The sequence below is a fragment of the Lactuca saligna genome, chromosome 3 (assembly GCF_052625555.1).
Source record: "Lactuca saligna cultivar CGN05327 chromosome 3, ASM5262555v1, whole genome shotgun sequence".
Lineage (NCBI taxonomy): Eukaryota > Viridiplantae > Streptophyta > Magnoliopsida > Asterales > Asteraceae > Lactuca > Lactuca saligna.
Genome location: NC_136419.1, coordinates 19,321,915 through 19,394,003, shown reverse-complemented (window position 1 = coordinate 19,394,003; position 72,089 = coordinate 19,321,915). Strand labels below are relative to the sequence as shown.

Here is a 72,089-nt window from a genome sequence, read left to right as displayed (position 1 = left end):
TAACCATAATGGGATTTTAGTTGACCCGGCCAAGATTAAGTATTCATGCGATGCAAGGTGCCAAGATCCCCATTCAAGATCAAGTGTTTTCTAGGCTTGGCAGACTACTATCGGAGGTTTATCAGGGATTTCTCCACAATTTTAATTCCTCTCACCAGATTAACTAAGAAGGGTGTTACTTTTGTTTGGGGGTCCGAGCAATAGGTTTCATTCGAGACCCTTAGCAAGAGATTGTGCAAAGCTCCAGTATTAGCCCTCCATGAGGGAGTGGAGAACTCCGTGGTCTATTGTGATGCATCTATATTAGGGATGGGTTTCATGTTGATGGAAAGGGGAGAAGTGATAGCATATGCATCGAGGCAGCTTAAAAGAGAGCGGGTGATCGGGCAGGTTTCTGAGTTTGAGACAGATAGGCGGGGGCTTATAACCTTCTGTGGGTGGATATGGGTGCCATATACAGGTGGAGCTCGATGTATTTTGATGGAGGAGGCCCATAGGTTGAGATTCTTGATCCATCCGGGGCCACAAAGATGTATTTGGACTTGAGGACAAATTATTGATGGCCCTGTATGAAGAGAGTTGTGGCATGGGTAGTCGAGAGATGCTTGACCTGTTGCTAGGTCAAGGTAGCGCACCAGCGTCCTCATGGCCAGTTGAAAGCCTTTAGAGATTCCACTGTGGAGGTGTGAAAAGATTTCCATGGATTTTATTACAAAATTACCAACGACCGCGAGAGGTGTCAATGCGATATGGGTGATTGTAGATCGGTTGATGAAGAGTGATCACTTTCTGTCTAAAAGAGAGATCTTTTCTGTGGAGAAATTAGTCAAGATCTACAATCGAGAGGTGGTGGCACGGGATGGGGTGGAAGCATTGATAGTGTCAGATTGGGATGAGCAATTTACTTCCAGCTTCTGGAAGAAATTTCATGAGGGGTTGGGTACCCGGTTGCATTTCAGTACTACATATCACCCACAGACTGACGGGTAGAGCAAGCGGATGAATCAAATGCTCGAGGACATGTTACGTGCATGTGTTATGAGCTTTGGTGGAAGTTGGAATACTTACTTACCCTTGGCTGAGTTTTCATACAACAACAACCATCACTCCAGTATTGGTATGCCTCCCTTTGAGCTTTTATATAGGAGGAGGTGCCGAACTCCCATCTTTTGGAGAGAGGTAGGGTAGAGAGTGATGAGCAGCACTAAGATAGTGCTCAAGAAGACAGAGCAGATCCATTAAGGTAGACAACGGTTACTGACGGCCCAGAGTCGTTAGAAGAGTTATGCCAACTGGCGACGTTCAGAGCTAGAGATCCAGGTCGGAGATTTTGTCCTCCTGAAGTTATCCAAATGGAAAAGGGTTATCCGATTCAGGAAGCAGGGCAAGTTGGGCCCTAGATACATCTATCCTTTCAGAGTGATCACTTGAGTCGGTAAGGTAGCTTATCGGATAGAGTTTCCTGCAGAGTTGAGCTAGATTCATAACACCTTCCATGTGTCCCAGCTGAGGAAGTGCGTCGCCGATGAGACGATAGTGGTCCCTTTAGAGGACATTCAGGTTGATGATAGCCTGAAGTACATTGAGAAGCCGATAGCGATCTTGTATAGGAAGGTGAAGATCTTGAGGAATAAAGAGGTGCCCTTGGTTTAGGTTCAGTGACAGCATCGGAAGGGATCCGAGTGGACTTGGGAGCCGGAGTCCGAGATGCGGGAGAAGTACCCAAAGTTGTTTAAACAGGATGACTTCGAGGTCCAAGTTTAATTCTAGTTGGGGAGAATTGTAACATCCCGAATCCCAGATATAATATTAAATTAATTTATATTCATGTTGTCAAAGCAGCTCGACGAGTTGGAGTCCCCAACTCGCCGAGTAGAGAGTTAAAATGGCCGCTTGATTTTTAGAGTCTACTCGATGAGTTGGAGGACCCCAACTCAACAAGTAGGAGCTGAGTATGAAAACCCTAATTTTTAGGGTTTGTACCCTATTTAAAGGACCTTAAGCCATCATTTCCGCCTCCCTTATCATCTTGACACACTGAGAGAAACCTTAATCGAGTTGTATTCATCTGTGAGAATGAGAAAGGCTAAGATTGTATGTTCTAGTGCGTTTTTGGAAGGAGATTGAAGAGAAAAAGGCTTGGAATGTGAAGAAGCCCTTGGATCTGGTGTTCTTTCAGTGCTAGCTGCTATTTGGAGGTAAAAAGTTATCACCTTGATCAATTTCGGGTTAGATCTATTCACTAAGGAGTTTATGGCCATTTCCATCTTTTCTTTGGGTCCTTAAGTGATTTGGGCATCCCATGAAGTTGAGACTTCAAATATGGACAATATGAGGTCCCTTGGGCCTAAAGATTTAAGCTTTTTCAAGCTATTTGCAACTTTTATGTATTAAACCCTCCATAGAGCTTGTTTTGGCATTTTGAGACTAGATGCCATGCATGGACGTAAAGCTTGCAGCTTTACGTGATACTTCATCCTTAAAAGGCTAGATCTAGAGTATGGGGCCTTAGTTTTTTTAAAATGCCTGGATAAGAGAATGTACTAAATGGACTCGACAAGTGGATGAGCCAACTTGACGAGTTGGTTGGGGTTTTCCCCGATAGTCTGAACATGTTACTACTCAGCATGTTGGTGAGACAACTTGGCGAGTTGAGATGGATTTTCCCCTGTTTTTTAGAAGAAACGAAGGAACTCAATGAGTTGCATAGATGCACTCGACGATTTGGGTCAACATGGACTTTTGAATCTAGCGTTGACTTTCGTTGAATTTTAGGGTTTGGCCAAATGTGCACCTCGGAGACCATGGATGGGTAAATTGGTATTTCACCCTTTTCGAGAGTTACTAGAGGGGTAGTGTAACATTCTTAGAGTTGTTATTATAAATTTTTAATTAGAGACGATTATCATATATGTAGACAGAATCTAGACCTACCATTGAGTATGAGACATACTTGCTTATTTATGAGGTGAGTCTTCTCACTATACTTACCGAAGTTGTAATAATGGGTGACCGGGGGGTCTTATATTCTTATACTAAGTTATGTGATATCATGCATCTGTCTTTGTGAATTATATTGTATATTATTGTGTGCTTTATTGAGTTTGGATCGGAGGGTCCAACCCGAGTTTTGAGACCGGAGGGTCTTCATGGAGACACATTGACTGAAGGGTCCTTATCAACATAAAGCCATGAGAGGATAATAATTTATGTTTTGTATTTAGGGGAACTAACTAAGATTCGTGCTTACATTGTCGTGTGATATGTGTTTTAGGTAACTCTCAGGACCGCGGGAAGGCGTGATCTTGATTGTACTCACCAATTATAGATTATGTTTTTGAGGATTCTAAAATATTATCAAACATTGTTGCCTTCTGTTTTGACAACTTATACATTTTTTGGCTTTGAGAAATGTAACCTTGTGTTTTATGTGATTTTAAAATTTTAAAAATTTAGAGTGTTACACTTTATTTGGTATCAGAGTAGGTTTTTTATACACTTAAGTAATCATGTCAAAAGCCATGGATATCAAAAGCCATGGATTCTCTAGAGTTCACAGACCTTGATATTCTCGATGTTGTCTATAAAGGTCTTTTCACCACTATACATCAATCATCTAGTGATGGTGCATCTGGTAGCAAGCTGAAAGGGAAATATGTTCCCGGATTCAAAATGGAAGTGAAGAGGATCCTGAATCTCGATGTTAATGTGATAACTACAATTGGTAACCCACTCCCATTTTCCATCTATAGCTTCGTTCAAAACTGCTCAACAGCTCCACCGATGATGATCACTCTATCATCTGGTTTTGAAAAAGAAAACTCCTCAGACAATGAATGTAAGTTCCTCATGGCTCATATTTTTCACCCACATAATGAAACTGATCATGACAATGTTGAGATCCTTTGCACATATCCTCCTCATGCTGAAAAGGACATGAGGTCAGAATGGGACGATGCCCAGTGTATAAGGGAAAGAATCTTGTTAATATCTACTATGTTGATAATATTGAAAAAGATGACTCAATTGATCTCTTATGTTTAAATTTATTATTCTCAAATAAAGAAAAATCGTATCTCGGTCTCAAATAAAGAAAAATCGTATATTAAAGAAGAAAACTCATTTTTTTGAAATATCTCATTCTGCTCTAAAAAAGGAAATCACTTGTATCTTACAGACCAATAATTTTCTTTACACGGAAAAATAAAAAGTTGTTGATCATGCTAATCGCACTCAATTTATTTTGAAAAATTAGGCATCTTCTCACTTTAATGTTACAAGAATCATTAATGCTCAGATTCTAGATCAATGTAAGAAAATTCATGAGGTGATATAGAAGGTGTTGTTTCGTTAACTAAAGTTATTAAGACTAAACAAACCTTTTATGAAGCCGAGTTCTTAAAGGAACACTTTAAGAGTAGATTTGTGACTTCTGATTTTATAAGTCAATCTTAATTGATACTCACTTCTCTACTCATTCTAATGACATTACCAAATGTATTTCTAAATTATCTGCTCTTGATCCATCTCACATGCCTTCTCGTCGTGATTATGATCTTCCCTCCACTAAAATTTTGCTAAAGCTTCCTACATGTAATAGCAAAGGTCATTCTATAAACGAGATTCTTAGCATGTTTCCTCAATGCTCAGTAACCAATTCTGAACCTAAAGATCAATTCAAAAATTTCACTTCTAATGACTCTTCAATGCATCATGAGCCACGTGAAAAGGTAGTATCTGATCATACCATCAATGACATCCTTTTTACTAGAACTCTCAAATTAAATTTGGCAGTTGCAAAGAAATTAAAATCTAATATTAAGGGAAATGATTATGGAATCAAAGTATATTATCGATATAGTTATGCCTCTCACAAAGTCAGTGAGTGTACTTTTGAAAAGGAATCAGTTCGCATTGAGAATATTAGAACTCGCAATGATAAGTGGATCAAAAAGGGAAACTCATTGAGTTGTCTCCCTGATAGTTGTTATAATATCTTTTAGTGAGTGACCCTTTGCAAATGCGTCAGTGTGTAGTATATGTAATTTTTGTGTTTTATGTCTTACTGTATATATTAGTTTCATGGAAAAGAGCATATTTAGTATTTAGACAGCAACTGTTAAAGGAATATGACAGGATGCAAGTCACTCTTGGAAGATTTCATAAAGAAGAATGGTCCAACAGTTACATATGGAGATAATGGCGACGGAGCTACAAGGGGATATAGATCTATTTAGTGTAATTCTGTTGTTTTCAAGAATATATCTTATGTGAAAGATCTTCAACATAATCACATTTCTATTAGCCACTATGGGACGCTGGTGATAAAGTTTTATTTAACAAGAGAGAAGGAAATGTTGTTGATCAAAAGAATGTCACTGTTTTTACTGGAAATCGACAAAACCATATTTATATTTTTGGATATGTATTCGGCTGAAAAGTCTCTTCATCGTTGTTTCTTCTCTCGTGCTCAGTCTCATCAAAATTATGTATGGCACAAGAGGCTGTCACATATGAACTTCAAGAACATTCCGAAGATTACAGGGAATCAGCTTGTAAGAGGAATTCCTAAAATGCGGTCTATGAAAGATAAGCCATGCTCAGCATGTGAAAAGGTGAAGAAAACCAAGTCTTCCTTGAAGAAAAAGTCTTGCTCCTTTATTATAAAAAATGTTTATCTCCTTCCCATGGATCTGTTTGGACATGCTCTAGTTAAGTGAAGAGCTGGGAAGAAATACACTATCTTCATTATGGATTAATTTTTAAGGTTCACATGGGTAGTCTTCTTAGGTAAGAAAAGTCATGCCACTGATGAAATCATTGCTCTTATCAAACAGTGGGATGTTCTCTATGATAAAAAAAAGTAAGGAAATTACGTAGTGATCATGGAACCGGATTTAGAAACTCCTCTCTGGAGGACTTTTGCTAAATCTCAGAAATTTCTCAGAATTTTTCTGCACTTAAAACTCCTCAACAAAATGGTATTGTAGAAAGAAGAAACATAACTCTCATTGAAGTTGGAAGAACTATGGTCGTTGAAGTTGGTCTTTCTTTGTAATTTTTGGTTGAAGCTGTTAGTACAACATCTTATACACAAGACCGGTCTATTATTGTTAAGTATCATGGGAAAGCTGCTTATAAACTACTAAAAGGAAGAAAACCGGACATCTCTTATTTTCATGTGTTTGGATGTGTTTGTTACGTATTAAAGCAAAGAGATTAGTGTTCGAACTTTGAAGCTAAAAATGATGAAGGAGTGATCCTAAATTAATCTAGTTTATCCAAGGCTTTCGAAATATTTAATCTTTCAAGGCAAATTGTTGAACAAACAGTTCATGTCACTTTTTATCAGGACTCGTTCATTCATGATCGAGTTGATCATCCATCATCAATTCTTAATGAACTTACTTAGAGTCTTTCAAACTTGTTCCTGAGCTCCTGTCAAATGACGCTAATCTTATTGTTCCCAATGTTGATTAATTAATAATTTCACAACATATCTCTAAAGATTATCATGTTATCCGCGAAGAAGTTGAACCATCCAATCAAGAAGACTCTGCCCAAAGGAATGAAAATGAAAGTTCTTATCCAAGAATCCTTCGAGATCATCCTAAATCCCAAATGACTGTAGATCTAAATTCTAGGATTCTCACTCGTATCAGAGTCAACAACAACTTCTGCAAGTTTGTAAACTTTGTCTTAATGATCGAATAAAAAATTATCGTTGATGCCTTGAAACAAGCTGTGACATCCCCATTTTCACTTCCAGAAAAGACCGACTTTGTTTATGCTTTATAAAAATCAGAGTTCTTCTTTTAATAAAAATGTTGTGGAATTTGTTCCCAGAAAAAAAAAACGATAAATACGTTATTAAAACATTTTCGAAGAAACGTATTTTATTTATTTTAAAACGTTTGGGATGTCATCGTTAATACAAAAACATAAGCATAAACAGAACTTACATTTATTTACACTAGTGATCTACATCTCTTTAAATCTCTCAGTGTAATGTCACTTCATATCGACACCTTGATATAAATAAACTGAGTGGGTCAGGTTGGGAAACCTGGTGAGTACATAGGGTTTTCAACCCACAATTATATAATTATTATGTTTAAACAATCAAACAATCAACCCAATTACCCATCCCCATTATCTTCTTTACTCTTAAGGATCTACCCTAAGAATTAGCTATTCCTCATTCATTCATTCCTAAGGATTATCCTAAGGAATCGACAAGAAATCCATCATTGCCACGGTTTATGCAATGGGCACTAAGTCTGCATAGTCGCCAGGGTTTAGGCATCAAGTCGGCATGATCACCAAGGTTTAGGCACCAAGTCTTCATGGTCACCAAGGTTTAGATACCAAGTCTGCATGGTCACCAAGGTTTAGAGTACACCGAGTGAACACATCATTCACAACACCTACAGGTTGCGAGCCTGCTAGTGTTCCACTGGACTGTCTAGAATAGTCCATGGTTGTCATCCATACTCTGCTGAATGACGGGGCCATCATTTGGGAAAAAGGCTTCTCACATCGTCCACCTCTCACCCTAACCTCGTGGTATATAACACCTCTCAACTCATCATTCAACTCATATTCCATCTATTATATCTACCCATGTTTACCCCAACATTATTGTAGATATAAAATACATATACAGTTTAAATCATTTAAAACATGTATAAAAGCGTTCATTTAGCATAGACAACAAGTACTCAGATAATATGCACACATAGCACGTAATTTATATAAAATACTTTATATCTATGTGTAAGATGAAAGTAATTATGCACTCACCTGAAAGGTGGTGACTTAAGCACTCGGACACCACTTCGATACTCTCAAAACAATTTCTTTCGATAATACCTAGTATCAACACCACTAGGGTTTAGTCTAACGATAACCGCGACTAATTAATAGTCTAGATATTATTATTATTATTATATAAGCGTTAAATAACACTCAATATAACTCATAATAATAGCCCAAATAATTATTTTAAAAACCTAATAACATTACTATATTGAAACATAAGCTACGCTAAAGATAGGGTAGACGTAGCTCACTTACAGCGGGTTTTCTCGAAAACCGGGCTTCACTGGAGCAGCGTTTCCGAGCCGAAAGACCCTTTTTCTTGGGACTTCGGGAGCCTCGGGGCTTCCTTCGGGTGCTAGGGGGTTTACCTAGGCTTTAGGGGGGGGGGGGGTTTGGGAGGCTAGAGAGAGCAACTAGAGAGAGAAAGAAGGTTTGGGAGGTGTGAAGAAGAGGCTAGACCCGTCACCTCTATTTATAGTGAAAAAATCTGATGGACTCATTGAGTAGGGGGACCTACTCACCAAGTTGGTGCATGTGGTGGCCTTCTGGTGGTGCCACGTGTCCAATTCTGGTGGTGCCACGTCACCCCCTATCGCGTATCAGCCTTCAAACTTAGAAAAATCATAAGTCTCGCATAAGAGCTCCGTTTTTTACGTTATTTTTTGCAACGCGTAGGTAAAATCAAGATCTACAACTTTCATTAAGACTCCATCAGCTAATTCTCGACCGATCTCAAATTTAACAGTAGGAGGTGTTTAGAGTGTTAAATGACCGCGAAGAATTCGTAACTCCTTCATACGGACTCCGTTTTCGTCTGTATTATTACCGTTGAGTTCATATTAATGAGATCTTCAACTCTTATTTAGGTCACGTAAGCCAAAAACCGCTCGAACTAAAATTCGAGTTTCGGGTCGTGCACTACTAAGCCGAATCTTTGAAAAATCATAACTTCCTCATACGAAGTCAGATTTGAGCGTTCTTTTTATCGACGCTCTTAGTTTAACATATTATATGACTTTCATTTAGATTTATAAGGCTAAAAGTTGCTCCATCGTAAATTTACTATTTACTCTTCCCGTTGTCGTGCCACTTTTGCCATAAAACTTCGACGGGTCATAACTTCTTCGTTATAACTCGGATTTTGGCATTCTTTATATGTACGGAAACCTTGAGACATATTCTACAACTTGATTAAGATTATTTATTCTAAATAATCTTTTGTCGAAAAGTCATTTTCGACACTTATTGCCTCAAAATTGACTTGCCCGGATCTGCAGGCGTTACACAAGCTGACTAGATTAAAGCCATGCATGATAAGCTGAAAGAATTTGAACGTTATCGTGTTCGGAATCTAGTTCCAAAACCTAAAGGAAATACTATCATTGGAACTCTCTAGGTTTTTAGGAACAAAATAGATGAAGATGTGATCGTCATAAGAAACTAAGCTAGGCTGGTGGTCAAGAGTTCTTTCAGCTTGAAGGTTTAGACTATCATGAAACTTTTGCTCCTATTACTAGAGTTAAAGAAATTAGTTTGTTCCAAGCTTTTTCCTCCTTCAAGAACTTCAATGTCTACCAAATGGACGCTAATACCACCTTTGTACATTGAAATCTTCAAGAAGAAGTCTTTCTAAAAAAATTGCCATGGTTTGAAAATGATGAGTTTCTAGATCATGTGTATCATCTGGATAAACTTCTCTATGGATTAAAGCAGGCTCCTAAAGCATGGTATGACATGTTGGCAAGCTATCATCTCTCATGTGGATACAAGAAAGGAAAGATCAATAACACTTTGTTCATAAATCAATCAGGATCTCACATCATTCTTGCTCAAGTGTACGTGGAAGATATCATATTCGGATGAACTAATGAAAAGCTAAGTTCAGAATTCGCGGAGGTCATGGCCAAGAAATTCGAGATGAGTAGATAGGTGAACTAACTTTTTTTTGGGCTTGAAGGTAAAACAACTAATTGGTGATATTTTTGTTTGTCAAGCTAAATATATTGCATATATGATGAAGAAGTATGGTTTCTCTGATTACAAACCAGCAAAGGCTCCGATGTCCTCATCAACGTCTATTGGCACTGATGTGAGTGCAAATTTGTTTCAAGGAATGATTTGTGACAACCTTAAACTTTTTCCATCATCTTTAACCGATTTCCGTTAATAAAATTTGAGATTTATTGGATTTCCGTCAAATTGCATGGTTTGGAAAATTATTACGTTTTATATACAATTAAAATTCTATACGGGTCGGAAACCAAAAATCGCATGAAAAACCCAAAAAGTCTAAAAAATCTAATAGTTTCGGCCTGAGTGAGTGTACAGTCGCACACCTGCGTACGGCCGCATACACGTCCAAGTGTCAGGTGGACCCCACCCACCGACCATACCCCCAACCAATAAATACACGACCCCACCCCTCATTTGAACACTCTTGGCTGGAAACTCTCTCATTCTCTCTCTAGAACCCCTGACCGTACACACTAAAAACACCACTTTTCTTCCGAAAATCATCAAAAATCGTCATTTGGAGTTGGTTTGAAGCATCTAGAACACATTTTCTTCGAAATCAAACACCCTTGTTCTTAAGTGTACGGCCGTACACCCTTCAAAATTGTAAAGGGCTATACACCCTTCAAAAAAGAGTTCATGGCCGTATACCCCTGTTCACAGTTGTGCATACCTTCTAAGTGGTGAAAAACCTGTTTCCTCGATTCAACCAAGTCACGGTAACGTTCCTTAACTGATAGAAAGTTCTTTCTAAAACTTTATCTAACAAAATCGCTAATTTAGATACATATATGTATTTATTTGATATTATGGTTCTGTTAAGAGCCACGTACAACAACTCGAGGGTCTTTCAGTTCAACGTTTACACACAACAAAAACAGTGAGTTCATACCCCTATATTTTTCGAGTTTTTAATGTTTTCAGGGGGTGGATACAAGTAAAAGCACAAGTAATCTTGTGTTTAAAAATATAATTTGGTTTATTATATTTTCCTATCATTAGCAAACATTGAACATAGAACTTACTAAACATGGTAAACATTATTACTACTAGACTTGAAATCAGCTTACAAAACAGGTTAGAATACAACATTTGCAAAAACAAGTTTTTAGAACAAAGGAAACAAACTTATGATTTAGGAAATAAATGATATTATTTTATAAGCATTCATGTTAATGTCAAAATGGGTTTTCATAGTATTATTAGTGAATTCGTTGAGAGAACTACAGTGTGTGACGCCTTGTAACTAGAGTCTCCTGGAGGGAGAGCGTGAGTTTTTGTATAGATCTATAAGGGAGTGACAATCCAGCACCCTGACTATTAGCTACTGTCAACCGAGGGTGACAAACGTCATTTTTCACGACGTCTAAGTACGTCACAATGAATTCATATGTAAAACAACGACTCGTTCACGTAATAATATACCTAAAAAACAGTCAACAAGGTTAGTAACTATGTGATGACTTAGTATGTACAATAGGGTATTATGAAATTAACATCCGACATGCAGTGGGATGTGTGATTTCCGCCTCATTTCCTGTTCCTTGTTTGATTGTGGGCTTAGGGCAGAATCACCCAATCGACTGTTTGTTCGATCTAGATTTCTATAGCTCGTATGTACTAAGTGATCACAGGAGGGTATTAACAACACTCTCAGGATACAGAACAACGCGTTATCAACTATTTTTATTTATGTAATAAGACTACTATATAAAGGTTTTCATACAATGGTTTCTATACAATGCTTTTCAAATAGAACAATGCTTAAACAACATAAGTATGGTAGATACTTGCATACCACGATTTAGAATAGATGATTCAATAACGTACACTTGGGAAAAATATAGGAATTTCCGTGGTAAACATCGATATTTTACAAATAGTTGGTTCATTATTCAACTAACGAACATTCATTATTAATTCCATGACTCCTTAGTTTATGCATCCATGTTACATATGAAGAATACCTGATAGACTTTTGAATGTGTGGTTTCCACCTCATTCCTTGTTCCTTGTTTGGTTGTGGGTTTAGGGAAGATCCACACAATTAACTGTCTATCCGATATTGGTTTATACATAACTAATATGAACTAAGAAGTCATAGATGGAATGAGTTAATCATACTTTACATAAGAAAATATTGGATTTTCTTGAGGAACAATATCAATAAATATCAAAGGACCAATGCAGTTAACTTTGTAAGTACCTAGTGAATACTTCAAGATTATGTACATGAGGATCCGCCAACCAGTGGAATGTATGGCCTCCGCTTCATTTCCTGTTCCGTGTTTGGTTGTGGGCTTGGGGCAGAACTAGCAAAAATCATTTTTACTTAACATTCATTATATCAGAAAATATAAGGTTTTCAGGAGAAAACATAACGTACTTTTCGATAGAACACATAATAGTTTTCTATAACAAAATGCTTATGAACTCTCCAACTTTATGTCGATACTCTTTGAAAACCTACTTGTATTCTTAGGACACTAGTAGACAGGTACACGCACCAGGTTCAAGAAGATAGAGCATATTAGCTTCGAGTCTTTACTTGTTATTTACTTTTGGTGTCAATCATGTATGATTCAAATGCAATGTAAACATATAACTATTACTACAATGGTTGTTATTTCTTTGATTACTATAATTCAATTGTTGTGATGCTACACATGACGTCCTCCACCCCCGAACGTTTCTGAGGTTCCTGTTTGGGGGTGTGACAGATTGGTATCAGAGCATTGTTTATAATGAACTTAGTATTTCAACCAGTAAAAGATATACAACAAAAAATACAATGGGGCCGGAGTGTTCTGACTAAAAGTATAGTTTTAAAATATAAGTATTTTACAAGAATTATACTAATAAGAATACATACTAAGAACAAGTATCACAATAAGAACAAGTAAGAACAAAACAAACAAAAGTATTTAGATGTTGGACACTACAGTCAAACCTAAGCATTTATGTAATCATATCTGGAATAAATATAACCTAATCAACTATATTTATTTGATATATGACCAACATGTGCTTGGGAGTGATGGTGGTGTTGCAACGAGTCTAAAACTTACCTAACTCCATATACAAAAGTATCATTAGAACAAAACATAATTATAAAATACTATAAGAGTATTTTAGGCACTATAACAAACATAAGAACTAAAAGACCTATGTTGGCAAGTCTATAGTTGCAAAGTGCATGCTTTCAGGGTTATATATAATTGGGATCTTCTAGAATCAGAATTGGTGATGTACGCTTTATTACCTGTTCCGTGTTTAGTTGTGGTTTCGGAGTAGGATCACCTATTTGAAGGTCTATTTGATCTTGGCTATACACAGCTTGCATGCACTGCTTTACTATAGGAGGACCAAGTTTGGATCATTTACAACTTCAGAAGAAATGTTATACTTAATCTTATAAGATTCTTTATACTTTCCCATTCTCACGCAATCAACCTATATAGAAATAGCCACTTCACTACAAACCACCAACAGAGGATTCAAGGAGGAATCAGAGAGGATTCATAAGGGGATTCCTAGAAGGAATCATTCGAGGAGTGAAATCTTACATCAAAAAGTGGTGGAGATCAGTGATAGAATTCGAAGCATGATCTACAATGAATAGGAAAACCATACGAAAGCCTAGAAATAACATACCATCACAGCCGAATTTATGACCATCATAACTAGAACAGAAACCCCTCCCGAGGCGCGCAAAGTGGTAGACCACCATATACGTCATACTAATAATTAACTAATTTAAATGATCTAGTGAGTCAGTAGTTACACTACTCACAATATGTGTTAGGCTTACCGCCTTTATCATATCATCTAGTCACAGTAGACCAGATTCCATAACTTCATTAAGAGGGTAGTCACTAACAAATTCATAAGTCTATGTTGTATAGACCTCTTTTATGAATTACTTCAAACATCAGAACATGAAACACTCAGAACTAAGATAAATCCGATTCAGATAACACTCGACTTGTAACCACTAAGGACATACCATTGTTTGGTCTTTTAAACCTTTTGGCAGCAAGATGCCACCGAAGAAGCCGAACAAAAACAAGAACAATGCATCACCGCCACCTCCTCAGTATGACCCGGTTGTCTTTCAGGCGGCAATATCAAACGCAGTGACAGTTGTCATGACTCAAATTAACGCAAGTGGTACCATTGGATCGGTAGTGGTACCAACAACACTAACCACAAACACACAAGGGAGTTCTCATACAAAGACTTCATTATTTGTGGACCCAAATCCTTCGATGGAAGTGGGCGCGTCATCACCCTGATGCGATGGTTCAAGAAGACTGAGTTGATTTTTGAGTTATGTGCATGCCCAGAATGGAGCAAAGTGAAGTTTGCTGCCTGCACCTTCTCTGACAGAGCCCTTACATGATGGAATAGCAATGTCAAGTAATTGACTCTTCCAATAGCAAACGCAACGGGCTGGGAAAACCTAAAAGAGATTATGTTGGAAGAGTACTGCCCAAGGGGAGATATATATTGAAATTAGAGCATGATCTGTGGAATCTCACCATGGCAGGCTTTGACATAAATGCCTACACCAATAGATTCAACAATTTAGCGGCACTATGCCCTGGGATGGTTACCCAAGAAAGAAAGCAGGTAGAGAGATACGTTTAGGGGTTACCTTCTCCAATCCAAGGAAACGTAAAAGCAGCGAAACCTCTTACATTTGACAATGCTAAATGCTTGGCTCGAACATTGGTGGACCACAGGATCCGCCAAGGCATAATGGACCCGTTCCCGAGTCAACCAAAGGAGGTGATGATATACAAAAGTCCGGGAGCTAGAAGAAGAGATGATCGACACAAGAACCCTCCAAGGGACAACAGAGGGGTGCAGCCTATGCTAGTACGACACCAACCACTCCAACACCCGGTAATCGCTATGCTGGAACCCTTCCTAAATGCAATAAGTGCAACTTCCATCATATCGGAAGGTGTCGGAAATTATATAGCAAGAACTGCCTCAGAAGGGAACACACCATTCGCTTCTGTAGGGCATCAGCGCGACCAATCTCTCAGGTCCCATTTGAGGAAGTGAGTCAGACCTGCTATGAATGTCGAAAAGCAGGACACTACATGAGAGATTGTCCACTGGCTAGAAACCCTGGTGACGAAGGAAGAGTGCTAATGATCATTGCAGGGGAGTCTACTCCAGAACCACCTGAGAACAGCGATATGTTTCCCAACCAAATTCTAACCATAATATTTTCTTCCTCGTCTAAACAAAGCACATAAGTTACATAGAACTAAATACTTTTTTCCGATAGGCTATAATGACTTGGTGTAAGTAGTAGGGACATATATAATTAAGGACCAATAGATGTAGAGTGTGTGATTCCGCCTTATTTCCTATTCCTAGTCAAGTTGTGGATATAGGGCAGAGTCACTCGGTCGACCGTCTTATCCATATTAATTATATATGACATGTAGACACCAAGGGATTATAGAGGAACCGGATGGGGATCATAATATCAAGTCTCATTCATTAGAACAATTTCTTAGTTAGTACGCTTAACCCAGTACAAAACATTCGCAGTAGTAATAACAAGGTCAACAAAGAAAACACTAGAAATGTTCATACACAGATACACTAACATAATGAAACACTCCTTCTGAACCAACTTAACAGACAATCCTACGATTTCATCCCACTTAGTCTGACTGAGTCTTTGTTATACCAAACCCACGTGTCACCGAGGAGACCTTTTGCCTTAAGCCAACTGAATAAAAAAACTCTCGTCACTCATAACGACAAACTAGATGCGAACCTCGAAATTTCAACTCACTTCAAACCCCAAAAATACTCATGCGAGGAGTATGGTATTCACCTGTAACCTTTCTTAAACACTCTCAACAGCCCCTTTTGGAAACACCACTCGCGCAACAAGTCAAGTTCAAGCACAGAGGCTAGGGATAAATACGGTTAGCCTATCGATGTTAAATGTAAACGCGAGGGTGGTATATAATTAAGATTCTACGGCCTTAGGATGTGTGTTTCCGCCCTATCTCATGTTCCTTGTCTTGTTGTGGACCTAGGGTAGAGTCACCAATCCAACCGTCTTATCAATCTTAATTATATACGACTTGTGTACAGGAGATAATGACAGATGGACAGGTATGATTCCTATCATGAACTTCAGGATGAAGGCGACTCAGAGCTACGAAAGGACATCCTACCAGTTGGATGAATGTAGGTAGGCAAGTCAATACCACACACGATTCACAAACCAAAATAGTAGACACAACAGTAATGATCTACTAAAACGCCCAACGAGGATCTGAATTAACTGAAGAACACGAGGGTTTTATAAAACCCAAGTACCCTACTGATTCTAAAGAAGCGTCTGTCCGATGAGACGCTTATGATACCCCTCAATGAGATCGAGCTAGATGAGATCTTACACTTTGTGCAAGAACCATACTCATCTTTTTCCGAGTCGGTGATTTGTAATCTATGTTTGAATTTCGGCATGAAATTCCCTTTAACAGGGGGATGATGTGACAACCCGAAACTTTTTCCATTATCTTTAACCAATTTCCGTTAATAAAATCTGAATTTTATTGGAATTTCATCCAATTCCTTGGTTTGGAAGATTATTATGTTTTATATATAATTAAAATTCTATATCCCTACTCGTCGATTCTAGCAAGAGCTCGACGAGTTCGCCGTCAACAACACATCAGACTATCTTCAACCGACTCGTCGAGATCGTCCTTGAACTCGTCGATTTCATCTTCATCCATAAGAAGGTCTTCAGTCTATGACTTGCTGAGTTCCCATTGAACTCATAAAGTCCGTCTTCATGTGGCTGGGAAATTTCCTTGAACTCGCCGAATTTGTTCACCCACTCTCCGAGTCCTATGATTTTTAGGTCCCTAGTGAAGCTAAACAACTGGGAAACCTACGTACATAACATCTAGTCCGTATATACAGAAAGGGTTTGATGAAAAATACGCCCCGACTCGTCAAGTCCCATGAACACCTCGCCGAGTCCCTCTTTGTCCAAAACCATAAAGTCGATTATAATGGGTCTTAACGCATCAGAACCATAGATCTAGCCTCTTAGGGTCCATTTTATACGTGAAGCTTCAAACTTGATGTACATGCATGGGGGCTTTGGCTCAAAAGCCATAAAAAGCGGTCTACAAGATGCAAGGGTCTCCCATGGCCATAAAGTTGGCACCTTCATGCCATGGGAACCCTCAATGGTTCCAGATCTGAAGCACAAACTCACTTCTACACCTAAACCCGAATATAACTTCACTAATGCTTAGAAAAATGTAGAAAATAGCCCCAAATCAAGATCTAAGAAACGAATAGCCAAGGTTTCAACTTTATACCTCAAATAAGCTGGAAATGTACCCAAAACTTTGGATCTTCTTGCTTCCTCTGCATCTCACAAGCTTCCTTATCCTTCTCAAACTTCAATCACACAAAAATGGCACCACAAAGCTCAAGAAACCTCAATAAATGGCTAGGGTTTCGAGTTAGGGTTTTCTCTGGGTTGGGAGGGATGATTGGGGCTGGGTTGCGGTGTTATAAAGTGTTTAGATAGGGTGCAAACCCAAATATTAGGGTTTCCTTCAGACATCCCTACTCGCCGAGTCGGTCTTCCCACTCGTCGATTAGGTCACTTAAACTCTCGATCAAAACTCGAGTCTACTCGACGAGTTGGGCCTCCAACTCGCCGAGTCCCAAAGTAAATTGCAACATTACTTGAATTTAAATATGTACCAGGAATCTGGTGTTATAAATATGGGGGTATGAAGCTCACCTTGGTGTTTTCTGTGTGATAGGAAGAAGAAGAAAAAAGAAATGTCGCACCTAGACATAAACTTGGAGAGATTCTCGAAAATGGATGGTGTTTTAAGAAGCTACACACAAAAAAGGTGTGTAAATGTGATAATCTTAACGTCTTGATGTATGAAATCACTTGAGTTATATAAGAACTTACCTAGATTCTTAGGACCACTTGAAGATGCAACTTTTCTTTGAAGGTGGTTTTAAAAAAATTTGAGAGAAGAAGGGAGAGTTTGGAGGGTAGAATGGCTTGCAACTGAATTTTGGTGAGTGAGTATGTCGTGGCCGAGAATAAGAGGATGGGGGAGTTGACTTTGTTGATGGTTGATGGGATACATGAATAGAAGTTTGGTGGTTAAAAGGCCTTGATATTTGAGGGGTAAAAGTGAGGTGGCAAGGGTTTTCTCATTTCTTTTTCTCTCCTTTTTATTATTATTTATTCAATCCTTAGCCGAAATTAAGTGGGTTTGCGGTTTTTGATGTGTGTATGGGTCTTTGGGTTTTATTTGATCCAATAGAAGGGTTTTCGGCCCAATGGAAGTCCCAAAAGACGTTTTCAGGTAAATAAGGCCCAAGGAGAAGTTTTTCGGCCGAATAAGGCTCAAGGAGAGGTTTTTGGCCCAATAAGGCCCAAGGAGAGGTTTTCGACCATAGATGGTGTTGGGCCGAGAATTCTTGGACCAATGCCCAAAATTGATTGGGCCTAGCTGTTGGATCGAGTTTTTGGGCTTTCATGAGGCTATTTTGACTTGAATTACAATGTATGCATGTATGAATTCAAATAGCATCATAGTTTGATTTTTTTTTTAATAAGATGCAACAAGGTTACATAGAGGAATTTGTTGTGAACAAGCTTTACATCTTAAACCCTAAATTGCTAGTTCTGACATCATCCCTCCGTTAGAGGGAATTTTGTCCCCAAATTCATTCGATAGTAGTCCTCAAGAGCTAGGGAAAGATGTGGGTACTTCTGTATCATCTGGCCTTTGCGTTCCCATGTAGGTTGCACCTGATCCCACATACGCTTGGAAGGATAACTAAACACTCTTTATAAGGGGTGTGGATATCTTCCCTAACACAATGCGTTTTAAAGTTGTGAGGGCAACAGATCCCATAAGAACTCTACAGTTAAGTGTTCCCGGGCGAGAGCAATTCAGGGATGAGTCACCCCCTATGAAGTTTTCGTGTTGGGACCCAAAGCAGACAATATTATGATATGTGTCAGAGAGGGATGTTACAAAATAGTATTGAAGTTGGGGTACGGATCGATGTGTTCGACACGGATGTCGAACCCTATAATGGGGGGTGAAGGTGGGTTGCACCCGATCCCACATCGGCTTAAAAGGAGAACTAAACACTCTTTAAAATGGGTGTGGATACCTTCCTTGTCACAAAGCGTTTTAAATCCATGAGGGCAGTAGATCCCATAAGAACTTTGTAGTTAAGCATGCTGGGGCGGGAGTAGTGCCGAGATGGGTGACCCTTGGGAAGTCCTCATCCTGAGTGGCCCAAAGCGGACAATATTGTGATACGTGCTAAAGGGGGATGTAACATACTCCCTGCGTACCGAGGACCAGGCTGGCTATAAATCTGTAACATCCCAAAATACGGGCCAAAAATTTCATTTTTAATTAGGTGATTTGCAAAATGTTTGTAACAAAATATCATTTGACCATATCATTTAATAAAACATGTCTCGTGTCTATAAACCAAAACGTAAATCATAATAATATCATATTACAAATCCCAGAATGTCTCATAGTGCGGAAAAACAAGAGCGTGTGTGTGATATGCCACTACCGCGCCAGCTCCTTCCCCTTAGCTGAAGAGGTACCTGAAACAACAACTAAAAACTGTAAGCACGAAGCTTAGTGAGTTCCCCCACCGTACCACATAACATACATATATTTTCAGGCATATATGGGTGCCCGACCTACCCCTTCGGTCCTCTCGAACGGATACTAACTAGCATATCTAGGTGTTGGTCTCCCCTTCGGTCCTCTCGACCGGATACTGACTAGCATATCTGGGTGTTGGTCTCCCCTTCAGTTCTCTCAACCGGATACTGACTAGCATATCTGGGTGCTGGTATCCCCTTCAGTCCTCTCGACTGGATGCTGGGGACTATTTCACCCCTACCACTACCACATAACACGTATCACATAATCTATTTAGCATGGCTGGGCATGACTGCCCCTTCAGCCCTATCGACCGGTAACCTGGGGACTATCTCCCTTACTATCACTAGCACATAGCATCATATCATATAAACATATAAACATAACACAGGTAGTAGCAACCCTAAATGAATATCACAGAGGCGATCATCTAATCATACAATTCCTACTAGTGGGTCGGCATTGTGGCCTTAGACCCACTACTACTAGAAGGTAACTCACCTCGAAGTAGCTGCTGAAAGTCTGCTTATTGAGCGCCTGACTGTTGAACTGGTAACCCTCCAGCTGAATGGAAGCCTCTTCCAATGTAGATTCCGGATCTACCTCTCCTCCTTGCACACCACAACCTATTTCTTCTTCTTCTAAGCTCCAAATCTTCTTCACAAGGCCAAAATCACTCTCAAGATCAAAATGGGGGCTAGGGTTTTGCTCTTCAGCTCTCTGGAAGTGTTAGGGACAAAGGAGGCCAAGTTAGAGCGTTTAAATAGGGTGCAAACACCTGGATTAGGATTTTTGCCCAAACAGGGTCTACTCGCCGAGTCCAAAGTTCAGTCCCTGCGTCTTATCCCACTCATACTCGGTGAGTAGGTCTATCAACTCGTCGAGTCCAAGACAAAAATGCATTAATTTGAAAACGTTAATTACAAGGAGTACGTACCGGGAATTGGGTGCTACAAATCTCCCCCACTTATCTTAGACTTCATCCTCGAAGTCTGTTGCTCGATCCTGAAATAGCTCAAGGTAGTGCTCCATCATTTCTTCCATCGGCTCCCAAGTCCACTCCGATCCCTTCCAGTGCTGCCATTGCACCTTCACGAGTTCCACCCTTTTGTTCTTCATATCCTTCGACTTCCTGTCGAGGATTGCCACAGGCCGCTCGATGTAATTCAAGTTGTCATCGATCTGAATATCCTCCAAAGGCACCACTGCCGAATCGTCCACCAAACACTTCCGCAACTGAGAGACGTGGAAAGTGATGTGGATCTGGCTGAGATCGGCTGGTAGATCCAACCTATACGCCACCTTGCCCACCCGGGATACAACCCTGAATGGCCCGATGTACCTTAGGCCTAACTTTCCCAGCTTTCTGAATCGGATGAAGCCTTTCCATGGCAACACTTTCAGAAGAACCATATCCCCGACTTGGAATTCCAAGTCTGAACGGCACTTGTCGGCGTAAATTTTCTGCCGAATCTGAGCAGTCTGAAGCCTGCTCCGGACCAGCTGAATCTCCTCTGTCGTCTGGAGCACCACTTCAGTACTTCCCATGACTCTCTGGCCAACCTCTCCCCAACATATCGGGGTCCTGCATCTTCGACCGTACAACATCTCGAAGGGAGGACGGTCAATACTCGCGTGGTAGCTATTGTTGTATGAGAAATCAACTAAAGGAAGATAGGTATCCCAACTACCCCCAAAATCTAGCACACATGCCTACAACATATCCTCAAGGGTCTGGATGGTCCGCTCACTCTGACCATCCGTCTGCGGGTGAAAGGCAGTGCTAAAATGCAGATGAGTGTCCAGCTCATCATGAAACTTCTTCCAAAACCTAGAAGTAGAACGCAAATCTCTATCTGAAATCACTGATACCGGTACCCCGTGCCGCGCCACTATCTCCCTGATATAAATGTTGGCCAACTTCTCGGCAGAGATGCTCTCCTGAATCGGGATGAAATTGGCACTCTTGGTCAACCGATCAATGATGACCCATATAGAATCCACTCCTCGCGCGTTCCTGTGAAGCTTCATGATAAAATCCATCGTAATATCTTCCCATTTCCACAACGGGATATCCAACAGCTGCATCTTGTCGTGCGGTCTCTAATGCTTGGCCTTGACCTTCCAGCAGGTCAAGCACCGCTCGACGTACCAAGCCACATTCCGCTTCATTCAGGGCCACCAATAGTCCAGACGAAGATCCCTATACATCTTCGTCGCCCTGGGATGAATGGAGAATCGGGATGGTTGCGCCTCCTCCATCAAGATCTGGTGCATGCCTCTGAGGTATGGCACCCATACCCTACGGTGTAATGTCAATAATCCCCTACTGTCATAGTCGAAGGAGGAAACCTGACCCACTATGTGCTCACTCTTCCGATGTTCCTCCTTCCGGGCCTCCTGTTGGGCCTCCTGAATCCGCTCCAAAAGCGAACTCAACACTGTCATCCACATGCAAATATCCCTGATCGGCGCCGCCTTGTGGCTAAGCGCATCGGCCACCACATTGACCTTTCCCGGGTGGTAAAGGATCACACAATCATAATCCTTCACCACATCAAGCCACCGACGCTGCCTCATGTTCAAATTCGGCTAATCCATGAGGTAACTCAAACTCTTGTGGTCCGTGTAAATGGTACACCGAACCCCATAAAGGAAATGTTGCTAAATCTTGAGGGCGAAGACCACCGCCCCCAACTCTAAATCTTGCGTTGGGTAGTTCGCCTCGTGAGGCTTCAACTGCCTCGAAGCGTAGGCAATGATGTGCCATCTCTGCATCAGTACTGCGCCCAACCCCGAAATGGATGCGTCACAATATACCACAAAATCCTCCACGCCCTCTGGCAGGGCTAAAATTGGCGCATCGCATAATCTCTGTCTCAGAACCTCGAATGCTTCCTATTGCTCAGGCCCCCATCGAAAGACTATTCTTAGTCAACCGTGTCAGGGGTACGACTATCTTGGAGAAGTCCTGAATGAATCTCTGAAAGTAGCTCGCTAAACCCAGGAAACTCTGAATCTCAGATGGAGACTTCGGAACCTCCCATCTCCTCACGGCCTCTATCTTGGCCGGGTCAACCAGTATACTGTTCTGGTTGACAAGGTGCCCCAGGAATTGCACCTCGCACAACCAAAACTCGCACTTGGAACTTGGCGCACAAGCTCTCCCTCCTTAGGGTTTCCAAAACCTCTCTCAGATGCTCCTCATGCTCCTCCCGTGTCTTGGAATAAACCAAGATGTCATAAATGAATACTAACATAGACTGATCCAGCATCGGTCTACACACGCGGTTCATGAGGTCCATGAACGCGGCAGGAGCATTGGTGAGCCCGAACAGCATCACCACGAACTCATAATGGCCATAACGCGTCCGAAACGCAGTCTTCTGCATATCCTCCTCTCTGACCCTCATCTGATGATAACCTGAATGCAAATCGATCTTGGAGAACCAAGATGCTCCCTCCAACTGATCAAAGAGGTCATCAATCCTCGGGTGTGGGTAACGGTTCTTCACCGTTACCTTGTTCAGCTCTCGATAATCTATACACATCCGATGCGACCCGTCCTTCTTCTTCACAAACAGAATCGGGGCTCCCCAGGGTGAACTGCTTGGTCTAATGAATCCCATGTCTAACAGCTCCTGCAGCTGCGCAGATAACTCTTGCATCTCGGGAGGACCCAACCGGTACGGTGCCTTGGCTATCGAAGCCGCACCAGGGATTAGGTCGATCCTGAACTCTACCTGACACTCTGGAGGTATCCCAGGAAGCTCCTCTGGGAACACAACTGCATAGTCCCGCACCATCGGGACCTCGCTCACCATCGCCTTACCCACCTCCCGGGTATCCATAACATACGCGACATATCCCGCGCAACCCTACTGAAGGTAGCGCCTAGCTCTCGCTGCTGAACATACTGTGGGTCCATGCTGTGGCCTCTCGCCGTGGATCACCAGCTCTCCCCCACCTAGGGTCCTGATCCGCACTTGCTGCTGTGCACAATCTATCACCGCCCCATTAGGATTCAACCAATCCATGCCTATAATCACCTTGTTCCCACGCAACGGAATGGGAACCAAATCCACCAAGTAGCGCTCCTCGAATAACCTCAGGACACAATCTCTGAACACCGCTGATGCCCGCACCGATCGATCATCGGCAATCTCTACCTCTAAAGAGTAATCTAACATACCTGAAGACTCAGTAAACTTCTTGCTAAGCGCAAGAGAAACAAACGATCAGGTGGCACCCGATTCAAACAACACCTGAACAGGGATACCGTTCACATGGAACGATCCTAACGCATATACACAGAGCACATATCAATAACGTAATATCATATAAATAACATAGAGGGAAAGAATCATACCCGTCACCACATCGGGTACGGCGCGTGCCTCCTTGGTAGACAATTGAAATGCCCGGCTCCTCACCAATGGAGCCTCTGCCTTGCCTTGTCGGCCATCAGTGATCCGCAGGGTCGCTGGAGCTGGCGCCTTTACTGGCGCTGACGCTGATGTCAACTAGGGGCAAATGGCCTTCTTGTGGCCCCTCTGGTTGCAATGGAAACATATCAACTCAAACGTCTGTATCACAGGTGCAGGGGCGGTACAATCCCTGCTGATGTGCCCTGACTTGCCGCACTTATAGCAGCCTGGCGATCCCAACTTGCACGCTTCCTCGTGCGCCTTGCCTCATTTCCTGCAGCGGCCCCGCCCCTGTTGGCCTTTCGGCCCCGCATCTGGTCCCTTGGGCTTCTTCCCCGAAGCCCCCATAACATGCCCCTCTACCGCCTTCCTCTTCTGGATATGCTCCAGATCTATCTCCCTCTCCCTTGCCCTGGCAATCATAGAGTCCAAGGTAGGGCAAGCTGAAAAACTGACATGCTCCCAAATATCAGCTCGTAACATGTCATGATAGCAGGTCCTCTTTATATCCACATCACCCGCGTACTGGGGCACCAACAACGCCCTCTCCCGGAACATGGCGGTGATCTCCGCCACAGTCTCCATCGTCTGCCTCATATCTAAAAACTCCCTGGCCAGCTGTTGAAGCTCGATAGCTGGTGCAAACTCTGCCTTGAACCTGGTCACAAAGTCCGACCAGGTCATAGCCTCGACATCCGAGGCTCGCAACGAGTCACCAACGGACTCCCACCAATCCCTAGCTCGATCTCGTAAACACCTTGCTGCAAACCTCACCTTCGACCCCTCAGGGCAGAAGCTAGTCAACTGTGCAGACTCAATGTCTGCAATCCATTGCCTGGCAGCTATGGGGTCCTTCACCCCATGAAAATCCAGCGCACCACTGCCCCTGAAGTCCTTAAAGGACAGTGTGCGAGATCCCGACCAGCCAGATGCCATGTTGCTCCTGAACGCCCTGAGGTGATCCTCCATCAACTCAACTATCCCCTCGTTGATCGACCTGAAGATGATGGGGGTCGACTTAAGTATGCCTCTGGTGATCTCTGACGCGATGAACTCGTGTAGCATCTCATCTACTGGCTTGGAACCTGATCCCGAACCTGATCCCTCTCATGAACTGCCAACTGTCAGCCTCGATCGTAGTACCACCATTCTACAATACATAAATAACACCCGCTAGTGATACTAATATCCCTTGAGGGATCACACCCACAATAAGTTCCTCAGTCTTGTCTCGGCCTTCCTTAGTTCGGGTATGGATCCTCTGCTTTCAGTAGTATGGGCCCATACTACCTTCCACATCGATCCGTACCTTTTTCAAGGGCTGCCTCGACTCCACCAGTTCACTTTCACTACTACTGATCACTGGTATACTCATCCTAGGCTTGCTATAGGGAAATCTCTGACTCCATCCTACCCGGTCCTCAGTTGCTGAAGGCTTCCTTGTAATGCCAATTGGCTATTACATGATTACCATCACATGTGATGAGGCTCAGATAATCCTTCGAGTAACAGACTCACTCCTACAGCGGTTAGACTCAAACAAGAGCTGCGCAATAGGGTCAAATCCAGCACTCTAAGATTATTCAACCCTGTTCACATGTGACGTGACGTATTCACCTAATGGCTAACTCCCATTACTCAGAGTCCACAAAGCACAAAGCAAGTAGCATTCAGACAGAAGGGAACAATCTCAATCAAATCCGTTCTCATAGGGAGAAACTGCACTAGCATACGATGCTAAACTCATACTATCAAGCATAACCTAAACAGGTGATCCTACTGCTGTCTACTCAATACTAGCATGTAATTCATATAAGTTGTAACACATAAAGCAGGCACATAAGGAATCACTCCTAGATCCTTAGTCCTATTCTAGCATGTTGTTCTACTGAAACTGATAAACATAACATAAACTTGTATGGGTACTTTGGGGAATACTTACTTGAGCTCAGCCAGTCGCACACATCACACACTTTGTGCTTTCTCAAAACTCTTTACTTAACTTTGGGAAAAAAAATTCTTTTTCAAAATCTTTTAATCCCTCGATTTGAGTTCAGACACCCTCGAAGGTGTGTCCGAATCCCTCAAATCAGGGCTCTGATACCAACTTGTAACATCCCAAAATACGAGCCAAAAATTTCATTTTTAATTAGGTGATTTGCAAAACGTTTGTAACAAAATATCATTCGACCATATCATTTAATAAAACATGTCTCGTGTCTATAAACCAAAACATAAATCATAATAATATCAAAGTACAAATCCCAGAATGTCTCATAGTGCGGAAAAACAAGAGCGTGTGTGATATGTCGCGATCGCGCCAGCTCCTTCCCCCTGGCTGAAGAGGTACTTGAAACAACAACTAAAAACCGTAAGCACAAAGCTTAGTGAGTTTCCCCACCGTACCGCGTACCAAATAACCACATAACATACATATAATGTCAAAATGGTCCTACCCTCCGGTGTTTCATGTCCGGCTAATGTATGTACATAGTGGTTGAAAAATATTTCTTAACACTTATAAAACAATATCGCTCATAAATAGTCGTGATAAAAATTAGACTAAAATCTAGTGATAATAATACTAGGTTTCGTCGAAGGTAAATAGAATTGTTAGAAGCAAAGCTCATATATATGAAGTATTTAACATAAATTACATGCTATGTGTGCATATTATCTGTATTCTTTGATATCTATGCTGGATGAACGATTTATAAAAATTTTAAATGATTTAAATTGTATATGTGTTTTATATCTACGAAAATATTAAGTAAAGAATGGATAGATGAAATAGTTGATGTGTGATAAAATGATGAGAGGCCTCGATGTTGACGATGATCCAATCATCTAGAGGATTATAGATGACAACCACTGACTATTCTAGACAATCTAGTGAAACGCTGGCTGGCTCGCAACCTGTAGGTATTTGTGAACAATGTGTTCACCGGTGTACTCCATCCCCTTAATGGTTGCCTTATTGACATATATTTATGAGGAATCCCCTAAACAGTATTGTCATCCCGATGATGATCCTTTGGCTTGGTCCCTTACTTAAACGCTTTAGGGACATGAAGTGAGAATAACGGGATCGGGTTCATTGATGGGATGAAATTCATAAACTTAATTATTGTGGGTTGAAAACTCTATGTGCTCACCAGGCTCCCAAGCCTAACCCACTTAGTTTCTTGTATACACATTGTGGCAGAAGAGCATATATGTGATGATCTAATGAAGGATTATGAATTATAGGCCAATAGAAATAAATAGATGTTGTAAGGCCTCTATTGTTTCTGTTTATGCTTTTCATATGTATTGAAAATGACATCCCGAGGTTTTTAATATAAGGAAAAATACATTTCTTCGGAAATGCTTTGATAAATTCTTTATCATACTTTTGGGAACAAATTTAGCAACATATTTTTTTAAAAAGATACCCTGGTTTTCAAATAAAGTATACATAAATTGATCTTTTCTATCCGTGTAATTGAGAATGTCACAGTGGAAGAGGGGGGTTTGTAGGCATTCTAGCAGGAGAATTGGTGGAGGGTGGGTGGATTGATGGGTCCCATTAAATTAACCATATTATTAAATCAGAAAACAAAAATAGTGACATTAGATTAAAAAGGGTATAACAATAATTTTATCTTTGTTAGAGATCAAATGTGCAACAAAATTACATTTTAAGTGTCGTTTGAGTTAAAAATAAAAAGTTAGAGACCAAAAAATTAGCTCAAACCATAGGGACTATTCAAATAATTTACTCTTTAATTTATTGTGATTGCTTAATAAAAAAAATGTATATGTGTTTTAGTTTGGATTCTTTGGTACCTATAATTGAGTTTACATGATATGAATTACCAATCTGGTTATGTATGCCTGAATCATAATTGTTCATCACCGTTAACAATTGTGATTGTTGAGTTTACATGATATGAATGACCAATCTAATTATATAGGCTTGAATAATAATTGTTCATGACCATTAACAATTATGATTAGTGATTGATAAGATCCTAATGTTAGGTTATAAAGTAATGAACTTAAACATGTGTGATTTGCATTAGACAACAATTTTGTGCATCAATTGATTATCATGACCATTTAAAATGAACTATTAGATTAATTGCTACATAATATGAACTTAAAGAATGATTTAGGGTATGCTAGTTTACATGAACACTATGACTAAATGTCCATATATCATGAGGATTAGCGAACGAACCCATAAATCTAATCAACTGAGGAATTAGTGAACAATGACCAATATACATTACAATTTGTATGAATCAACCATAATTGAAGGGATAATTAAGTCTAAGTGGAAGTACTTGTTATCATTCTTTTTTTAACAAATTTTGGTCTCTGGTAGTTTGTTTCAAAATTCTGTTTTCTTTTGTTTGCATTTGTAAAGCCAATTTCCTATTCTTTTTACTCATTTTTGATTGACTAGTAGTTAAATATTCTTAATTGATTGATTCCCGATCCCCAAGTGTTCGACAACCTGTACTTACCACCCTGCCTGTACTACTATAGGATTAGGTTAGCTGTGTGATAGTCACTAGTTGTGGTAATTCCTTTTATAAATTTAAAACCTTATTAAATTACATCGATGTTTTGTATTGATCTAAACACATCAATTTGACACCCTTACCACACATGAACACCACTTAAAAAGAAGAGTAAACATGTTGTGGTGTGGCTTCGGCTACAATCCATCACATAAGAAAGAGAGGAATATTTTTTCTTTCTCTATCTTCTTCGCCTTTCTATCACTTTTTTCTCTCGTTCTTTGCGCATAAACACCATTTTAAACAAGTTGGTAGTTTTAGACTTGCACAAAAAGACAGGTTTCTGACCGGAATAAAAAAAAAAGACCGAGACCGTAGACCGATCCTAAAAAAGACCGTCACGGACCGATCCGAAAAAGACCAGACCGTTCCAAAATTGGCCCTAAAAAAGACCGGAACGGTCTGAGACCAAATGAGACCAATCCAAAAAAAAAAAGACCAAAACCAAACTTTATAAATATATAATTTTTGTGTTAATTATACAATTTTTAATCACAAACTATCTAATTTATTTCGTTTTTTCTTTTAGTAAGGTTAAATATCATTTTAATGATTCTTAATTTATCATTTTGGTGATAATCTCATATTTGTTAATGGAAAAAACTCGAAACCAAAATAAAAGAATCAAAAGATACCGAAACCGAACAAAAAAAACGTAAATCGAATCGAGAAAAACCGCACGTAAGGACCAAGAGACGAGACCGAAAGGACCGGTCCTAAAAAAGATGGGATCGGAAAAAGACTGAAAGAAGCCGGTCCAAAAAATGACTGGACCGTTCCGAAACCGACCTCAAAAATACCGAAACGTTTCAAGACCAACCCAAGACGGTCACGGACTGCCAATGTGCAGCTCTAGGTAGTGATAGTATGAAATTGTTTTGTGATGCCGGCCACATTTATACTTGATGGCCTAAATGAAGAGCGACAATTTTTGTTTTTTGAGGTCAAAATCCATATTCTCTTGCGATCCAAACAACACGTAACATCTCGAATCACTACAAGAAATTTTTGATTTAACTATGGAAAAATTCCGTAGCAAAATGATGTAATTGCGTAGCTAAACCTAAATAACTACGGAAGTTGCTATGGAATTTGCCAATGAGATTCCATAGTAAGATTTCTTGTAGCAAAATGTTTAACTACAAAATTATAGTTCCGTAGCAATTTTGCTATGGCCGTTGCTAGGACGTCTATCCGTAGCATTTCAACTACAACACGCTTCCATCAAAATTCCGTAACAATGAGTTCCGTAGCAAATTCCGTAGCCATTTGGTCCGTAGCAAATTCCGTAGCCATTTGGTCCGTAGCAAATTCCGTAGCCATTTGGTCCATAGCAAATTCCATAGCTAATTGTTCCGTAGAAAATTCCATAGCCATTTGGTCCATAGCAAATTCCGTAACTAATTGTTCCGTAGCAAATTTTGTAGCCATTCTTTCCGAAACAAATTCCGTACCATTCATTCCGTAGCAAATTCCGTAACAACTTTTTTGTAGTCAGTTCCATAACAATCGTTCAATACCATTTTTTCTATAAAATTCGGTTATTCAATTTGACTTATTATATCAATTTACAAAAATACAATTAATATAAAACCAAAAATAACAAAGTATTTCTATAGAAACTAAAAGAAATATCCAATACATCAAAAGATACATATTTCAAAATCAAAAGTCACTACAAATTTAACGTAAAACATTATCGGATACATAATATTCTATCATTGTTTAATAAAAGTTTTGACTTGTTCACTCAATGTGTAAATGACATTCATTGCTTGTGCAAGTTGTTGTTCAAACTTTGCTTGAACATCCACATTTTTCTGCTGAAACTCTGAGCATCCTCATATTTTTGCTGAACATCCTCATATTTTTGTTGAATATCCTCATATTGTTCGCGTTGTGTGTCAACTAACTTCTTCAAATTCTCAATCTCGACTTTTGTCTCGGCATTATTATCCTCGTATTGTTCGCGATGCATTTCAGAAGATCCTTTACTAAAAATATCAATCAAATGAATATCTAAAATTTTTAAAGCACACAACAAAGAAAATGAATATTATTTTTTAACTTTTAATGCTTTTGTTATTCGATCAATCTTGTAAATTTGCATACCTTTGCAAGATTCCCTAAAGATGCTATTGGGAGGAAATATGCAGGATTGAGAGGCGTAGTGAGATCAAAGATGCTGCATATCACATTAAAACACATATGCAGGATAGAGAGGTGTAGTGAGATCAAAGATGCTACATATCACATTAAAACACAGGGGAAAAAAATTAATTAAATTTAAAAAAAAAAAAAAAAAAAAAAAAAAAAAAAAAAAAACTTGGTATTAAGTGGATAACAGAAAAAATCCATTAGTCACCTTCCAGCACTTCCAATGAAGTACATGCGCCATTGTTTTGGATCATCATCAAAAGATTTCCAAATCTTTCACCTGTGAAAGGCAAATCCATCATGGTTAATGCACAAATTTGGTGTTTTTGTATCCATTTATGAGATTTTGAAGAAAACCTACCAATGAAAAAACGTCCAATGGCACCAATTCCATCTTTTGACATCCATCTACATGTTTTTAGTAAATATGTTAAAGTTATATAATCATATCTTTAACCCTAAAAAGAAATTCTTGCAATTATACTATTATAGTAGTATTAAGTTATATAGAAAATTACCTGATGGCAGCAGCAGAAGCTGCAGCTGTGGTTCCAGAAGAATAGTCTAAACCAACTGCCTGTATTATATAAATTCACAGAATTTTATAAAAAAAACGATAATCAAAGAACATTATAATCTATAATTCTATATTCTATCCTTTACAAAATCTATGATTCAGCCTTAAGTACTAGACAATGACATAAAACAAAAAGATCATGATAATTACAAAAGAATAAAAAGAGATGACTGAAATGAAATCAAAGGGAATAAGAAGTAGAGGAAATTAGATTAGGGAATAAAAATGTTTGTTTGCTAAGAAAAAGAAAGAAAGAAATAAGAATTAGAAAAAAGGTAGCAACTTAGATTGATACCCAATCAGAAGTACTGGCTTGAGTTAGATTGACATGCCTTTATAAGACTTGAAGTGATCAATGTGTGACAAATCCATCCAGTGACATTGGTTGGAAACTGTAACAACATGTATTCCAAGTAATCATATGAAACAAATCCTGATTTTGAAAAAAAAACAATTAGAGAAGAAAAATATTAGAGATACCATATGAGGTGAAAATGAAAAAGGAACAAACCAGGGAAGCCAACAGGAAGAACAAAATCTTTAACTATATCAAGAAGCCATGGCAATTCTTTTGAAGAATATCCATTAGATTTGGTGTCATCTTCAAGAAATGTTGTTAGGTGAAACTTGTTATCCAGTATATACCTGACAAAAGGAATTTGAACAACATATTAGGTTGGAATCTACAATGTAGAGTGATTGTTTTACCCTTTTCTCAGCGTCAAGCTAGGACGATGTTGAATTAGGGTCTCAAAAGCTCATAAGAGCTCAGAGGAAGAGACTTCAAAGAAAGAAACTCAAAGAAGATGCTTCCCACCTCATGCAGATTATCGGACCGGAATTGCCTCCTACAGGGGATGATCAAATTGATGATGAAGTTAATAATGTTCACGAACAGTCGGAAGGTGTTCGACGAATTGTCACAGAGGGATTGGAGAGGGGAAATAATCGTAAGACCTCTGAATCCCTGTGCAGCTTCATCCAATTCTTTGCGGATTTAACGTGCTAAAGAGAAAAATCGAGAAACATAAACAAATGAGGAATGAAGAGAGAAGAATGTTACCTGGTAGGGATGAAGACGATCGAGAAAAATCGACCGGTTAACGGAGCAGCAGTGAACAAACAAAGCAAGTCAAACGATGATGAAGACGATCGAGATAAACCGTTTGTGGAATGAGGAATGAGATCGGCGATTGAAAATATGAGTAAATTACAGTTATGGTCCCTGTGGTTATCCAATACAAAACGAAAGGCATCGATTTCCCTCACGCACCTTTCGAAAAAATCAATGGAGTTGACCCAGTCGATTCCAAAGGCGGGTCTATTTCGGTGCTTCTCGCCGCAATTGGAATCCAGGTGTCCGGTGCATCAAGGAATGTGCGAAGTGGAGGTGAATTTTTGTTTAGTGGAAGCGAATGTGGTGGCGCCGCTGGTGTCGCTGTTGGGGGATTCCGATTCCGATGTTTGTGAAGCGTCTTGGGATGTGTTGTTGACTTTAATTGAAGCTGAAAGGTTAGCGTTTGGGTGTAAAGTACTGGGCGAAGCTAATGCGATACCTCAAATTATAAAAATGCTAAATAGCAACAATTCGAATTTGCAAGAAAAGGTATTTAATGAGTTAGAGAGGGTTTTTATGTTGTGAGCAACGATGACGACGTGGCTAAGCAACGGCAGCAGTGGCAGCAGGTTGAGAGAGAGGAAGAGATGAGATTTTTGTCCGGCGATGGATTTGAACGTAGCAAAAATACTTCTAATTTGGGAGGAAGTAAATTGGGGTTACTGGATTTACTAATTTGCCCCTAATGAAACGTTATTGAAACAAGCTGAAACATTATTGAAACAAATTTTATGCGGCAATTCCTTTGATAATTCTTTTTTAACTAAAAATCAAAATAAATCTTTTTAATTCTTTTTTTTTATAATGTAGAAATTATGTTATAACTAAATTTTCAAAACAATTAAAAATAATATTTTATTTTTGTTGTTGAGTTTTCAAAAATAATTTTGTATTTTTAATATATATTTTTAAATAATTTTCTATATTTTGCTACGGAAACATATTTCGTAACTACTTGACTACGGAATTTTCCGTAACCAAATATCTATGGATTTTGATTTCGTAGCTATTTTGCAAATTCATCATTTTGTAACAAATTCCATAATAGATTAGCTACAAAATTTTATTTTGTAGCAAATTTTCCTAGTAAAATAGCTACGGATCCTAATTTCATAGCTAACTAGCTACGGATTTTTATTTTTTAGCTAGCCAATTATGTAGCCAACTAGCTACATACATGGATTTTGTAACAAGTTTCATAGAGAACTAGCTACGGATTTTAATTCCGTAGCAATTATTCAAGATTTAGCTACGGAATGCAATTCCGTAGCCATTTTCGTAGCAAATTAGTTACAACAAACCATTTTGTAACATATTTCGTAGTAAAAGAACTATGAATTTAGACTCCGTAACAACTTTATGTAGCTATTTAATATTTAGCTACATAATGCAAATCCGTAACCATTTATGTAGCAAAATAGCAACGACAAGTCGTTCCGTAGCATATTCCGTAGTAAAATAGCAACAGATTTTGTTTGCATAGTAACTTTCCGTAGCTATTTAGGATTTTTCTTGTAGTGAATACGTCTAAAAATGATGAAGCAAATCAAAATAAAATTAAAGTTAGGCTTCAAAATAATAATCTTTAAAAATTAAATTTTAAAAAGATTAATCTAATGTTTTATTCGGGTTCTTTAGATAATTAACAGGAATTAGAGGAAAAAAAATAACCGAACCCAAACCGAATATTATTATCCTTGTGCGGTTACCCGGAACCAAATTAATTACCCGAAAACTCATAACGCGAACCAAATAACTCTAACTCAAAACCGGTGATACCAAACCGAGGCAGGGGTCGAAGAGATGATGACTTCACTTCATATGTCCAAATTAAATCGAAAATGGCCACATTTGAGAGTGGATGATCATTTAGGGAAAAAGATCTTAAACATTTTTTAAATACCTATATTTTAGGAAGATATATGATTAATTTTGTTATTATCTCTAGATTTTTAATCATATTAATTATATATACAATTGAAAGAGAATGAACAGCAAAGTTCTGTTCCAACCGATATTGACAGGTTGTATGATATATAATAGTTTTTTTTTTGTAATGTGTTTTGATATTTTGATCAATTACTTTTCCATTGTTCTCAACATGTTAATTAACATGTCTTAGTTTTTGAAAATGGAGGTGGAATTCAACCACGCAACTTTCAGAGTTTTAGTTATAGGGTTTTGAGATAAAAATAAATTAGCAATAACATGTAACACTTCATCAACCTAATTATCAAAGCTTCACTCATAGCTATTTAAGGAAAAAATGTTACATAACATGATTCCAACCCCACTTAATTTGGTCCAAATTCGCACAAAAAAAAAAAAAAAAAAAAAAAAAAATCTTCCAAAAAGTTGTTTCTAAGCTTCTTCAATTCATTACATGAACCCTCAAACTTCGACAATATCAAAAAAATATTACATGGAATTTAAACACTTCGATCTCACTTACTTATATCTAACGTGAACTGTAAAAAAAGATTCTGAGAAGAAGTTATAACTGAATCACGCCACAAAGCTTTTTATAGTAAATAATCCAATGACCCTGGAAACATCCTCCATGTCCTGGTGAGTTTAGCTAGCATGATCCAGGAGGGTTTTGGTGGCCAACTCCGGGGCTTGGTCCTGTACATGTTGGCCTATAAGCTCGTGTTTCATACTTCTTGTAACGATTGAACTTAAGCCCCTGTACAGATGGTGGCTTGGGCATAGGTGGTGAATACGTCGGCATGGCTGGAGGAAGGATATTTCGCATTCTTGACGCTTCTAATGAATATATATCATGAGATACGATCAAAACAAGCATCCAAAGACTTAGCAACGTCATGGTGGATGAAGCCTATAAGCTCTTAAAACAAGGTATATATGCAACACTCACTTGGAAATGAAAATATGAAATCTTAGTCTCTCATACGATTTTATTTATATGCAATTTGAAAGTTTGCGAACATGGTTTTAATTAATTATTCGAAGTTCTCAACTATATACTTATACTGATTTTATATTTATAATGATGGTTTTGAAGTAAATATTCCTTCCCTAATAGAGTACCACATGCTGATCTTTGTACGCATTTATAGTCCCATTATGACTTATTTGTATTAAAAAAAAATCCTAAACGTATGTACATATAAGCCTACTGATAATCCAACCCATATGCTTAATGACACGTACTAAAATAACCATATTATATAACTTTCCGCGATCGTTAATACTTTCATATTTTATTTCCGAAGCTCCAAATATGTTTTGAAAAACGCTCAAAATTTAATTCAGAGAATTCAAAGGATATTTCTTAAGTAAATTTATGATTTTAAGTTATGACGTCACGGTATTAAGTTTTAAGGAGTAGTTTTAAAAAAGTAATCCACATCATTACATCAACTAGCGACCATTGTGTTATAGTTTAGGATCCAGGATTTTAATGGAATTTGATGATAATGATAATAATTTTTAAGATGGAAAAAAGCTAAAGGAGGATTATATTTTAAACCAGAAAATATAAAAATACATGATGGGAAAAAAGTACTTATGAATCATGGGAATAGCTTCCATATTTGGGATGGACTACATTTCTTGACTCGCTCCAAAGAAGGACTCAACCGCACACTAAAATTCTTAAATACTATTTAAGAAAAAGAAAGTTGGTAACTGATTTGACATCAAGCGGAATGGTTTGCTTTTCATTTTGAAGATTTGGAGGTCACAAAAGAGCCAATCATTTTCAAGAGTAAGGTAATAAGGTTGTTACTATTTTTTTTCCATAAACTCTTATAAATGTAATCTTAAATATGATCAAGTTTTTATAGATGAAAAATAGTCATCATTTTGATACAAAAGGTGTTGATGGTCGAGGATTCAATTGGATTAGTTGGATACTGATTAAACTAAAGTGTTTTGCATGAAAAATATTTCTTAGTATGAATCTCTGTTGCTATAGCAATTCTGTGGTAGATCATGTATTTTTCAATAATATTATACAAAACAAGTTTGCGATTATTTTTTCTCTTGGAGCTGCATTTATCTCCCCCCACCCCCACCCCCCTAAAAAATAATAAATAAAAAATATAAAGAGAAGATACTAAAGGAGTTGAGGATCTAGACAAACAGGAACAAATGGAAATTAAGGAAGCTTAAATTAGCTTTGATTTACATTGTCATCTCGTGGATCTGGAAACAAAGTTGGTGTTTGAAGAAGTTATGCTCTCTTCTGAATTTACCACATGATATCCAGTTGAATGTGTTTAATTGGATTAAGTATAGGTTTGTTATAAAATTCTAAACTTATTTTGTAATTTGCTCTAGCATCTTGCTAGTTCATTTTAATACAACCACCCTTAAAAAATAAAAACCTTACAATATCATCTAATGTTTAAATACTAATAAATAGGTCATGTATTTCTAAGCTTCTAAAAATATTGTTTATTTATTTTTTTAGAAGATATGTGTTTAGGTTATTTAATATATAAAATATCTTCTATCTTAATTATTTTGACAAACTTTCACAAATGGTTCTTATGGTTTTCATTTTGTCCATAAAATAGTCCTTATGAAATATTTTTTTGCATGAATGGTCCATTTGGACGAAACCTTACACTCACAAGGTCCTTAATGTGGATGTCTGTTTATAAGTGTCGATAACATGCCACATGTGTCTTGAACATGAGGACATTTTCGTTATTTCTCCTAGGGTTTATAACTTATGCTTATTTATTTAACTCCACTTTTTCATATACCTCTACCAAGATGAAGAAAGCCCCATGTGAAGTAGACGAAGCTCAAGAACTCGAAGAATTATGATTTCCCCTGTAGACATTGTGGTCTTTTCGTTATGACATCATGGTTTAATTGCAATGGTAGAAGGCGATTTTAGTCATGTGTTCCAAATGGGTATTGGTATGGTTGGGTTAGGTGGTATGCTGAACCAATGCACTAGATCTGTGGAAGTGATACCTAGGCTACATAGGTCTATGAGCAAACTCCACCAATCCCTTCAAGAAACTACAATGCAAGCAAGAATGTATATGTTCATCCTTTTTTCAGTTAGGTTTTTTTATTTGCTACATGAAGAAGGATTGAGATGACTGTAGGGTTAATATCTTTTGTTACATGAACGTATGAAAGTGTTGGAAGTGTTTGTAGATTTAATGTATTAGTGATCTTATTTTGAGTCTGATGTGGTGTCTAAATGCAAGAAAGTGTTGTGTTGGTAGTCTTGGTGTTATGATTAATGTGTTTTGTGTAGTTGGACTTTGCTTGTAATTTCAAAATATGTAATCTATTAATGTAGACATTGATTAACACCGACATTGAATGTGGATCAATTATTGCTTCTTATTGTACATACCTTATGAATTGAATCAATCAAGTTTAAAACGAAAATAATATACCCAAAAGTGCTATTGTATATCACAACAACAATTGACATTGATTCATAGTGAACCTAAGTTTATAATGATTCAAGTCAACATTTATGACCATACAAAAGAACAGGCCAAACTAAGTATTTTTTGTTACAGAAAACATAAGCATTAAACAACCACACAACAAAGTGGAAAAGTTACATCAAATGACATAACACAAACATACATGAACTATGACCTTTTTGTGGCACTTTGCACATATGACAGTCATCCACTTCCTTGACAGCTTATTCACTGGGCTAGGAAGTTCATCATATACCCTTTTTGTTTCTTCTTAGGCCCACCTACATGCAAATGTAGATAACATGAGTTAATGTCAATGATTAAGCACAACTATCATAATTATATTGACTTACATGAAGAACATGTTTAGGTGCTACCAAAATGTAGGGCATGGTGGTTTTGGCCACAATAATCTACCATTAATGTGTTCAAATTAGTGGTTGAAGACTTATGTGCATGTAACTAGCAAATAACATGGGTGGATCCACTCCTCCAACTCAGAGACATTATTTGCTCCATGTCTAATTTTTTCCCCATATTGCGCTTATAGCATGTGAACACAGTATTCTTGTAATTTTCCCATGCCTACAAATACATGGTTTATCATCAAAATTAACAACAAATTGATCACCACATTGACCAATCACTTAAGTTTTACCAACCTTAATCCAAATAGACTTGTTCTTTTGTGCTTTCTTTCTTATTATTCAAGTAAAATAGTGGCAGTAGCTGTAAATGGACCATGACATCTTTCTATCTCTTTTTGAACATTGCAAAAAAAATTGTCAAATACTCTCTAATAAACTCCAAACAATATATGATTTGTTCACCCCTACCATCTTGCAATTTTGAATTTAGAACCTTACACAGGTTGTTTAACATGATGTTAATGTTTTCCCTTCCAATTAAATTAAATTATATAATCCAAGTGCAACCATATAATAACAAAATAAAGGTTAATGAAGGATGTAATTTTGTATTTGACAAATGAGATCTTGCCTAGTGAGATGGATGAATATATAATAGCTAATCATGAGCTTTAACATTGAAAGTTCTAATTTCTTCCAAATCTTTCTCAAAATGCGTCACACTCACACTAGTAGCAGTTGCACACTTCCACATAAAATCTTACCTTCTTGTCCCTCCATTGTAGTTTCATATTCCTATGAATGTCTCAAATCGAACCTATGATCAACTTCAAGAAAAAGAATTCTAATTTGAAGATTGATGCTCTAGTTATTCCAAAAGATAGTTGACTAATAAATAAATGAAGTAAAAACCATTGTAAAATATCTAAATTCTATTACGTTTTGCATATAAATTATGAAAGTAAAGTTTGAATTAGCATAAAGATCCAGATCATCACCAAGTTGTTCCAAAATCAATGTTTATGAATATGTGGCTTCGTCTTCAACAATTCCATATGAAACAGGGTTTACCCCATTATTGGAATCTACCCTAATAACTGTCACAATTTACCTTGGATAGGGTCCCTTCAAGAAAGCCCCATCCAACCCTAAAAAGTCCATTTGATTACCCTTAAAACCTATGTTTAGTGCTCCTAAATAAACATAAATTATCTTAAATGTCATAGTTTCTGAATCCAGATGGGGTCACTAAAAGAACCAATTTTTTCATTAGTACTTGGGTTGCGTTCCATCAACTCAAGTGAATAGTCCCCCGAAGATCTGTATTTTTGGGCACAATCCCTAAATACATGCTTTTGAGCCAAATAATTTTTTCTATTTACCTTCATTTTTGACATGTTCAACTAATATTTCAAGATAATATTCTCTTGAAGTGCCCTAAATAAAATGGTGGGATTACTTACAATTTGTTTGACAATGTTGGTTGTAAGCTATTTGTGGTTACTTATAAGCTTTAATGCATACTCATTGCTAAAATATGTTCTCAATAACTATGGTAGTGATCATCTAGTCAACTATCTCTTTAAGTCTAGACACTAGTACAACCCACAAACATTTTCCTTGTTTCAAGTTTGCAATCTTGTCCTTGTTTCCAACTCATGACTTTATCCATGGACTACCTGTGACAACCCGAAAGATTTGGATCAAGCAAAGTCTAAATTGTAACCATGTGCAAATAAATTCACAACGTAACCTTGTTACAATAAAACTTTGAAAGCCAAAAGGGCATAAGTGTGTATATATATATATATATATATATATATATATATATATATATATATATATATATACATACATATATATATATATATATATATATATATATATATATATACATACACACACTTTGGAAATCATATTTATAATAACCTCTTGAAAGTAAATAAGTTAGAACAAGGCAAGACCAGTCAAATAGTTGGAATAGGAATCATTAATTTAAAACATTGTTTTATAGTATTTGGCCTAGTACCCCACCCACCCTAGAACACCCCTAAACCGAAATCCCAAAGTCTAGAAAGCACTAAGGTCGATAACTCCAAAAAGTAAGTTCATTAAGGCCGAAAACTCTAAGGATGACTAAGATCGAAATCACATTAGTGAGGGAAGTTAGGACCAACATCTCAAAGGGAATGAGGAGATTGCGATCATGTATGGCCGAAAACTCTAAGGTAGTCCATCCTAGAATGATTTCAGTGGGATACAAAGGATAAGGTTTGACTTTAAGATGTGATATCTCATCAGTATCCCATGCAAAACAATACATAACCTATATCCATGAAATTAACCAACATATTTCCAAGTAAATATCACATCAACTTTTCTACTCCTTATATTTGGATGAAATTAACTCCAAAACCCCACTATTCCTCTCTTCTTACTTCATGTTAATTTCCAATTTCCGACCAAACAACAACCTTCCAAGTTCAACATTCTCCAAGCTTTATCCTTAGATTTTGGTAAGTATTTTCGAGATTTCCTAGTGATTCTACACATTTTTACTTTCACTCTATTTACACACAGTAAAATGTGTTAAAACCGTTAGAATAACACTATTCTCAAGGAAGTTCATCAACTCCATTCAAGGGTTTAGGCTTGAAATCTTAACTTCATCACCTCTAATAGCCCACAAATCCACTCAAGGTGAGTTCATACCCCCCATATTTTCAAGCATTTTCAAGTTTTTTTAGAGGAGGGGGGTGCAATAAAAGTAAAACTTTGTTTATCACGCAAATACTTACATGTTTTCATCTTTACGTTAATTATAAGATATTATTTGCATAAGGTATGTCTATCACTACTTTTATGCAATATTTGTGACATATTAGTTTTCATTTGCAAAACTAACAAAAACATAACTCATTATATTCTACAAACATCATAAGGAAAATTACGATTTGGAAAAACTACAAGGTTTTGAAAACTTATACTAAAATATAGCCTTTCAAGTAATAATGGTTACATTATAGTCGTGTACTAATTTGGTGGGTTCCAATCAAAAAAATATTGTGTTTGATTTCATATTTTGACACTAGATAAGATAACAACTTTATATTTATATAATAGAGTATATAAATAGTCTCAGCCACAAAAGATAAACTTTAATTGGTATAGTTTTGAAGTCACAAACCACACTTTCATTTCAGAAGAACCATATAATTATTCAAAAGTATAATTATTTCATTTTACAAGAAAAATGAGTCATAGTTTCCGTAAATTTGTTGATGCTCTTGTGAGATGCTCCTGCATCATACCTACCAAGCGTACACCTTAAGTCTTGTAGTATAACCAGAGTCTCCTTGAGGGAGAGCGAGACTGTTGTGTATAGATCTATATGGGATTGACAATCCCGCACTTCAGTTGTTCACTACAGATAGACCAGCAAGTCTAGGGTGACAAATGTTTTCCTGCTCTGACTCCTGAAGAACGTTGTACAGACCACCCGTTGTATTAGCATGGTTATAATAACTCACATAGGGATCAGTGACACTACTTGGTTTACGGGGTAACTTACACTTAAATAGTTTTATAAAAAGATAAAACTACGTACTATTTTCAGCACAACACCACTTACATTTTTGGTTTTAGGGTTTAAGACTACAATTCATATTTAAGAAAATATTGGATTTTCTGGGTACATACACTCTCACATTAAAAGGAAAAGATACAAAGGAATATACATACATTTAGGTTTTTGAGGATAAGACCTACAACTCGTTTTAAAGAAAATATCGGATTTTCTAGGGGTTTACAAAAATCATTTTTCACGAAACAGCTACAAATCTTTCTCATTCCAAAATGCTCATGAGCTCACCAACTTAATTCTTGACACTTTTCAAAATCACTTGTATTCTCAGGAAACCAGTAGACAGGTTTTCAACCCTTCTTGAGGGTCGGCGTCGTCGTTTCATCTTTTGTACTTTTCAGTTATTTGTATTTAACTTTTGATGCAAACAAAGTTTTGTAAACAATGTAAACTTGAAATCTCAATGTATGAATGTTTGGGTTGCTATGTTTCATTTATATTCAAATTTTATGATATTGTCCATGAAGTCACTCCATCTGCCCCCAAACGTTTCCACCGTTCTGGTTTGGGGGTCTAACACTACCATTCATATTAGGGCTTCTCGTGGGCAGAGCTTTGGCTCGCGAATTTCACTTCTCGAGATCTTTGGGGCTTCAAAACTTGCTTCGGGTCTCAGGAATGATATCCGGGCTTCGGGGTATTTCTTGCACGCAAAATGAGGTAAAAACGCGAGAGAAAAGGAAGAATGGATCACTAAAACTCGACTGCACTCGACATCTATTTATAGGGGCTGAAACCCCAAATTATGTTGGGCGTAATCCTTAGTTACACTGGGCGTAACCTGGATAAGGTCGTTGACACCCCCCCCCCCCCCCCCCCACCCTTTGGATAATATCGAAATTTATAATTAAATTTAATATTTTAATTATTTAATAAATTTCAAAAATTCATATCTTCCTCATACGAACTCTGTTTTCAACGTTTTTTTTATATTCACGCGTAGGTGAGACTACGCTCTACAACTTTCGTTTGGACTCCGTTAGCTAATTTTGAATTTATTTTTATTATTTATTTTTAGTAGGCCGGAACAAGAAAACTCTGTTATAAATTTATAACTTCTTCATCTAACGTCCGTTTTCATCTGTCTTTTTACCATTGAACTACTATCAACAAGATCTTCGATTCCCGTTTAGATTGTTTCGGCTAAAAACTGCTCGATCTCAAATCAAGTATTCAACTGCATACCGCTAAGTCGAAACTTAGAAAAATCATAACTTCCTCATACGAAGTCAGATTTGGACGTTCTTTTTATGCACGCTCACGGTTTAACGAACTCTAAGACTTTTGTTTAGATTGATAAGGCTAAATATCGCTCTAACGTAAATTTACTTTTTACGTCATTCAATGTCGTGCCGGTTCCGTCGTGAAACTTCGACATGTCATAACTTTTTCGTTATAACTCGGATTTCGGCGTTCTTTATATGTACAGAATCCTTGTAACATATACTACAACTTAGTTAAGATTATTCCTTCAAAATGATCTTCCATCAAAAAGTCACTTTTGACGCTTATTGTCCTTAAATTGACTAGCCCTAATCTACGAGCGTTACAATTATCTCCCCCTTATGATGATTACGTCCTGGATTCATAAAGAAACAGGGCTTGAACAATGATTGCATACGTTAACTTTCCATCCTAATTAATAACTGTGATGCTCAATATTTCATCCTCTTTTCATACTATGTTAGAATTTCAATCGTAACCTTCAAGTTACAAAATAAATCCTTATTATGGACTCCTTCTTCATCTTAGGACTCAAGTCTCTTAGAGTCAGATTCTAGAATGGTTACGTCATGTTCTAATGACCTTTCATTGTATGATGCAATGCTTAGGATGATTACAATTATCTCCCCTTAGGATGATTACATTATGTTCTAATGACCTCTCATCATATGATGCAACGCTTAGACTCAAGTCTCTTAGAGTCAAATTCTAGAATAGAATATACCTTCCTTCATATTCTAATGTGATATAATCATATTTTTCCATGTAGCATTTCTAGCTACAAGCTTCCTTAACAACGAGCGCGATGTCATCGATCACATTGATTTCAATCTGCTGACTTGAGTTAGATGCTACCTCGAACTTGGTTCTCTGAACTACGTGACAAACTCATCGTAGTCTGACTCAATTTGATATGACCACTAGGGTCAGAATACCAGTCATCTTTTTTTAGTCATTACCGAAACAATGGTAACGACATACTTGAATAAAAACGAACTCAATTACAAGCTTATTGGTAACATTGTGACTTTCCCTGATCCAAGCGTGAGTCCTGTGCTTCCAGTAGTATAGATCTCTACTACTATTCACACCTACTCATACTCATCCCAAGTATTATCTCGCAGTTAACCGAGTCACCATACAAAAATCACACTATCATTTAACCATTATATAACAAAACCAGGGTTTATATTATATCTTGAAACGATTACACAAAAGTTCAAGTTCACCCTATACTATGCCTCTAATACGCTACATCATAAGTTACTATTCTCACTGCTACTTCATAACTTGATCCTTGGATATAAAATCCTCATCCTTGATTTGCTTCATCGAGGATCATGTGGAATGCCCTTGGCTGTGGCAGTGCGTTTTTCTTTGCAGCTTCAACCTTCTTTGGGCAGTTCTTCGAAATATGCCCACCATCTCCACATTCGTAACACTTCCTATTTTCGAACGTACAATCTCTAGAATAGGGACCGGTCCTACCACACTTATAGTAGGTCACTTCTCCATCGCATCTTCCGAAGTGCTTCTTCTTTCACTTCTCGCACCATCTTGCTTCACTTCCTCTTTCTACTCTTGACTTTAGAAAGTTTCTCTCCTTGTTGGATCTTGAAGATCCTTCAAACTTTCTTTTCTCACCCACTTCAGCCTTCTCCAGATTCTTTTCCTTTATCTGGGTCTCGACATTTTTAGCAGCCCAGATGGCGGCTTTCAGAGTGGTCACTTGCTTGACTATCGGACCAAAGTCCGCTGGTAGTCCATTGGCAAAATTGTTGACCTTGGAATATTCAGTTGGAATAAGGTATGGAATAAGCTTCATCTTCTTCGTAAAGCTTGTAGCGTATTCAGTGACGCTCAATCTTCCCTTCTTTAGATTCCGGAAATCGGTTTTTTTATTTCTAGAAGATCCTGCTCAGAGCAGTATTGCATTTTCAATTGCACTACGAACTCTTCCTAAGGCATCTTGCTAGCTTCCTCCTTGGGCATCAAACCAGCCAGTAACTTCCACCAGCTCAGTACTCCAGACTTTAACAGAAGAATTGCAAGAGCGGTCTTCTATCTGTTTCTACACTCGCAACTTTCAAACAATGTCTTCATCTTGGAGATCCAGTCCATTACTTGCACTGGTGTCGGGCTCCCAGAAAGACACGTTGGTTTAAATGCCATGAAATCCTTGTACTTGCATCCACGTTCATCATTTCCTACATCCTGATTGTTTCGTCTATCTATTGGTGGGTTGGCTTGACCAACGGTCCCACTATAGTTCCCTCCTTCTGACTGCCCCTCATTCAGCTCGAGTTGTTCAACTGGTATTGAGGGTTCACTCCTGTTATTCAGCAACAATTTTCTCATTTCCTCCTTTTTTTCAGCCATCATGGTTTGAATCATGGTTCGCACTCCTGCCATTGTGATTGGTTCAGGTGCTGCTGCTATAACAGCCACTCGCTCAACCACAGGTGGTTGATTCTTGTTTTTGTTCACGTTTCCAGCTCCACTCCTGGTTGTTTCCATTTTTGATCTATACACCAAATAAGGTGATTTTAGATCTTCATTCACGGTAGATATTCAAATCATCCTTATGACTTTGAAACGTTTACATGCTAGTTCTAATATCGTAGACGCACGCTTAGAATCCTAAACACATAAGGTTTTTCGATCCGGTCGGCAACAGACCATAGATCCGAACAAATAATATCATATATGGCAACATATAACATTTAGCACATAAAAGAATTTTAGGCAACTTTCCTAAAATATACTAGTGCTCGTGTCTTAAAATATGGTAGATACTCATCTCACAATCATCGCTTAGCATTCTAAGTTTAAGTCTAGAAATCCTACAAATTCGTAGTTTGCTTAAACTAATGCTCTGATACCAACTGTGACATCCCCAATTTCACGGCCAGAAAAAGACCGATTTGTTTATGCTTTGTTTTATAAAATAAGAGTGATCCTTTGATTAAAAGAGTTGTGGAATTTGTTGCCAAAACAAAATATGATAAAATTTATCAAAACGTTCCTCAAAGAGAATGTATTTTCGTTAAATAATATAACCTCGGGATGTCATGTTCCCATACAGACCAAAAGCATAAACAGTACAATACAGACCTTACAACCGTTATTTGTAACTACTGATCTATAATCCAAAATCTCTCATCAAGTCCACCAATTTATACTCTTATGCCATTACCTGTAATGCAAAGAAAACTGAGTGGGTCAGGCTTAGGAGCCTGGTGAGCATATAGGGTTTTCAACCCACAATAATATAATTATTATATTTAATCATCAAATAATCAACCCAATTACTCATCCCCATTATCTTTGTTTAATCTTCCCTAAAGATATTATCCTAAGGGTCGTCTCCTATATCATATTTACCTCTCATCTCCTTACATCTTATTTCCTTATATGTTTGTTCATAAGAACTTTTCCTAAGAATCATAGCCTACATCGCATAGACAATACTAATTCGGGGATCACTCCCTCAATATGTGTCTAGTACGGGTTAGGGTATCATCGCATGATTACGCAGCCACAACATCGCCTGGACTTGTAAATCATAATAAGGGTTAGACTATCATCGCATGAATACGCAGCCACAACATCGCCTTGACTCGTAATTCATTACCTATCTATCATCACCATTATATCCTCACTTATCTCTTATCACATTATTTCATCACACACCAACTATTTCATCAACCCATGTTCTACCCAACATATTTGTAGATATAAATTACATATACAGTTTAAAACTATTTAAAAACATGTATAAAACATTCATTCAACATCCATCTCAAGTAAACAACAATATATAAATATGTAACATGTATTTCATAGCAAATACTTCATATCTATGTGTTAGAAGAAAGTAACCACACACTCACTTGATCAGAAGATGATCGGACAGCGCTACGGCTTGTAGAAGTAGTATTCTTCGGTGAAACCCTGAGATCTTCACAAAAACCGGGCTTCTCGCGGGCAGAGCTTCGGCTCGGGAATTTCACTTCTCGGGATCTTCGAGGCTTCAGGACTTGCTTCGGGTCTCGGGAATAATACCGGGGCTTCGGGGTATTTCTTACACGTAAAACGAGGTAAAAACGCGAGAGAAGGGAAAATGGAGCACCAAAACTCGGCTGCACTCGACATCTATTTATAGGGGCTAAAACCCCGAATTATGTTGGGCGTAATCCTTAGTTACGCTGGGCGTAACCTAGATAAGGTCGCTGACTCCCCCCCCCCCCCCCCTCCCCCCCTTGGATAATATCGAAATTTATAATTAAATTTAATATTTTAATTATTTAATAAATTTCAAAAATTCATATCTTCCTCATAAGAACTTCATTTTCAACGTTCTTTATATCCACGTGTAGGTGAGACTACGCTCTAAAACTTTTGTTTAGACTCCGTTAGCTAATTTTGAAATTATTTGTATTTTTTATCTTTAGTAGGCCGGGACAAGAAAACTCTGTTGTAAATTCATAACTTCTTCATCTGATGTCTATTTTCGTCTGTCTTTTTACCATTGAACTACTATCAACAAGATCTTCGATTCTCATTTAGATTGTTTTGGCTAAAAACTGCTTGATCTCGAATCGAGTATTTGGGTTGCATACCGCTAAGTCAAAACTTAGAAAAATCATAACTTCCTCATACGAAGTCAGATTTGGACGTTCTTTTTATGCACGCTCACGGTTTAACAAAATCTAAGACTTTTGTTTAGATTGCTAAGGCTAAATATCGCTCTAACGTAAATTCACTTTTTACGTCATTCAGCGTCGTGCCGGTTCCGTCGTGAAACTTCAACAGGTCATAACTTCTTCATTATAACTCGGATTTCGGCATTCTTTATATGTACAGAATCCTTGTAACATATACTAAAACTTAGTTAAGATTATTCCTTCAAAATAATCTTCCATAAAAAAGGCATTCTTGACGCTTATTGTCCTTAAATTGACTAGCCCTAATCTACGGGCGTTACAGTAATTCGAGATGTGAAGAGCTTTTGAAGCCAGGCTTCTTCCAAGATGAAGACTCAGCAGAGACATTCCTGGTTTTTGATGTAATAGAGTCCATATAAGCATTAAATGCTCCCTATCATTTATATTGATTGAACTCTTCATAGGACAAAATTGAGTAAATCGCATGTGTCAACTTTTCTGACTTATCAGATTTACATTTTCTATGTAAGTCTTGTATTTTATCTTATTTATTATCTCCTTTCATGTTTAAGGAGATGATTTCAATGCATTGTAACCTTGAAGTAACAATATTATCTTCACATCAAGTACTAAATCCCTTGCAAATCACATCTCTTTCTCCATCATTCTTGTTGTTCTTAAGTTATCTTTACTTTGATCATACTCACTTTAATTTACTCAAATATTTTGTTGAATGCTTTGCTGATCTTCATACTTCAAGGCAAGACTGGTTTATGAGACTTGACTAGACTAAAATATTAGCAGTAACATTGATCTAAAGCTAATTCAAGGTTTGAGTTTTCAAACGTTGTCTGTGCACTAAGTCATGCACTTTCAATTTGTATCAGAGCTTGAGTGGTTATCCTTTGAATCCTTAAGAATATATTATATTTGATCTGAGATTACCTTGGTATCTCAATCATTTCTATGTTCAGGATAAAAGTTGTTTTGTATACCACTTCTAGTATCAAGTCAAGAACACTTGATGAACATGTGAAAGTTTGGATGATCCTAAGAACGATTTTCGGTGTTAAAATGTGAGTAGATGATTCAAGGATGTTATGAAAACATGGAATAACACTTGATTTTAGATGAAATACTTACCAAAAATTGAAGTAATAGCTCAAGAACACTTCTAAAAAGTAGTTGGAAGTAGAGAGTAAGAAAAGTGTAAAAGTATGGAAATCAAGAAATCTTCCAAGGATTTCCTTATATAGAAGGTTGTTGGAGCAAGTTGCAAAGATGAAAGGATATTTGCCTTGGTTTTTGTGATGTGGATACGGTTGGGTTAATGGGGAAGTGACACATGGAGGCAAGTGGGCACACTTGACCCACTTGTGGGGTAAAATATCCTTAGATATTTCTATTAATGAAATAATGATTTTATAATTAATAAATCCTTGGGATATGAATATATAGGGTCTTATATGTCAAAATATGAATTTGCATGAAAATCCCACATTAAAATCATGAAAAACGGGCTTAAAATGTGAAAAGGGTCAAAAACCGGGAATTGGTGCGAATTTAACAAAATTTCGGATCTCAGGACCGAAGTTCGGTCTTAATAGGCTTAGAATCGAGAGTGGGGAAAAGGAGGCAAAGGTAGCTAAATGGACCGAAGGTGCGAGGGGGCGAAATGAAGCAAAGGAGAAGGAAGAAGGGAAGCGAAGGCGAAGCTCGGTTCATTTCGGTTCGCATGGGTTCAGTCCTTCAGGTTTCGGTTTCGATCCTATCTGTAGTTTCGGTTTCGACCCTTAGCAGTTCGGTTCTTAGGTTTCGGTTCTAATGGGAGCTTCGGCCCTATATGGCTACTTTTCAATTTAACTTCCTGTTTTGCGCGATTTTTGGCCAAGTTAAGGGTCGGGATGACCCAGATGACTATAAAAAGTTGAGAGAGATTTTGAGAGAGATTTGGGAGAGAATAGAGGGAGAGATTTTATTTTAGCCAATATTAGTTTATAGTTTCGCAATGCAAGGCCCGTGAACCCCGTTATACTTCGTTTATGATTATTTTAAGTCCCCAAAAGGGTCCATAGTCGTGTTTTGATGCGGTTAACTCCCTTCTTAGGGTTTAACATTGATAAACACATAAAATATTTGAGACACTTGAATTTTTGACATACAAATGCACATTTTCACAGAATAACTTTTAATCATACAAGTACTAGATAAGTATGACCGTTTTGACTTGTTGACTTGACTTTGACTTTGACTTGAATTTGAGGTTTGTCACATTATCCCCCGTTCGAAGGAATTTCGTCCCGAAATTTGCATTTTGAGAGGGACTTCAAGGGTTGGGTAATAGATGTGGATATTTTTGTTTCATTTGGTCCTCACGCTCCCATGTAAATTCGGGTCCTCACTTGGTGTTCAGCGTACCTTCAGGATAGGAATGCGGATTTGTTTCATCAATTTGACCTCTCGATACATGATTTCAACAGGTTCCTCTATAAAGTGGAGGTTCTCATTGATCTCATTTTCTTCCAACGGAATGAAAAGGGTCTCATCAGACAAACATTTCTTTAAGTTCGACACATGAAAGGTAGGATGAACATTGTTGAGTTCTTGTGGTAATTGTAGCTTGTATGCCGCCGGGCGAATCCTGGCGAGGATTTCAAATGGTCCAGTATACCTTGGATTTAATTACCCACGTTTTCCAAAATGTATTAATCCCTTCATTGGTGATACTTTCAATAGTACTCGATCCCCAACTTGGAACTCCAAAGGCTTCCGTCTCTTATTCGCGTAACTCTTTTTTCAGTCTTGTGAAGCCTTCATCCGTTCACGAATTTGGACGATATTATCTGTTGTTTCCTTTATGATCTCCGGGCCAGTGAGTGTGTTGTTAGGAACTTACCCTCTTGCTAGTAGCGTATCACCCACCTCAGCCCAGCACAGGGGTGTTCTGCACTTACAGCCATAGAGGGCTTAGAATGGAGCAACTTTGATGCTAGTGTGATAACTATTATTGTATGAGAATTTGATAAGGGGTAAATGAGCATCCCACACTTTACCAAAGTCCATCACACAAGCTCTTAGCATTCCCTCTAACATTTGAATGGTCCTTTCACTCTGCCCGTCGGTCTGTGGGTGGTAGGTTGTACTCCTGTCCAGCCTAGTTCCCATAGCTTTCTATAGTGACTGCCAGAATCGTGATGTGAACTGACTATCTCTATCAGAGATAATGGATATCGGTACTCCATGAAGTCGCACGACTTCTTTAATGTAGACTCTTGTTAGTTTCTCCAATTTGTCTGACTCCTTTATTGGTAGGAAGTGTGCGGATTTGGTTAATCTGTCGACGATTACCCAAATGGTGTCAAGTCCACTCGTTGTCTTAGGTAACTTGGTAATGAAATCCATCGTAATCCGCTCCCACTTCCACTCGGGTATCTCTGGCTGTTGAAGTAGTCTCGAGGGATTTTGATACTCCACATTAACCTTGGCGCAACTCAGGCACTTGCCCACAAAGGTAGCTATTTTCAGATTTCATGTTCAGCCACCAATACAACTTCTTGAGGTCTAAGTACATTTTTTTTGAACCGGGATGCACGGAGTAATGATTTTATGAGCTTCATTCATGACAACGACCCGGAACCCACCAAATTTTGTTGTCCAGATCCGGTTCATGAGACAGCAAACTCTGTCATCCCTGACTTCAAGATTTTTGTCCATTCCTCTTAACACTTCGCTTGCCACGTTCTCTGGTTTTAGGGCTTCTTCATGTGCCTCCTTTATTTGTGCGGATAGGTGTGAATGGATGGTCATAGTTAATGCCTTTACTCGGCGGTCCGAGTATTCCTTTCTACTCAAAGCGTCTGTAATTGCGTTGGCTTTTCCTGGGTCATAACGAATCTCGCATTTGTAATCGTTTAGTAATTATATCCATCATCTTTGTGTCATGTTGAGTTCTTTTTTATTGAGGATATGTTGAAGGCTTTTGTGGTCGGTGAAGATAGTGCACTTGGTACCGTAGAGGTAATATCTCCAGATTTTTAGGGCGAAAACTACCGCTCCTAGTCCAAGATCATGCATTGTATAGTTTATCTTGTGCGTCTTCAGCTGTCTTGAGGCGTAGGCAGTGACCTTTCCTCGTTGCATTAAGACACATCCTAGTCCTTGGTTTGATGCTTCGCAATAAACCACAAGGTCCTCTGTTCCATCTAGTAAGGACAAGATCGGAGCACTACACAGGGCCTGTTTCAGCGTTTCGCATGTAGCCTCTTGTTTATCCTCCCAGACAAAAGTCACTCCTTTTGGGGTTAAGGTGGTGAGTGGTTTTGCGATTTTGGAGAAGTTATGGATGAATCTTTAATAGTAACCGGCGAGTCTTAAAAATTGTCGGATTTTTGTGGGTGTTCTTGGTGCTGTCCAGCTTTCGATTACCTTGATCTTTGAAGGGTCAACATGAATTCCTTCCATGCTAACTATATGTCCAAGGAAATTCACTTCTCGAATCCAGAACTCACATCTTGAGAATTTTGCGTACAATTTCTCCGCCCTAAGTGTCTCCAGGACTTGACGTAAATGTTGGTTGTGTTCTTCCTTACTTCGGGAGTAGACTAGTATATCGTCAATGAAAACAATCACGAATTGGTCTAAGTAAGATCGACACACCCGATTCATCAGGTCCATAAATGCCACGGGTGCATTTGTTAGGCTGAAATGCATCACTACAAATTTGTAGTGACCACAACGCATTGTGAATGTTGTATTAGGAATATCCTCCTCTTGAACTCGTAGTTGATGGTGTTGGGTTTTGAGCAATCTAACACTTCCTAAGTGTGCATGCAACCCTAATAAATCTTGGATCTATGTTTGTCTAAATACATGCAAAATAATAATTTTTCCAAGGTTCATAACCTATCTAACATGGCATGGGGTACTTTTAAACGTAAAAGAATTAGATGAGATTACATACCTTTTGATGATGAGTTTGATTCCTAAGGAGTTTGAGGGCCAAGCACCAATAGTGTGAATGCCTCAAATGGAATCACAAATCACCATAAACTCTTGGAAAACTTTGAGAGAGTGTATACACACTATAAAATCGGTCACACACAAACACACACACACACACACACACACACTAGTGACACTAGTGGCTATTTCATGCAACATAAGCATGCTTATATAGTGTACATGATTAGGGTGAAACCCTAATAACCCATGACCTTTCCTTTTCCAAGGATCCATGGGTTAAAAGCTCCATGGATCATCCATGGACTTCCATACAAGCCTAGCCCATTAACAAATGAGTGTTAGCCCACACCATATAAAACAAATAGCCCACAATCTAATTAGTCTTCCTTTTAATCTCTAAATTAATTCATAATTAATTTAAGACTAAGACTAATTAAATAACATGACTTCATATTAATATATTATAACTTATAATATATTAATAATCATATGTGTATAACTCTCATAAAATTATCCATAAATAGTTTGGATGAAATGCAACCCAAATGGACCATGTCGGGTCGGGTCAAGTATATACCAAATAAGTTATGGACTTAGACACCTTATCCAACAGATGGTACCTTCATCTAAGGTCAATCTTTGAGAAGAAACTTGCTCCTTGTAGCTGGTCAAAGAGATCATCGATTAGCGGCTTTTAATGGTGAGTTTTTTCAATTCACGGTAGTCAATGCACATACAGAATGATCCATCCTTCTTTTTGACGAACAAGACTGTTGCTCCCCAAGGTGAGAAGCTTGGCCTTATGAAACATTTGCTTAGTAGTTCATTCAATTAACTAGACAATTCCTGCATTTCAGCTGGGGTAGACGGTATGGCGATTTAGCTACGGGGGTAGCTCCAGGAATTAGGTCGATTCGGAATTCGACTTGTCTAGCAGGGGGGTACTCCAGGAAGGTCTTCTGGGAATACGTCGGGGAAGTTACAGACCTCCGGAATGTCTTTTATGTTTTTCGCTTCTTGTTTCTTGTCTACGACGTAAGCTAGGAAGGCGTGATACTCCTTGCAGAGATACTTTTGAGCCTTGACATACGAAATGATCTGAAAGTTTGAGCTAGGTTTGTCACTATAGACGACGAGGGTTTCGCCATTTGGTAGATTAAGGTGAACAGTCTTTTCGTGATATAGGATTTCAGCATGGTGAGGGCACAACCAATCCATGCCGATGATGACATCAAAACTATTTATGGTGACCGGCATAAGGTCTATTTGGAAAGAGTGATTGTTTAGGGTGAGGGTACACCCAATGTAAATGTCGTTAGTGTTTTCTGTTTTTGCGTCAACCATTTCTACGGTGAATGTGTCTTTTAGTGTTTATGGTTTTTGTTTAAGCAAGCGTTTAAATTGATGGCTCACGAAGCTTTTCTCCACACCACTATCGAAAAGAATGCATGTGTATGTATTGTTGAGGGGAAACGTACTGGTGACCACAGTTGGATCTGCAATTGCTTCATCATGACCTATCGCCAGAACTCTGGCCACTTCACCAGGGTTGGGGTTTCTTGCCTTCGGGCAGTTCCAGTGCTGAAATTTTTGTGAGATTAAAGCTTGGACCGAATAACAAACCGTACGTACAACGGTACAAGTTCGACACTGGTTTGGTTTTGGGATCGAGAAATTCAGTACTAGGACCAAATAATTAATAACATAAAATAAAAATACTAAATAACAAACACTAATTATGTAAACCATTCCAAATCTATCAGTAAACCATTCGAAAACCAAAATAGCAAATGTTTACTAAAATCAAAAAGCATTCGAATTGAAAATAAATGTAAGATAGTAACAAAACATCAATGTAGCAACTTAATCGTCATTTGGAGGCCGATTTTTTTGAAGGCTTTTAGTGTTTTATCGGGTACCAATTATCTGATGAAAATGATGGAAACCGCTTTTGTTTGAATATCTTGAGTAATCCTATAAGTTAGGAATGGAGTTGATTAGGTGATCAAGAGATCTTGTGATACATATTAAGATTCTGGTTTGGGATCGATACTTCCAGAAAGAAAACCCGAAACCAAACTTAGTAGTAGTATATACTAAAGGTGGAACCGAGTACTGCACCGAATAGATGGAATCGGTTCGAGATTGGTTTGGTATCGATTTAGGTGCGGGTTTGGTATTTGGTCCGTCATGCTCGTCCCTATTTAAAGAAATTATATGGTTGTCTTATAACGAAAACATTAATTAATCATTTGCAATTATCAGAAATATAAATGTTAAAAAAAAAAAAAAAAAAAACCGTTAATATTATTATGGGAAACTCTTCCAATAAATGCTCCTTTATTACACAGAAATGATCAAACCTCAAACTCAATCATCAACGATATACGAAAATACTACATAGAAAATACCTTCGTTTTCTTCACTCTACCAAATAGCATTCTTAAAAAAAAAAAAAAAAAAAAAAAAAAAAAAAAAAAAAAAAAAGGATCCTGTAAAACATCGGGAATGCATACGTGAATGAAGCTAGCATGACCCCGGGGGTTCTCCATGTCCAACCCCAGGGCTTGGTCCTGGGCATGTTGGCCTGAAAGCTTTCTTCTCATACATTTTGTAATGATTGAACTTAAACCCGTGTATAGATGGAAGCTTAGGCATTGGTGGTGGAAGGACCTTTAGCTCTCTTGATGCTTGTATCATATATACATCGTACGTAATTACAAGTAAAATAAGCACACAGAGACTTAGAAACCTCATGGTGGATCACTTCTTAATTAGCTTGGTAGAGATGATGCCAAAACTCTTAAAAGAGAGTATACAATATGAGCTTGGAGATTATTTGAGCCACATAAGCTGTTACTTATGTACGCTATAAAGTGTCTCACAACATTATTTTATCGTAATTTTAGTGTTTTGTTCTTTCCCTAATCTGAATCCATTCGATTCTAAGTCACGCAAGTTGTTACAAATATATAAATAGGCATTATTATTAAAGTGTCTCAAGTACTATTTTATTTTTATTTATATTTATAGGTTGTATGTTTATTTTGAATTACTTTATTCTTTTCCTACTTAATTTACTACATACCATGTTCAATATACTATGCATTATGTTTGTATTAAAAGTCGGAAAACATAGCCTAATATGATATCATCTTTGTAACAGTAAAAAAGTACTCAAGAGCTAAAAATCGCTTTCATACATCAAAATATGTTTGAAAATACGTACAAAATTCACACACAAAACACAAATGGTAAACCATACCATGATGCATCAGTATGGCTCACGTCGAATCTACCTTAAGGCCTATTATATGGGTGATATATCAATCAGAGGACTATCAATATTCTTGATATGCTAGTTTGGACCTCATTAATGGAACGACGACACTTCAACTGTTGGCTCCCATCATGATGGTCACACATATAGTTCAAATGAAAACTAAAAAAATAATGAGTACCACAATAACCGATTGCAACTTCAATCGATGAAAAAGGTGTAAGGAAAAAAGCTTTTTGATATATTTTAGTAATTAAGGCTCTTTTTAACATGTGACTCAAAATTTGTTGAGATATCAATTCTACTTACCCTTATAAATGAGGTTTAATAAAAATAATAAAGTTTTTGTGTTATGCAAAAATAATCACGGTCATTAATAGGTTATTCTTGACCGACCAAAAAAAATATAATGTTTATTTTTCCTTACTTTCACGAATTATTTTTAAAAAAACTACCTATACTGAGTATAGGTCTGAAATGTTAATTTCAAAGTTTTTAATATCACCATTTTTTCGGATTTGTGATTTTAAGCTCTTGATTTAAATATATATGCTTCCAATTTACTATGTTTCTTTATTTATTTATTTATTTATTTTTTTTGTTACATTTATAATTAAAAAAAAAAAAAAAAAAAAAAAAAAAAAAAAAAAAAAAAAAACCATGTATTTTTCTTGTAATTCCAGAATTGTTTTCGGATTTTGGACTTGTTTTGAAATTCCATAACTTTTTTCCCATAATCAAGAATGTCAATCAAAAATGTATTTTTTTGCTAGTATGACTCATTATGTACTGATTTGAGTTACTTGGCAATTCAATTGAGGATGGTCTGACAATGTGTAATTATAAGATTTAAGTTAATTGGCATTCACTGGTGAATGGTTGAATGGTCATATTCGGTGGCGGACCCAGGAATCAAGATATGGGATACAAGTGCTTTATATATTCATATGATTATTTTTAGGTTTATTAGACGTTCACTTGAGAATGGAAGCACTCATAAACTAAAACAAATGTTTTATTGATTGTATAATATTTAGAATGATTATGATATTTTAATATTACTCGGTTTGAGTTGCATGGAAATTCAATTAGGAATGATTTAATAACCAATGGAAAGCTGGACAAAAACAAAGTTTGACGAGTACAATAAAAGGGACCAAACACAAAATTAAAGCTAAAAAACTAAAAGCACCGATCTTTTTGAATGGTAACTGTTGAATGATTCTTTTGAGTTTCTTTGCCATTTTACATGAGAATGATTTCATTGAAATACTAAAATACTTGGCTTATTCATCGGAAAATGGATCAAGTAATTATAATATTTGTGTTACTAGGGATATTTTATAGTGAATGTTGAAGCAAATGTATTGAATTCTACCATTTGCATGATAATTCTTATGAAGAGGATGATGATGTTGTTTGTAGTATACAATTCATAAAGGTATTGCAGCCGAGGAATCATGTTCTATCAATGAGGTTAGTTACCTAGAGGTGTCAAATTTTTTATTCCCAAGGTAAATGAGAATGTCAAACCAAAAAAAAAAAAAAAAGAATACAATCTTTCCATCAACTGATGTTCCAATCGTTATGTATGAAAAATATGTTGCAATAAGTGGGTTTCAAATTAGACGAAAAGTAATACTCGAAGAATAAATGTCACTCGCGAGTTAACTGTTGGAAAACGTGTTACCGGCCGTTAATCCACAAGTTGCATGGTTATATTTTTTTTTTAATAAAAAGAACTTATATAATGTTGTATTGTATAGTACATCTTCAACATGGCAATTTAATGAATAAATCTACATATGGTGGTGGTCAAAGATTTAGAAAAAAAACAGAGAATAATATTTGTGAGAAAGAATAGCTAAAAGATGAGAAAGGTATGCTATATTTTAAAATCGAAAAGAAAAGCTTCTAGGAATCATAGGATATTTCCATTTTTAGACTGATTAGACCTCCCATAGAATAATAAACTTTATTCAATACTCCATAAGATCCTTCTTCTTTTGTGACTGTTCACTTTGAGTATTAATAAAAAACATTGAGAGAGAGAGAGAGAGAGAGAGAGAGAGAGAGAGAGAGAGAGAGAGAGAGAGAGAGAGAGAGAGAGAGAGAGAGAGAGAGAGAGAGAGAGAGAGAGAGAGAGAGAGAGAGAGAGAGAGAGAGAGAGAGAGAGAGAGAGAGAGAGAGAGAGAGAGAGAGAGAGAGAGAGAGAGAGAATCTATCCTAATAAATAAAAATGTAATTATCACTTGTCATTCTCTCATTTAATTAGTCAAATATGATTTTGTCTTAATTTTGAAATATATTTATTTTTCAATTATCAATTAATTTATTATTCATTTCCACTACATCATTAATTTAGTTTTTCAACTTTCCATAAAGTAAACCTAATATACTGATTATTAATTTCAAATTTCAAATTTGAAATTTCAATTTCAATTTCAAATAAATATATATTTTAAACCTTTGTATTTAACATTTTATTATAATAACTCGTTTAGTATATAAGTCTAACAATTAAATATATAATTTTAATTTATTTATTTTTTATATGTTTTGTTTTCATAATTTTGATTTTTTTTCATATTTCAAATTCAAATAAACTTTTCATTTAAGCATTCGTCACAAGCGTAGCTAAGTGTAGCTAAGGTAGGTCCTAGGACCTACCTTTTTTTTTAATTACAACAAATATATATAAAAAATATGGAGGACTTATCTTATTTTGGCTAAAAGACCTACCTATTTTTACTAAAAAAAGCTATTTATTTCAGTTTTATTTAGATAAAGAACCATGTGGTTTTTAGTTCTAGATTCGCCACTGTCATTCGTATTTAACATTATGTTTTAATTAGTAATCTAATAAAATATTTCCTAACATTTATAAATATGTTATTGTAAACTCTGAAATAAAATTGCCAATTGCGGATCCACTTGTATTATATTTTCGTAACTAAATATTAATCCCTCCACTAATCGGTCTTGAGTCTTGACCTAGAGATCCGGCCCAAAAACAATCTTTAAACGGAAGCCTATGGGCCAGCTTTGAGAAAATCCAGTTAGGGGCCGTACTTAGACCCGATAACCGTTTCAAACCCAATTTCACTTAGGCCCGATACTCGGAGCAAGTACTATTTTGCTTACGTATTTCTAAACAAAGTAACCACTTTTTTTATTTACATTGAGTAACTTTCTAAAAAATAGAAAATATGACTATTAAATATTTGAAGAAAACATAGATCCTCCAAACTTTTTCTTCCTATCGATTTAAAATTGTGTCAAATATTCTAAAAATATTATTGAGAAAATAAAACTGGACACTTGTAATAATTTTAGATGGATAGAAATGTGTATGAAGAAAAAAAATATATAAGGATTTTTTATTTCTCTTTTTTGAATCTTGGTCAGTTGTGAAATTTATCTTTAAGTTGTGCTATATCTTTTTCTAAAAATATTTCAAAATAAGTAACTTGTGGAAAGCCTTATGAATTGCAAAATACCTTTTGTAGAAAAAATAAATTGCAAAATACCTTTTTTAGATAAAATAAAAAATTATCGATAGAAAAGAGAAAATTTTCTATTTTGAAATTGTAAAATATATCGGCATCTTATAAAACAATTCTTGAATTTTAAGAACAATATCGCAACTGCGAAATAAAACAACTTTAGTGGGCAGAAAGGTAGTGAATATCTCATTTTACTGATTATATATCATGTATTTTTAATTCAGTTGTATCATCTACTAATAAACAAAATATTGCATTCATCATTTCATTGATATCAATCTAGTGTGAGTATAAAATTTCATTCAAAACGGTTTGTACTACAATGTATATACTCTCAAGATCTACTACTAGACATCATTTATAAACGAAAAAGGATTAGGTGCCATGTCCACATTGTGATTTGGATCCGTACTTCAACCCATAGAAACAAACCCTACATTCACAAAGACTTCAAACTCACACGAAGAGCTACGAGTCTTTGTGCACCCTTTTCTTCTAGTGAAGCTTTGAAAGCAAATACAAGCAACAAGAAGAAAGTAGCACACAGCCCGAGAAACATAGTAAGTCTGTTGGGGTTAGTATGGCTGCTTTCTTACTCTTTTCAAACAACCCAATCAACAAAAGCATCACTATCACATGCCCAAGCTTTGTTTTGAGCGCGTTAACGGATTTTATTTCCAACCATTTTGGCCTTTCCTAAAACATTTCAACAAAGAGAAGTGTTAGAATCCGTTTGTTATATGTGCATGTCAAACACAGTACAACTTGTTCTGTTTAATAACTGCAAAATAATAACCTTTAGAACAAATAAGCCGAAGAGATTAGATTTGTTTGTAGGCATTTCCTTTGATGATGATTGTGCAATATCAAGATTGCTGATAAAAAGTTCATAGAGACCCATGCCAAAAACCAACATGACTGTTCCCAGAAGATACACATCTGGTAAACAAAAAACCAGAGAAATATATAATGTTAACATATCGATAACATTATGATAGAAAACCATGATCTTCTTAAGTGTCGTGCTTAAGGAACTTACCAATGGCATCCACAAGCATGAAGATCCCTTTCCCGTGATTCACAAAGTATTCTTGGAATGATGAGACAACAAATGCACAACCCTGGATAGCATGTATAATAAATTAACTATTAAAGAAACTAATTTCATAAGGATACACTGGTTTTCCCCTAAATTAAATTAAACCCTGTATAGATTATGATCCTACTTAAAACTCATTTGGCGAAAAGGAAGTCTATTCATTGTACAGAGTGAAGTGGGATACCTTTATGAAACATAGGATTGATCCAATCAAAGATCCCGAAACTGCTAAAAGAGTGAAGAATCGGCAACTGTAAATAACCTAAAACAAAGTATGATTTTTAATTCAATCACCCGATGAATAATACAGGATAGGATCAAACGATTTATGCGTGTTTTTGTTTCACAATCAAGTTTAATGAACTAAACTAGGGTGCGGATCATCTGTTTGTGTAAAGTTCTGTGTCAAAGTTGATAGAGAACATGAATCGATAATTTATAACAAAATTATTGCATAAATAAAGAGAAGACGACCTTCTCTATGATGGACTCCCATCGCTCGGACTTCCCCTGCGACGGTGAGGAATGAAGCGTGCCGGAAGAACCAACCTTGGTGATATTTGACGGCGAAGTCGGCAAATGGGTATCACGCGTGGAGCTAGTGGCCATACATGCCACCGGAAAAGTAACACCAGGAGGCCGGAAACAGCCGTAGACCCAATTCACCTTTGAACCCAATTGCGGTGTTCTGAAAAGAATTGGTCTTGAAAGATTGGTGCTTAGTAATCTAGCAGGTTTCATGGTTGAAAAACTTGGAATTTTTGGGAAATTGATTGGGGTTTTAATTTGTGGAGTGTTCAACGTAGCGCGGAGGATTGGGGGACAAAAAGCAATTGAATTTTATGGAGTAAAGACAGATACGTAACTGTCATGTTCGGGGTGGCCCTGTCAATTTGGTGATGATTCGATGTACAGAAAATGGGTTAACGACTCACGAGCCACCACATTGAGAATTCGAGATTCTCAGTTCTCACTTCCATGGAAAATATCTTCATGACTTGAAACACTGCCATCATTAGTTTGACACGTTGCATGAGTGGCACTTTAACCACTGCCGTGATTAGCTTAACTTAAACAAATTTCAATATTAACAAATTGAGATAGCATCTAGGATTATAAATATGGATATGTTTAAACTAAATCTTAAATAATATATTATTAAAGTTTATATGGATATGTTTAAAATAAATTTTAAATATTATATGATTAAAATATATATAAGTGAGTAAAAGGAAACAAAATGCAGAAAAAGACAAAATTATTATGATAGTCATCATAACCATAAGATTTTAAGATCATAAAGATACCATATACCAAATTAGATTGGACTGAAAGGACTTAACCAAACTACTTATATTTTTCTGTAAGTTACTCAAAATATATTTAATATAGGTGTTTATAATCTTAAAATGAATGTTACATTTCATTTATTCTCTATAAATTAGTAAAATTACAAGTTTTATCTCTATCTTTTTTTTAACACCGTAACTTTAAGACAACATTTTATATTAATAAAAGTTTTCCTTTTAAAAAGCTTTTGAATCTTTATCAAAGTTTACATCTTTTGTGTTACAAACAATATCAATAGTTATAGTGTAAATGAAATAATTGCTAAACCTTCTCTGTTTTCTTTGTCAACTTCGCTATTCGAGTTCTTCATTTCCACTTCTATACGCGAGTACATAACACAAACTATGTAAGTCTGAACACTTGTGAGTTACATGGATTTCAACCCGAACTTTAATACACTTAAATACTTTTAGTTTTACTATACATATGTTAGCACAGAAAATCCTAACACATACAACTATAGAAGAATAGATCAACCGAAGGTCAGCATCAACCCTTACGGATTACACATGTGGGAATCATGCATGTCCCAGGGCTGTGTTAATGTTGTCCGACACCCGACATCCTCATCACACCCATGCTGCTACATGAAAGCATGATATTATAAACTTTATCATATCTGTGCCACTACACCTGCACTTGTGAATCTCATCAGACACATTTCGCTACATGCAAGTTTGGTATTAAAAACCTTATCCGGTCAATGCCGCTACATGAAGACTTGAAATTAAGAACCTTAATTCAAAAGGCAATCTAGGGGCGTGTTCGGCACGTACCGTTTGGGAGCTTCTGACTTCTAACTTTTAAGAAAATGTTCGTACACACACATACACACACACACACACACAAAAAAAAAAAAAAAAAAAAAAAAAAAAAAAAAAAAAAAAAAACTTCTTTCAATAGCATAAGCGTTTAGCTTTTAGCCTAAACAAAACACTTCAAAATCAAAAGCTACATGGAGAAGATTTCAACAAAACGCTCCAAAATCAAACGATACCCGCTACCTTTTAATTGGTACATGTTACCAGCTAATTTTGTCGAGCATGCCCTAAGCCTTTTACAAATGCTCACTATAGAGCTTCAGATTGTTTTCTTACCGTTTATTCTTTTTCCATTCTCCACTATATAAAGGCATTTTATGTCATCTATCTCATCTAGCTTTCCAGAAAGCTTTACCAAATATTTACATTGAAACATTTATCATACAGCTTTTCCCCGTAAAATCATAATAAATATATGCACATGTATGCTTCTTCCCAACATATCACATAATAAAATACATGGTTGGTTAGTATAACCTTAACTCTTGATGTCCAATCATACAACATATTTAGGAGTTGTTTGTTTTGAACTTACCGGTCCAGTAAGAGCAGACTGCTGACATGGTCAATACTCGGGCAGTTTGATAACACAAATTTTTTGTTGGCTCAATCAGCATGGTTGATCCAAGAAGCTTACTTGATAAGACTGAAATATATGGTTGGTTGGAAAAAGAAAAGAAAAAAAAAAAAAAACTATTCTTCCTCTTTCTACCCTCGCGACCTAAAACCAAAATAGTGCTTCAAGATTCCAAAAAAAAAAAACCCTCTTTTCCTTCCATCGATCAGTGATGTCGATTCCTGCTCAATATCTCCCACCGATGACTCTGTCAGCGTCGACCTCTACAACAGCGTAGGTACGTACGCCTTCCCTTTTTTCTGAAATTAGTTGACAACTTGTATGGGCTAATGTACGAAATTAAATTATTTGTGTATGAAATCTATTTTTTTTTTTTTCTATATGAAATCATACCATGTGTGCATAAAGTCATATTATATGTATGTGAAATCCGAATTTATATGTATAACATCAGGTTGTATGTTTATGGAATTAGATTATATGCTTATGAAATCAGAATTTGTAGTAAATATGTTGGTAAAGTAAGATTTTTTTTCTAAATATGTGGTACATCTTGGTATGCAATCAGAAAATGTTGAAAGTTTGTATGATCATTGTGCTTCACTCAGAACATGTTCAAATGTTGGTATGAAATCAAAATTTGTTGAAAATATTTTATGATCTTTGTATGAAATCAGAATTTATATGCTTATGAAATCAAAATTTATGTTGTATATGTCGGTAAAAATATGATGAAATCATATTTATGCATGATTTATGTTGTACATGCGTGTTAAGTGGATGATTTATCTTTTATTTAATAATAGACATGATAGATAAAATTACTATAATTAGTTAGTATTTGGAGATTATGGACAAAAAAAATTTTGAAGCATGTATTCACGAACTAACATGTAATGGCAAGGAGGGTAGTGATTTAAAAGGAAGCTCGTGGACTGTAGTCGCGGAGAAACCGGAAAAAAAAATCGTAATTTTGTTGTCGACAGAAAACAAATGAAAAACTGATAGGACTATTTAAAAGCAAAGTATGATGTGTGGTTGAAATCTTTATAATCATGTAATGAACTCTTTCGACATTACTAATGAAAAATGGGAAGCAGAGGCGAAAGTGTATGTGTGTGTGTGTGTCTATATATATATATATATATATATATATATATATATATATATATATATATATATATATATATATATATATATATATATATATATATTAGATTTTTTTGTTTTACTAGTTTGATAATATTTGTTAAATTTTCAAACGGCTGAACAAGTATGTAGATAAGCTAAGAAATGCACATCTTCCTTGCCCAGATCTTTGTTCCCAATTGTTTGATAAGGCGACCTTGACCGATGTTCACATTTGGGGGCCAACTTCGACACTACCTCATCCTACCATAGTGTTTACCACACATGATTATGAGGATACCGAAATGGAAAACCCAAGGCCGCATATGGATACCCCAACCTCAACCTCAACAGTAAGCCCACCTACTAGAGCTTCACCTACAAGTTAAGAATCCTATGGCCGAAAAAAAACAAGGGGTGGGGGGAAACAAAATGGTCCAAAGGAAACCACACTTGATGATGAGTTAAGAGAATTTGGAAAGGATATTGTCAAGGTTGCACAAGCATTCATGCAAGCAAACAATCTTGACAAGGATATGGATGAATATATGGCGAAGTTGGCAATCTTGGATTGGGAGAATATGATCCAAAATAAACCAATACTCTTATTCTATTCGTTGAAAATGCGAGTAATAGGAAAGTTTGGTTGTGCCTCAAGTTGACGGCTTGTGATTCATGGGTGACAAATACAGGAAAAAAAAGTTTGGATTATTTGTTTTAATTTAATATGTTATGGTTCATGATATGGATTGTTATGTTTAGAGTTTTTATGTGTTATGAGATTTTATGTTAGGATTGTTATGTGTTATGGATTGCTATGTTTATTGATTGGTATATGATATTGATTTATTTGTTATAAATTGTTATGTTATTAATTGTTATATTATTGATTTTATCTTATAGATTTATGCTATGGTTCATGTTATGGATTTCAATGTACTTTATATTTAACACTTAATAGATCACATATGGATAAATAAGGTAAATTTTTATATTTCCTTATATTCTCATTGTACCGGTTGATGTTGGTCTGACAAAGACAAAGAAGAATTGAAAGAGTAAGGTCCAACGAACTGATAGCAAATGGGCATGTGTATACGTTCCTACATAATGTTATGATATGATGTGTCTTTCACAAGATGCATTTATACTATTATGCCATCACTTTACACTAAGAAATTGATTGCAACGTAGTAGGACAATAAGTGTTGAAGAGAATACGGATATATTTTTATATGTTATAGTACATAATGAATGTTTTCGAGTAGTGAAAAGAAGATTTCAACACTCCACACAAATGATTCATCAAAGCTTTCATGAGGTCCTAAGTGCAATGATGTGTTTTGCAAGAGAATTTATAGTACCAACATCTTTTACTCTAACAACAAATACCTCAAAATGACATAGGCTGCTAACATAAATATTTCCCAGAGCAATATGTGCATTAGATAGAACAATTATACATGCAGTTGTACCCATTGATCAACAAACTCACTATAGGGGAAAAGGAAAATGTGAATGCTATCAAAATGTAATCGGAATTTGTGATTTTGATATGATATCCACATTTGTATGGGCTGGATGGAAGGACATGTCACATGATTCTAAAGTTTTAAAAGAAGTTACATTTAATCCGACATTCGGATTTCCATTCCCTCCACCAGGTTTGTAATTTTCCTATAAGTTTTATTATCTATATTATTCATATAATAAAAATTGCAATTAGCTACTAATGAATATTACCTTTGTGATACTGCATACTCCAACACCCATGGATTTATGGCTCCCCACTGCAGTATAAGGTATAAGTTAGTCGATTTTCAAAGAAGTGGAGCTTTAACTAAGGAAGAAAGGTCGAATCATGCTCATGCACAACTTAGAAATATTATTAAACGTGCTTATGGTGTATTGAAGGCGAGATTTCCAATCTTAAAACAAATGGCTCCTTATCCTTTTTTCCAGTGCAAAGAGACATAGTCATTGAGTGTATTGTGGTCCATAATTTTATAAGGAAATACAATATGGTTTATTTAAGAACTTTGAACATGACACTAGGGTTACTCCTGACGTGGAAGGTGGAGGAAGAGAGCCCCAAAACATACAAGGCATAGAATAGGGTTCAAAAGTCGGTAACTGTATGATTACTTTGTGTCGTCAGATTACTAATCAGTTACTTTGGAATGGTTAACATTAAATTTGTATGCACTTTATTATGTACTTTTTGATTTTTTTATGACAATTTGTATTTGGATTTTAAATGTTGTATGTTTAATTTTGATTTTATATGACAGTTTGTATTTTTATAATTATTTTATCCAACACAAGAGACAACATAAAGATAATACGGTCATTTTCATCATTCAGCACAATCAGTCAGAGAAATAAGCAAACAACATAAACTCAAGTAGATGTAGACTCAGTTAAAATTTCTAACCCAATCAGTAATTATCAAACGACCCCTTTTATTCAAACAATCCATTTTTCCTTAATTAAGGAAAACGTGGTTTACATTCTAAAATCTTTATCAATAAAACACTTTTCATATAATCATTCGTTGTTACACCTAGTGACGTATTCACACTTTTTCATATATAATCATTTATTTTCACATAAACCTTTTTCATGTAAACAACCTTAGTCACACCTGGTGAAGTGATCACACTTTTTTACATGTAATCATTTATTTTCATATAAACCTTTTCAGGTAAACAAGCTTAGTCGCACCTAGTGAATATTCACATTTTTTATATAAGATCATGTAGTTTGATATGTATCTAGAAAATCGAGGTGTACTCACCTGACTAGTTAGTGAAGACTAACTATTGACTTTGGTCTCACACCTGGTGAAGTGTTCACACTTTTTTACATGTAATCATTTATTTTCACATAAACCTTTTCAGGTAAACAAGCTTAGTCGCACCTAGTGAATATTCACATTTTTTTATATAAGATCATGTAGTTTGATATGTATCTAGAAAATTGATGTGTACTCACCTGACTAGTTAGTGAAGACTAACTATTGACTTTGGTCTCACACCTTGGACTGCTTTCTAGCCCACTGCTTGTACAAACCTATCCAGATAATATACAAGTTCCTTAGAACTTGTATAGACTGACTATCACACTTACTATAGTTGTCCTTTATTTGACCATTAACCAAATCTGATAACCATTTGTTACCAGACTCATCGAGTCCTATAATACAATTACCAAATTGCTTAACAACTTAAATTGTTAATCCAATCACTCAATTCTAATCATATTGTAATTTAGTGTTTATAACCCTCGCTAATTGGATTAAGAATCCCATCGTGGAATTCGGTGTCAAACGTGTCATTAAGTCTGAAATAGCATTGTATTATAAACCCGACTATCTGACTCGGGCTCTAACAACCCTTTGATAATCACGTAATGATTAACGAAACGAACAACTTTATCTCGCTCCCTAGTTGATTTTTATATACAGACATTTGTATATACTTCCTCTTATATGTTGAGAGTTAGACATCTAACGCGCGTTATCCAAAGTTGATTACAAATGAGATTGATTGCGATCCAAGGCCCATGTTCAACAGGATGTCTATAACAAAGGGATAATTGATAAACTTACCTTAATACATCAATTAAAGCTTAGAGCTTTTGGAAATTGGATGTTGATGAATGACATTCTTCGTCATATGCTATTGGGGCAATGAAATGTTGCTAGATGTTCACCACTGTCTATATCAATCTATGATGAGTCTTTTGCAAGTGGGAGATTGAAAGATCTAGTATGCCCAAGAGTCATTATAGAATGATATTGCTAATAATATATGATCTTATAGGGTCATACCATATAGCAAGTTACCGTCAATTGATTATTTATTAATACAATTTGATTATTAATAAATATATCAATACTTGTATTTAATTGGAAAATTATTATTTCATGGAAATAATATTTTACTAATTAGGAATTTATTATTTGTGGAAAGAATATTTATTAGAGAAATAACAACTTATGAAATATATCATAAAGTATGATTATTTATAAGTTATATTTATATATCTTAATAAACTAGTTCAATTTATATAACATGTGGTTTTATATAAAATAAGATATTTATATATTCATATTTATATCTTAATAAGCTAGTTATAATTTATATAAAAGATAGTTTTGTAAAAATAAGATATTTATATATGACTAGTTATATATATATATATATATATATATATATATATATATATATATATATATATATATATAACGAATTTTTTATAAAAATTATTGATTTTTATAAAGATAACATGTATGTGTATAAACACTAGCTATGAAACAACTTTTGTCTTCTTTTGGACATGCCTTTTTTTGGAAAAATGGGAGGAGACAAGGCATGCATGCATTGTCTATTCTTTTGACATGCTTGGGACAAAGTTATCTCTCATTTTTCTTTATGGTCTCCCTTTGCTTATTGGGCATTATATAAGGGAAGGCATGGAAGGGTTTTAGATACACTTCTTGCAAGTCTTCTTCTTCTTCTTCTTAGAGTCAAATACGAGAGCTCCATGCTCTCTAGAGGATTGCCAAATTTCGGAATTTGAAGGCTCTTTTTCTTCTCCATTCTATTGCATTTTGATACTAGACAAAGCTCATTTGTTGATTCACCCTTGAACATATATTTGGTATATATTTCAAAGGCTTATAAACAATAAATTACAAGCGAATACTAACATGTTTTAATGGTTCTACTCTTTCTTGGTGGATACTTCTAGAGAACTCTTGTTTTAGAGTTTCATACCACACTTCATTAACTTCCAACCTCCTATAAGGATCAAAGTCTTCAAAGATTTTTATGAATTCCCTTCTATGATTGTTTTAATCTTTCTAACTCTTGCAAAATGATCCTTAGTAGGTAAAATAGTTTTAGTTTTATTCAACAATTTTAAAGCTTCCGTTGTCAATTTTATCGGTTGTGAAACCGGATTTTTGAATAAAAACCCAACAAAACAAATCCAAACCAGAAGGTTCAATAGCAGAGGGTTATGTTGCAGACAAAGCTTTGACATTCTGCTCTATGTATCTCGAGGGTATGCAAACTAAATTCAACCGTGCTGATAGAAATGATGATCTTGTCCTTCTAAAAAGGCAATTTTATGTGTTCTCATCACAATGTCGAGCGGTGTCAGCTAAGAAAATCGCTAAACTTTGTAAATAGGTCAAAAAAATCATTGTATTGGTTTGTACTAAATAATCGCAATAAGAATGAGATGGGAAGCTACAAATCGTAAGTTTCTAGTCTCTTAAGTACATTTTCGATAGTGTTATAATATATTTTAACTATTCTAATTATTTTGTCCCACATTCAGTGAATTCAAATCAGAATTTCCTGAAAGTGATTTCAAAATGGAATTTCCTTCATGGTTCAAAGAAAAGGTATGTTATAAATTTATAATGTAAAACTAATTTATTACTTAAACATACAATCTTATATTTCCTTACAAATTTATTATCTCCAAAAAGATATGCCTTTAGATTATACTGACGAATTAAAGGCGTTAGCACATGGTCTGTGGCATGCATATTCTTACACTGCATGCATAGTAAATGGTGTTCGATTTTGTCGTGAATAGTCGTGATCTCTGATGCACTACTCAAAATAGTGGTGTTGTTACATTCGGAGAATACGGTACACCATTTTATGATCAATTAGAGGAGATAATAGAGTTGCATTATTTATATGGTAAATCAGTTGTACCATTTCATGGTAAATGGTTCAATGTGTCGTTACGTAATGGACGTTTAAAGATTATAAATAATATGGTTGTTATCGATACCAATCATGAATGGTATATCGGTAAAACGTGGTATGATGATCAACAATACATCTTAGCCATAGAAGATAAACAAGTATTTTATCTCCAATATCCTACTCAAAACAATAATTGAAGAGTTATGGAAGAGGTTCACTCATCGAAAACTTTGGAATCATCCAAGTACCGGTGTTGTAAATGAGATAGATGTCATCAACACCACTCAATCAACTGATTTTACCTTGGTTGTCGACTTAGGCGCCTTGCCAATGCATACGACTTTAGGTGAAGTTGGTGAATCAAGTGTGTTTGCTAGGAAGAATGTTGCTCCTATTATAAATGATGACGATTTCATTAACGATGAAAATGACGGTGGTGATACGTACTCTTTAGATGAAGAAATAAATAATGAAAACTATGACAGTGATGATGTTGTACATATATATTACTCTAGTGGTGAATCTAATTGACGGTATGTTATAGTTATTATATATCCTGATTGATTATAATATTTGTTAAAATTTTAAATGTTGCTTATTTATAATTAGCTTTATTATATATTTTGAATGTTTATAATATTTGTTAAACATATGGCAGAAGTTGTAATGGAACATGGAGGAGACGGTAGGGATAGACCTCCACACGGGATCACACGTTGTGTACCATCGGGTTGCCAATCTTGTAAGTTACATGAATTTAAATATATTTATTAATTAATACTTAAACTTTTCAAAGCAACATTAAAAAAAGTCTTTTAGCTAATAATCATATGACATTAGTTACATTCAATTAATTCTTTTAAAAGAAAAATAAATATATTTTATATTTTTAAAAGGGTTGTATTTCAAAAATAATAAACTATCATATTTTTTTATAAAAATAAATATATTTATATAATAAATTAGACAAATATATTTATATTTTATGTGTTTAAAATGTTTATACTTATTTTTGTTGTTTAAAATGTTTATGATTTTTTATAAAAAAAACTTTGATAATATTATTATGTATTTAAACATATAAAAAATATGATATGTTAGTATTTTTGAAATACAAACCTTTTAAACATATAAAATATTTTTATTTACCTTTTAAAAAATTAATTGAATGTACTTGATACCATATTATTCATATTAACTATTTTAGTATAATTAATTATTAACTAACAAGTTTTTCAATTTTGTTTTGAAAAGTTGAAGTATTAATTAAGAAATATATTCAAATTTTGTTAAAACTAAGTAACTTTTTTAAAATTTAAATATAAAAAGTTTATATCAAACAGATATAAAAGTTACCGTACGTAAAGCTAAAAATACGTTTTAGTAGAAAACTATTTAGCTATATCAAATTTTGAATATATATTTATATTTTATTTGTTTATAATCTTAAGGTTTTTTTTGTAAAATATTTGTAAACTTAAGGGTTTTTTCACAAAAAAATAATTCATAATAACCTGGAAACCTGCTATTGCAGGTAACAAGGGCAAAACCAACAAAAAAATGACAAATTTGCGGTATAAACGAACCAAAAATCTGCCGAAGGGTAAAACCGACATTTTCTGTCAAATTTAAGGCTTTTTATGATATTATCCCATCTAGCACAAGAAAAGAATGTGAATTTGTGTGGCAAAGGGAGAAACTTAAATTTGTACGATGAGTTTGAAAATAACACTCGTAAGCCTTTAGTTGTGAGAATTGATACCTTCACGTGGACATATCGATTCGTGGGGGACAATGGGAAAATGTTTGTCAAATTAATCTCAAATCTGGTGGGATCAAAGGTACCGTTGCATTATCATACTTGGCGTCGTGTTCCTACCAAGTACAAAGAT

The 72,089-nt window shown here is 36.3% G+C and overlaps 2 protein-coding genes across 5 annotated transcripts; both read right to left on the bottom strand.

Moving 5' to 3' along the window:
- Positions 1 to 30,240: 30,240 nt before the first annotated feature.
- LOC145033434 (protein root UVB sensitive 5-like) lies at positions 30,241 to 33,005 on the bottom strand. Of its 4 annotated transcripts, none has more exons than XM_078982049.1 (9): positions 32,361 to 33,005; positions 32,115 to 32,264; positions 31,809 to 31,942; positions 31,626 to 31,730; positions 31,239 to 31,293; positions 31,082 to 31,128; positions 30,929 to 31,000; positions 30,676 to 30,806; positions 30,241 to 30,557 (listed from the first exon to the last, which is right to left on the bottom strand). In XM_078982049.1, the coding sequence occupies exons 2-9, from the start codon at positions 32,117 to 32,119 to the stop codon at positions 30,555 to 30,557; spliced, it is 552 nt and encodes a 183-aa protein (XP_078838175.1). In that variant the 5' UTR covers positions 32,120 to 32,264; positions 32,361 to 33,005; the 3' UTR covers positions 30,241 to 30,554. The 4 variants fall into 4 exon arrangements, with proteins under 4 accessions (XP_078838175.1, XP_078838176.1, XP_078838174.1 ...); XM_078982050.1 differs by having other exon boundaries at positions 32,115 to 32,145; XM_078982048.1 differs by having other exon boundaries at positions 32,115 to 33,005.
- Positions 33,006 to 59,753: 26,748 nt separating this feature from the next.
- Positions 59,754 to 61,549, bottom strand: LOC145034660 (uncharacterized). Its single transcript, XM_078983130.1, has 5 exons — positions 61,064 to 61,549; positions 60,774 to 60,851; positions 60,530 to 60,611; positions 60,287 to 60,429; positions 59,754 to 60,186 (listed from the first exon to the last, which is right to left on the bottom strand). The coding sequence occupies exons 1-5, from the start codon at positions 61,328 to 61,330 to the stop codon at positions 59,986 to 59,988; spliced, it is 771 nt and encodes a 256-aa protein (XP_078839256.1). The 5' UTR covers positions 61,331 to 61,549; the 3' UTR covers positions 59,754 to 59,985.
- Between the last annotated feature and the right edge of the window lie 10,540 nt (positions 61,550 to 72,089).

What these genes read in the sequence shown, in the direction of transcription:
- LOC145033434 (XM_078982048.1), bottom strand. An exon ending in TTCAAGTCTTATAAAGGCAT is followed by an intron (nt 31,294 to 31,625) that starts GTCAATCTAACT and finishes TAATACAGGCAG; the next exon opens with TTGGTTTAGACTATTCTTCT. An exon ending in TTCATTGGAAGTGCTGGAAG is followed by an intron (nt 30,807 to 30,928) that starts GTGACTAATGGA and finishes TGTGATATGTAG; the next exon opens with CATCTTTGATCTCACTACAC.
- LOC145034660 (XM_078983130.1), bottom strand. Translation starts at nt 61,330, where the DNA reads ATGAAACCTGCTAGATTACTAAGCACCAATCTTTCAAGACCAATTCTT. An exon ending in GGGAGTCCATCATAGAGAAG is followed by an intron (nt 60,852 to 61,063) that starts GTCGTCTTCTCT and finishes ACTTTGTTTTAG; the next exon opens with GTTATTTACAGTTGCCGATT. An exon ending in TCGGCTTATTTGTTCTAAAG is followed by an intron (nt 60,187 to 60,286) that starts GTTATTATTTTG and finishes GAAATGTTTTAG; the next exon opens with GAAAGGCCAAAATGGTTGGA.